The following is a 72,089-nucleotide window of genomic DNA, read 5'->3' as shown; positions in this document are numbered from 1 at the left end:
AGCAAATACTAACATTTATCAGCAAAAAAATCAGCTAAAATCCTAAAATAACTACTCAATCATAAAATTAAAAAAAAACAAAAAAAAACAAAAAAGATACATTTATCAGCAAAAAATCATCTAAAACCCTAAAATAACTAGTCAATCACAAGCTTAAATTAGCAATGTCACCAGCAAATACTAACATTTATCAGCAAAAAAAATCAGCTACAATTCTAAAATAACTACTCAATTAAAGCATTAAAAAAAGATCCATATATCAGCAAAAAAATTATCTAAAAACCTAAAATAACTAGTCAATCACAAGCTTAAATTAGCAATGTCACCAGCAAATACCAACACTTAACAGCAAAAATATCATCTAAAAACCTAAAATAACTAGCAATCACACCTGCAAATGTATATATATGTATTAACAATCATCAGTAAAAATAAATATCATCCAAAACCTAAATTACATAAACAACTACTCAATTAAATCAGATTTCAACAGCTTACGCGAAGGCGGATAGCTTCCAACCGACTCAAACCACATTTCAGCTTGCCGAGCTTCATCGATCGACTCCGTTCTCGTAAAATCGAAAAACCTCGCCGCTTCAAACTCGTAATCGATGTCAATCTCCACCGCCGTGAACGTGAACTCCACCGCCGTATCGCCACCGCTGCTATTATCATCCTCCAGTTCCATCTCCACCTCCATTTCAAATATTTTCAATAGAAAACTTGTGATTTTGCTTCAGGTTTTGTACAGAATGTGAGTGTTTTGGGGACTGTGTTGTTGGTGCAGAGAAGACAGCAATGTACACATAGATTGAGTGTTTGTAGGTGTAGTAGTAGGCCTATACATACATACTTGTGTATCTATAGGTTTAGACTTTTGTTAAGACACTGTAGCAACAGACAAGAGAATGGTATTAAACGAGATTTAGAATTTGAATCAATGGTAAAGTTAGATAACGTTATGTTTTGTAAAGGACGAATATGCCCTTGTTATTATTTTTTTTAAATGAATTATTATTGAGAAGTGTGTCTTTGAGAGATGTGAACAATGAGGTTTTTAAAAATTTGTGAAATAAATAAATGGAACATTGGATCGTTGTTTTATTTTTTTTATATATTTTTAGAAAAATATTTGAGTTTTATATGAAATGTTTTGACTTGGCTTAGTTTTGACCGTGAGAATATTATGATATCGTGGATCTTAGTTTTTGAATTTTGAATACGTAATTGATTGAATATTAATATCTTGTTGATAGCGTATTAATGCATATATTCTATAATTAGAAAAGAATTCAAGTTTCACGTTATCTATTCACATTATTTTTTTCTTCTAACAAGTTTTAAATTAGTTAAACTAGTAAATAATTTATCTTAAAGAGTTTTCATTTGAATAATCACTAGTTTCGTCTAGCGTCAAAGTGATACTTCTTTTAATCAAATAGTTATAAGTTCTGATCTCACTTAAGACATAGAGTAAGAGTAAAATAGGTAGAGAGGAAAAATCATTGGCTATTCGAAAAATAAAAAGGAGCTTTCAAGTTTTTCATATATATAATTCAAACCATTTTTACTTTTTCTTTGTTTTGTTCATCATCTTGTTTTAATTATTATTTTAAAAATTATATTTATTATATATATATAGGGGATGTTTTAAGAAAGAAATAATATTATTGCAAGAAATGTGAGAAATGAATATGAACCACTAGTTTTGTTTTAAGTTTTAAATACTTAAAGCTAAATAAAGAAAATATTAATTATTCTCTTTCTTCAATTAATATAACTAATAAACCATAATATTTATCTATTTAATTAATATAACTAATTAAATTATTATAATTATAAAATTTTAAGAACTCATTTATTTTTATAACTTACTTTTTGTTTCTTAAATTTTTATCCTATACAAGTATAATTTATTCATATATTAAAATTTCTTTATATCCAAAACTAATTTCTTCCAACTCAATATATTAATATCCATCAACACATACTTACATTATGATGAATAATACCAAAAAACTATTTTACATGTATTTGCATTAAATATCAACAAAAAACATACAACCTACACAAAAACGTATAATCTACACTTGTTCTAAGAATAAGACAGCATATAACCTACACACGAAAAATATTTAACCTACACACAAAATTCATCATCAATAAAATATACACGCACACGAAAACATTTAGCCTACACACGAAAAACATATAACCTACACACGAAAATTTTATCTTACACAAATACAATTTATTCATACATTAATTTCTTTTTATTCAAAACCAATTTCTTCAAACTCAACATATCAATATCCATCAACACGTAGTTACATTGTGATGAATAATACAAAAAACTATCTTACACATGTTTGCATTAAATGTCAATGAAAAATATACAACCTACCCAAAAACACATAACTTACACTTGTTATAAGAATAAAAAAACATATAACTTACATACGAAAAACATATAACCTACGCATGTGTAGGATATGTGTATATTTGTATAGTTTATATAATTGTTAATGTCGAATTCCATATATAAGTTGTATGTTTTTTGTATGATGTACGTTTTTATCGCTCAAAACAAGTGTAGGTTATATCTTTGTGTAGGTTGTATATTTATTATTTACATTTAATGGACACATTTGTATGATATTTTTATTATTATGTATGACAATAATTTTTATACCAATTGAAAAAAATATATATATTATGTTTTGATATTTAGTGTTAAAAAACATGCTAATAAATTGAGTGGAAAAAACTTTTTTAATATAAAGAATAGTATTATATGAATAAATTGTATTTATGTTGAATAAAATGAAGAATGTGTAAATAAAAAATAAAACTAAAGTATTATTTTTATCTTTTTAATTATTATAGTTAAATTAGTTAAATATATTAATTAGAGAGAGATTCATTATGATTATATTAGTTGTATTAATTAAAGAGAGTGTGTGCATTTATTGTTGCAATTACATTTTTTTTTATTTTTAAATATTGAAATCTTAAAATAAAACTAGTGGCTCATATTCATTTCTCTCATTTCTTACAATAATTTGATTTCTTTCTTGAACTTAAACCTATATATATATATATATATATGGCAGGGTTAATGTAAAAAACAATATTTTTGTGAGAATAAATAGAATAAATCTAGGCCCTTGGATCTATGATCTAGTGGTTGAGATTGGTAGTTTCTAAATAATTGTATTGTTTCATATTTACATGTATAGTGTCATATTTAGGTGGTTTCTTTTATTTTAAAGTTCTTCTCACACTTCTCACAAAACACTTATTTTTTATTTGAACTCTTTTCTATATATATATATATAATATTTTGAGATAGTTTTTAACATTTCTTTACACACATTTTTTCATAGTTCATGCTTTAAAATGGTTAAAAAATATTTGGTTTGATCAACATGTTTGGTTTTTTCCCTATGTAACATTAATCTCATGTAATTAAACCAAATAAAATGTTTTGGAAACATTTTCTTTTAAATCTTTTTTTTAAATATTTTTATTTATTTAAAACGAATTTTTTAGTTTTAAATAAAGTGTTTTCGGAAACTTTTTTGCCAAAAAGATCCTTTTAAAAAAATATATATTACTTTAAAGAAGAAAACATGACAAGTTTTTATGTGAATATTATAATTATCTTGTTGGTACTTGATAGCATATTAATGCATTCTATAATTAGAAAAAAGAATTCGAATTTCACATTATTTATTTTTATAATAAGTTTATGACTAGTTGAATGCTATAATAATCACCCAGTATGTCTCATCAATAAATAGTTAACAAATAAATAGTTATTGTTAAAGTTTGATGAGAATTAAGATGCAGCCAGACTTTACATCTATCTTTAGGAATAGAAATGCTACATTAAGAGAGACCATCGATTCCAAAACACACAACAGACAAAAACACAAAACCAAAATATTCAAACAAAAGGCTACTGATAAAAGCAATAGGTGATTAAAAAAACTAGATATATATATAACATCATAAAACAATATATAGACATAAATACAAACGCTCAATCACACGTAAGTCCACATAACATTTAGGAAAAAAAACTTAGTCTTTAAGCTATGATTAGTTGAACTAATAAGTAAATTTATCAAATTTAGTTTAATGAGTTTCATTTGATTATTTGAAAATAACATTAACTCTACAGAAATATTAAAAATATAAATATAGATTATGTGACATCACAGGAACATGTACAAAAGTGTTTTTATTTGAAACTGGTATATAAAGTTTCAATTTATGTTTAGTTATATATATGACAAATATAATGATCGGCTATCACACGAACATGTAAAAAAGCTTTATGTGATATCAACTTTCAAAATTTGTTAGTGTTATGATGTTGGATCATTTTCAACAGCAGCATGTGGGAGAGAGAGGTGTGAAATAAATAAAAAAAAGTTATGTTTAACATTACTTTCATTTATACAAGGTTTTATAAAAGCTTTTAATTTGAATATCGTTTGACAATTATGGCAAAATAAATACAATTGGGGGTTTTATAAAAAGCTTTTAATTTGAATATTGTTTTATATAAGCTTTTAATTAATTATGTATCTGAAAATTTGAATTTCAAATACATAATTAATTTTAACACTATTATTACTCATTAAAACTATGTGTAGTCAGGGGCGAATTCAGGGCTTGGATAGGGTGGGCTGATGCCCACCATCCGTATGTCGGAATGCCGTTTCTATAGGTACGAGTTTACATATGCCGAGACAACCATCAGTCGCGCCCACCGTCGATTTCCATCAGTTACGACAAGGCTGAATGCTTAAAGTGAGGAGAAAATGAGTTCAGAAAGTGTTAGTTCATAGTTTTTTCGTTGCCGGGAAGATGCTTGCAGTTTGCTACGTGCATGCGTGTAAAGGTGTCGAAAAGGCATGGGAAAGATGATAGGTTTAATAAAAAGATATATTTTGTTACTGTCACGCGGGTGGAATAGCATGTCACTAAATATAATCAACTTAAACATCAAGTAAAACAAACATATATTTCTCTAACTATTAAAACTTGATAGATTTACATTGTCACTAAACACATCACCATACCAACCAAAAGTTAATAGATTTACATTGTCTAAATATTAAAACTTTCAAATTACAAGAAGTTAATTTGAGCATAACAACCATTACACATCAACAAAATAACTCATAATGTTCTTTGCTATTAAACCATCATCAACATCTTGAAAACTTCAACCAAAAGAAAACCATTTTTCCTAATACACCTGAAAATTGTTACAACACAATAGCATATTATATAAAATATAAACCACAGAAAACAACATGTATAATAATTAGTAACATATAAACATTACTACGGTTGTTATATGGAACCAATAAATCTTAACTTTCAAATTATAGTTATTAGAAAGTGTAAAGAGGTGTTGACCATCTACTACTTGTATTAAATCTAACAACAATATCTAAACAATTTATATTGAAAATGTATATTTAGAATGGTTTACTATATTTAAGGTTAATCAAAATCAGTTAATAAAGACAATAATAAGTTGCTTAATTTAAAAATGAAATAATAATAAGATTAATATATAAACATTAAACTCTCTCCTTAATTATCGTTTTTATAATCAAACATTATAATATATTTGAATTTTAAATTAGTGAAAAATAAAAGATTAGTGTAAAATAAAATATTAACATTTTTAGAAACTTCTATAATATATTATATTTGAACAAATAAAAAATTGATCATAAAACAAAGTATATTTAGAATCTATGATTATATACTATCATATAATTTTATGTAATATTATACAATTTCAGATCGCGAATAAACACCTTAACAATCTTTTTTCATATAACAATATCTAGATAATTAGAGACTGTTAATAATATAATCGTAAGAAATTCATAATTAGTTTAATTGAGATAAATAAGAAATAATAAAATATGTTGATTTTGAAAACGAAAATGTGGCCTGATACGTTTACCAGTTATGGGCAAACCGGTTAGTTTTAAACAATTAGAAATCTAAGGCTAGTTTTCTAGATCTACCAATGTCAGGCTTTAAAAACTTTAAAATCAAAAGGCTTATGCATCATTCCAAGCAGTACCATTTAAGCCACACAAAGTTGCCCATATTTCTAAAATAATAAATATAAGAAAAACATGTAATAAAAAACCATGTGTCTAATTAGTACATGCAGTTGACGTTGAATTGTTACACATATTTTAAGTTTGAAGTTGCCCGTTGCCTAGTAATAGAAAACTGCAAATGAGTTCAACCAAATTCTCAAAATTAATGATATCATTATATAACATATCCAAAGATGTGAGCAAAGATTTTGGTCGATGGGAAAACTTTGCTTTATGAGACTTACTAAACAAATATAAGAATAAACCAAATAAAGTGTAAATAATATAGTACAGATATATATAAACTTATTTGAAGATTATTCATAAAGAATTCAATTGCAGCATTTGTTTCACAAAGTCCATTCTGCACGAAAAAACCAAAAAGAACATAAAGATAATAAAATTTTGAAATGCATTTAAGTTCCAAACAAAAAATATAAATCAAGATGGAACTGTTTTTGTTATTACAATCGAATGATACAACACAACATGACTAATAGATATAGAGAGTTATGCGCACCACAACATTTGCTATGAACTAATGGAGATATTTGTGGCATCCCATCTAAATGGGTCATCTTCACCAACTCCCCGTGCCTACTACGTAACAAAAAAGAAAATGGGTCATTTGGTTATTTACATTACATACATTGTAGAGGGTAGGTTATGAGGTCGATGATGGAAATGGTGTGAAGAATTGCCTACTCATCATGTATGTTATTGATTGGACAATAGTTTATTTTTGTTAAAGTTCGTAACATAGAAATTGTTATAAATGAAATTTAATATTAGACGTAACAACATGCATAACTCAAGGCAATAAATTTATAGATAATAACTGCATATAGATTAGAAATAATTTAGGTATAATTGTAAATTTGAAATGATATCAATTAGCATATAGTAGGTAACTGAATATTTGATTAAACAATAAGTTTGAATATAATTAAAGCGGTTTATTGTAAATCTTTTTTTACTAAAATAAACGATTGATTATATTCAAAATTTATATTTAGAATGTATTATTATATAATAAATTTAATATTTTAATATTTAAGGTTAATCAAAATCGTTTAATATTTAATAATAATACGTTGCTTAATTTAGGAATGAAATAATAATAACAATAACAAAAAAATAATAGTTTCATTAACTATCGATAGTCAAACCTTTAAATATATTTGAATTTCAGATTTTTATAAAAATGTCAATTATTATTATTATTAAATTATAAAATTCTGGAATAATAACGGATTAATTTAATATAGATTAATATTTTTAGAAACTTCTAGAATATATTATATTTGGAAAATCAATATTATACTTTTTTGTTTAATTTTAAAAATCATTATTATGATTTAGTAAATTTACTAAATTTATAATTCAGTAAATATTAATAAAAAATTAGAAACTTTATGATTATATACGGTTATATAATTTTATTTAATATTATATAAAAACATAAATTATTTCCTTAATTATAGTTAATTTAGTCAAACCTTTAAATATAGTAAGTAATAATTTGAATTTAAATTTCAAATTATAGTCAAAAGGTCAAATAATAATGAAATCAGTTATGTACATTAATATTTTTATTAAATTATAGAATAAATTATATGTGGAAGGTGAATACTATATTTTAATATGTCTTTTAATTTTAAAAATCAATATTATATTTAGTTTAGTAAATTTAGTATATTTATAATTAGTTAGTAAATTTAGTATATTTATAATTAGTAAATGTTAATAAAAAATAAGTAATTTTATAACTAAAATTTCAGGAATATTAAATTAAATATTAAAGATCACAACCCAATAAAACATTAAAGAGTACTGAATCAAAATTGATCGGAAAACATAAATTATGTTTCTTAATGTCACACCCTCAAAATCCACTAACGGAGTTTTACCGTCAGAGGGTGTGAACTAACAGAATCGGAATCATTAGTTTTAATCAAACCATAAAACAAAGTTTCAAAACCATGAAAACGTTTACGAGTAATTAAATGCGGAAGCGTAAACCATAGAAAACAATGTTACGTCACGCATGACGACTTAAAACCCAATGATAACAGTTAAAAATAAGTTTGCATAGTTAAAAGTGTTTCAAGCAATGCATGTTCCTAAACCGCGCGCCCGCCTCGGCTACCTGAGAATAACATACTAAAAGTGTCAACACAAGGTTGGTGAGTTCACAAGTTTATATAAAATAAAGCGTTTAGCGTTTGCGTTCAGCGTTTTGCGTTACAGCGTTTTGCGTTACAGCGTTGTGCGTTACAGCGTTTTGCGTTACAGCATTTTGCGTTACCAGATAGTGTTATGTCAATTATATATCTATAGGTAGCTAGCCTATAAAACAAGTATCACTAAGTGTTCGACACCGAAGCTGACTGTTTATCATTTGCCTTGCCACCAGGTCATCCAGACCATGGTATGTGTTTAGCTAAGATTACACCCACTCGACCTCCAGTCGAGTTTAGCGTTGGGCGGGGTTTGTCAAACCCAGTAGTACTACTCAACAATGACTCGCTATTATCCAATATTAAACGGTTCGATGTGAATGAAGGACTTTAGTTATTGCGTTTGCCACTTAGTTTTTACAAGTGATATATAATCTATATTAACAAAATCTTAAATGCGTTTCGGAGTATGTTATCTCCCCCAAGTGAAAGCGTTTAAAAAGTTTAAAAGGGGAAAGTGAAACTCACTGTTTGCGAAGTATTCCCAAAATAATTCACCAAGATGCGCGTCACAGAAAAACTCTCTCTAGCGTTCTAAAACAATAAAGAGATTCTTCTAAGTGTCAGAATATTATCGAGTCTCTAGACCCGGAACATAATACCTATGCACATAATATGTTTCGTGTTTCGTCTGTGAATCGTGTGTGACTCTAACCAATGTATTTGTGATACGTTACATGTGTAAGCAATTATATACATGTCATGTATTCATAAAGTACATCACTAGCAATTACTCCCCGTAAGGGCAATTTGGTCAACACATAACAATTAACTCAATAAGTCAACTTCCAGAAGTGGAACCAACCCAATTGGTCTCGTAGTTCATGAGATATAACATTTACAAAACAACCTAACAGCAGGTCTAACAACTCAGCTTTGCACAACGTTTTTGTAAAATCATAAAAGTTAACCTTTACTTGTCCAAAAATTACAAATTTATATTCTTTAGAAACTAGACTCAACCTAGTTCAATGTAGTATCAATAATCTCAACCAATTCTCACATTTACACTTCGTTACAGTCAATTAAACATCAATAAGACAATCTGTCCAGAAACTGTTTGCATCCAAACTCAACATATTAACTATCTATGGACCATCATGCATTCATATAACACTCTAGACTCCATAATCACTATCCATGCATATCAATTACACATTACATACATGATTAGGGTTTTTGTTTGAACTCAAATCAAAGACACAAGCAATTAACATGTAACAATATCCAATCTAGTTACCAAATCATCATCAAATCAACAACAATCATATTAATTACATACACACATAAAATCGGCTCTTTACGGTTTTCAATTAACCCACTAAACATCAAAATCAAGTATAAAGGATGCATGGGATAGTCGTTTATACCTTCCTAGCACCTTAATCTTCAATCAAAAGCTTGAAATCCTAGTTGTATGTGTGTGTATAGGTGACGGCAGCCAAGGAGCCAAGGGTTTGGGGTTCCGATCGGGATGTGTGGGGAAGAATAATAATAAGTTAGGGTTTATTATTATTATTATTTATAATACTACATGTTACACTTTGGCCCCTCCACTTCTAAGTGTTACTAAACTAGCTTAAACTAACTTGTTTACATCTTGAGTTAACGTTTATAACCATGTTATCACATAACACATAAGTCTAACACATAATTATCACATAATTACTGTTTTGACGTTTTTCGTTTATTCATCAATCGTTTGCGTCAACTCGTTTGCGTTTCGGTGCAATTCCCGAAAGACTACACATGTAGTAAGTGTTAAGCGTCATTTAAACCCTAGTTTAAATGTAATGAGGTGTGCGTTATAGATTCAGTGATCTTAAGTTTGAATTGACGGAGTTGAGTTAACGGAGTTAACCTGAAATTGACGATTGTCACACTTAATATTTAGTAAAAAAAAATAAAGAATTGGACAGAAAAAAAAACATAAAGTAGACAGAATTTTAGAACTGAACAAACAAAACAATAAAAACTGGCCGTAAAATTTTATAATTGGACAAACAAAATAATAAAAAATTGGCTGGAAAACAATTAAGAATTTGGACAGAAATTCAATTCTGAATATTCACCAAACAAAAAAATAACAAATTCACCGAAAAATCTTATTAATCATAAAAATATGCTTATAACAAAGTGGCCGGAATATATTCATCGGATATTATAACAAAATAAAGTGGACGGAATATATTCATCGGATCTTACTATACTATTAAACCAATATGCGCAATAATGGATTGTTAATTACCTTTAATGTATGTATCGGAGAATAGATCTGTTATAAGAATCATCAATTGAGGAAAAAAACCTTATAACATCTCATCTGACAAACGGTGAATTGAACGGAATTCAAACGATTGGAGACCTGTCCACCTATGGAAGTGAAGAATAACATGGTAGATTAAAAAATTGATGGTGAATAATGTAGAAGTCGGAATATGACCGCCGGAATTTGAGTTGAATATGAGCAGCGGAATTAGGGTTAGTATCTTCGTGAAGAGGTTAGAGAGAAAAATGACTGGTTGCATTGGTTGTGGGTTATGAAAATTGGAGCGAGTTATGTATTTTAGGTTTGTGGTTAATATGACACGTGACATCATTAGAGATACTCTTAGAATGGAAATTTGGTGAGTTGGAGGCCTAAGTGGACAAGCTAGTAGAATGTCATGTTGAAGAATGTATTGTTTTAATAGTATTTAAAGATTTTACCATTTTCTCGTTTTTAATTGTTTGCTGCCCTTTGATTGTTTATTGTTTTCAAATTTTAATAATAACTTTTAGTAACATTAGTGTAAATTCTTTTAAAGATGTTTACCTGTTTTCATCATTTTAGGTTTTACTTTTCTTTCTTTCTTTTTTAGTTTTTACTTAAGAACTTATTTGATTTAAAGTATAAATATTTAACATTTTGTTTCTTTTGTTGTTCTTTTTATAACTTATTTACTTTATTTAAGGTTTATCCCGTTCTAGGCCTTCAAAATTGTTGACCGATCATGTTCTCTTTAACCCGACCTATATTTTTACCCGGTCTATTTTGAGTTTATACTTAAATAACTTATTTGATTTAAAGTAAACAATATTTAACATTTTGTTTATTTTATTATTTTATTTATAACGTCCTAAAACTTTACCCGGTCTATTTGTGTCCTCCGTAGTAAAAATTTTTAGAACCGCCTCTGTGTGTAGTGAGAGAGTTGTGGGTGGTGTTTTAGCCCAAAACTCTTCCTTACATAGTCGCCCCTTAATAAGATTTCAAAGTTATGTACGTAAATGTGAAAGAGGTAATAATGATTGCAGGATAGTAACTTTGGAAGAGGTAATAATGATTGCAGGAAAATTGTGGGCTTTACACAACTTTTCATTGAGATACCACATTGCGTAAAACGCTTAAGGGTGAAGAGTATTGAGTACGCACAATCTGAAAGGAGGCCAATACCTCAAATCTTTGTAGTTGTAGAGTATAACATTTTATATAACTCTACACCAAATATTCAACCCCCCCCCCACCCCACACACACACAAAAAATAATACTAATAATCAAATTCCCTTATTGTCCCCTATGTCAAGCCATCGTCGCCACCACATTAGAAGTTCAAGATTATGGCATGTTTTTATACATGTCGTCTCTTCGTCATATTAGCTCAAAACTCGTCGCCTTCCCGTCATGTATTTGACACATATACATACCACTTCAACAATAATACTAAATGAGTTAGAGTCTGGTTAGTAAAAGGTGTTAGAAGAAAATAAGTTAAAAGGTGAATATGATGGTAAATATTATAAGTGGAAGTGTTTCCAGCCAACACGTGAAAATTTAAATTTTTTAAGTCAATAAACTTACAATTTTTTTTGAACGACCAACTAAGTAACGCTGGATATTCCGTACGCGCTCCCCATTGGTTAAAGGTAGCCCGAGCCGGCCACGAGTCCGGACGGACGGAGCCCTTAGCGGTCCACCTATTGAGCGATTACCAATATAAAACCCGACCTCCACGCCCGCTAAACTGCACGACATCGATGAGTTGGTAAAACCGGGTGAGATCATGACTCGAACCCTGACAAGCCATGATCATCCCTCATATCTCCCATATAAATTGGTGATATTGAGGTTTAAACCCCCTAACTCTAATTAGTAAAGTGAGTGTTCTGTCATTGAGTCACATCCGAGTTATAATAACACTACTTTTAACTATTGAAAATACAAAACTATTTTAATGTCAATTTTACATGGGGGTGTTTGTGATTTCTTATTTTCATTAATTTATAACTTATAAACTTTTTGATCAGTTAACAAAGTGTATAAGGTGTTTGGCAAACCATAAGGCCTTATGAATTTTAACTTATGGTGAATGCAAAGTAAAGGTGTTTTGAAAAGTTATGAATATGTAACTTATTAACTTAATGAGTTTGATTTACCTATTACACATTTCTAACTCTCAAAACTCATTACACTCCTTTTGAAAAAGAGTGTCCCTTTTGGTCATTTTAGTTTTTCCCAACACATTAGTTAATCCAAACATTTTTCTTAAAACTACTTTTTAAAAATTCATAAGTTTATAAGTCTTTTTAACGAAAAGTCCTTTTTCACTTAAATAAGAATCTCAAACACACCCTATGTAACTTATGTATGAATCATAAGTTGTATATTGTGCTTTTAAAGTTGTATTTACTTTTTGGATTTGTTTTCCCTTTTTCTTTTCTTTAATATTTTTTACTTTTAACCCAAAATTTTTATACCCTTTACAATCTAGCCTCAACATTTTTTTTACTTTCAACTTTATTTCTCTATATTTTTTATTTTTAACATATATAACCTCAACATTTTTTTTACTTTCAACTTTTTTCTCTATATTTTTTATTTTTTACAATTTTTAATTTTGTGTTTCGTTCTATATTTTGCGAGTTAACACGTTGCAATGTGCGTGTATGGTTCAACATTTCTACGCATATTTTTCCCTGTTTAACGACCCCGTCGCAACTCGTGGATTCTAGATTGATTTAGTTATTGTTTTTTGTCTTTTACATTTAACTTGCATGGTTCAACGCTTTACGTCTACTTTTCATTCGGTTTTATATTTTCATTTTTAATTTTCTTTTTATCGAGTTTTTTTTGTTTTAGTGGTCGCTGGTGGTTGTGTTGCATGGACGCTACGTGGTATGGTTTTATGCCCCCGCAACGGGGGGCTTTATTCTAGTTATATTACATTAATCAAAAAGTTAATTAATACTCATACGCCCTTTGAAAGTAAAGCACTGGGTCGGTGTCAGCTACTGCAACTCTTCATGTATGAGATGGCTGAAATTTCGGCGTATTTTCAGCTTTACCCTTCACTTTTTGTTTATTTACAATGTCACACTCAACTCAAGCGTCTTGTATGTTCCCCCAAGAGGGGAACCAACAGAACATAATCACCCTTCTATTTACTGTTTAATTTTTTTGGAAATAAAGATGCCATGAGTCAGATAAAGAATTCAATTTAAGTCATACTTTGTGTCCTTTAAAATGGAATGTATAAACTATCCACATGGAAGAAACATATATATTTATTTGATTCTTTGTTAAGATTTTTAAAATATTGAAAGTTACAAATGTGTTTGAAAACATACATATAAATTGCAAATGTGTTTGAAAACATACATACAAAACAAGGTTGTTGTGATTTGTGAGCAAATACATCATCAAGAAGTGGATCACTAAATATGTACATTTAGATACTTTAAATAAGGTTACTGATGTTTTACTTAAACTGGTATAGAACGTGATGAGTCTCTGTCTATAAAGATATTGATTGTCAGTCTTATATCATGATTGTAAGGTGTGTCAAATGGATGTCAAAATGAGTTTCTTTAATGGACACTTAAGCAAAGATGTTTGTAAGGTTCAGCATTGACATGAACTATCAATTAAAGTGCTCATGTCAATATATGAAACACCACCGCGGGGGGGGGGGGGGGGTGACTTATATTGTTTACCAAGACAAGCGAAAAGATGTGTTAGCAAAAGCATGTAAGACGTGTTTTCTTAGTAACATAAAATAACTCTTGTTTGTTTCCATTAATTTCCAAAGACTTTAATAGATCCAACTGAACCTTTTTGCAATGATTTGAATTTGAAAATTTTCTTTAGAGAAGATTATTCTAAAAAAGTGAAACCATGATTGCACTTTTATAAACTTCTAAAATCTTTTATAAAAGTTTTGCTAAAGGTGTGTTTTTCTTGAGAAACTCTACTAAGTGTCTTCTTTTAAACGGCAAACGTCATTAAACATTCAAGATATAATACCTATTTCAAAGTGTATGCATGCTTGTTTTTGGAGATGTCTTGAGACATGTCACTTGTTTCATTAGAAAAACTATTGTACATACATATGGCGGTTGATAGTGAACTTCATGTTTACTTTCAAAATATAACTAGACTTGTCGAAATATAACTAGTTTTATCAGTCAATGGTTGTAAACTTGTAATATATAAGATTGATACAATATGCAGCATAAATGATAAAAATGTAGGGGTTTAAAGCAATGCATTAAACAAAAAAAATGGGCGTCTCCCCTCTCTTACTAAGCTAGTAGCTACTACTGGTTAGATTTATTTCCCATTTGTTTAAGGGAAAATTCCCAAAATGATCCAAATGAGGAGAGAGAGAAAAAAATAATCCTAATTATATCAAGATTCCTAAAATAACCCTTAAAATATGTACTGAGAAGACGCATTGGGAAAATAAACGACCATATTTTTTAACCAGTCAAAATGTGACACGTGTAAAGGTACTAACACACCAGACGAGATTTAAAAATCTCGTCTGGTCCGACCATATTTTTAAGTTAATTAACTTTTTAAAAAACCGTCTCTCCAGACGGTTTTTTTATGTTTATCGTCTGGTCCGTTCAAATCATTATTAATCTTAACTTCATCTTCTTATTCTTCTTCATACCTACAAGATCTAATGTCATACAATTTTTTTTTCAACTTCATCTTCATCGTCTAGTGAAGACCGGTTCAGGGGAGTACCCGTGGCGGCGGCGGTGGCAGTGGTGATCGTTATGGTGGCGGAGGCGGTGGTGGTTATAATGGAGATGGACGTGGCGGAGGACGTGGAGGTGGGTATGGTGGTGGTGATCGTTACGGCGGCGGAGGTGGTGGTGGTTACGGTGGTGGTGGTTATGGAGGTGGTGGAGGCGGTGGTGGTTGTTTTAAGTGTGGGGAGGATGGTCACATGCAATGTTTTCAGACCTGGACCAGAAGTCGACCCGGACGCCTTACCGGGTCAAAGGTCGGATCGACCTGGGAGGGCGGACCGGTGTTTGACCCGGATGACGTCATAAATAATTTAAATATATAATTGCATATATATATATAATTTATATACATATAAAAAATAAGGATACAAAATGATAATAATAATAACAAACTTTAGACATTAATGAAGCTTGGTTGGTTGGCTAATGGGTAATTATCAAAGTTTCTATCTCCAAAATGACCCAAGTTCGAATCCCGACATGCACATTTCATTTTGGATTTAATGGAAAAATGGGTTTTGCCGGGTCAACCGGTCCAACCGGTCCGGGCCGACCGGTCACCCACAAAACCGGCCGGGTTTTTCGAAAACGGGTCAAATACGGTGACCCGACCCGGTATAGGGACCGGGTCCCGGTCGGACCGGTCCGACCGGCCGGGCCGGGTTTCACAACACTGGTCACATGGCTAGGGAGTGTCCCAATGGCGGTGGTGGCCGTGGTGGTGGTCGTGGAGGTGGGTATTAGATCTTCTAGGTATGAAGATGAAGATGAAGTTAGGATTAATAATAATTTGAACGTACCAGACGAGAAATATAAAAAAACCGTCTGGAGAAACGGTTTTTTAAAAAGTTAATTAACTTAAAAATATGGTCGGACTAGACGAGATTTTTAAAAATCTCGTCTGGTGTGTCAGTACCTTTACACGTGCCACATTTTGACTGGTTAAAAAATATGATCGTTTATTTTCCTAATGCGTCTTCTCAATACATATTTTAAGGGTTGTTTTGAGAATCTTGATATACTTTGGATTTTTTTTTCTCTCTCCTCATTTGGATCATTTTAAGAATTTTTCCTTTGTTTAATCCTAAAACCCACCTTCTAGTTGTACATGCATGTTTTGTGTTTTATATTTTAGACTTCCAACATGTAAGCCAAAAGGTGAGCATGTTTGTATATTATATTGGTTTTTACCATATATTGTTACTCTTGTTCCTCATTCTTGCTCATGGTCCAACTTGCCTCATAAATGGAGGCGTCATATTACATTGATTTTTTTATAATTCATTTCAACTTTAAATCATCCATCATTCAGAGAATACTTATTAATTTTCATTTCTCACATTCTACTACCCTTTTAAATTAAATTTAAATAATAAATACGATATACAAAACAAGATTTTATTAATAAAAAAAAGTATGACTAAGAGAATTCACATTAAAAGTTTCACGCCCGTCCTCTACTTTTGACCATTTTAACTAATTCAGTAAAAAATAAATCAAAGAGTTCTGTTTTGTTTCATGTGGGAAAGTTAACATACAAACTAAAAAATTATATAAAGTAGTGTTTTGTGTGCAGTGTTTTATATGTATTGTAATTACACTACTTGTATATATATACTAGGTTATTAACCCGTATACGACACGGGTGGAAATATTGAAATTTTCGAACAAACACATATCATTTGAAAAGACAACATAAGTTGTTATATGTTATTCGGGACGACAACATACTTTAAGCTGTAAATAATATTGGTACGAAAACCAATGATTGTGAAATACAAAGATAAACTCAAACAACATTCAAATTACAATATTTGAAAACATAATCAAAAGTTAAAAATATAAAATTCATAAGCTACTAAAAAGACTTTCTTATAAACCAGATTTATTCTTTATTTGTAACTTTGTCTTCCTTGTTTAATATAAGAATTTTAACACCACTCTTCACTTTTGATAAAGCTACATAGAGTTGTCTATGTGTAAACGCCGAGTCTTTGAGATATATGTCAACTATTGCTATAGATTGACCTTGACTTTTGTTAATAGACATTGCAAAACAGACTACAACTGGAAAATTATTTTCAATTTAAACGAAAGTTTCTTATCTGAAAGTGTTAGACCACAACGAATTATATAAGTGCGACAACTAGTATTAGTACCTGAAATAACTTTTACTACAACAAAATGCCTACCCAAATTAATTACTCGCAATCTAGTTTCATCACACAAACCGTTCTTCTAATCCATATTTCTTAGTAACATTACTAGCACATCGACTTTTAAAATCAATCTATGAGTCAAAATAATTTTGGTCTTTTTGATTTTATTTAGCATAATTTGTTTATGAAAATTTTAGTTCAAATTAAAATATAAAAAAATAATTTGTATGATCTTACTTAAAAACCAAAAAACTGATTTTTTATATGGACCACAACTAAATTTGTGAATTTTGTTGCAAAGTATGGAAACAATATAAATTGAGTTAACCAAATATAAGTAAAAAAATAATGGAGAAATATCTATCCGCCTCTAATTAACATAAATTGATGCGTATACACATCTTAATTCAAACATATATTTTAATTGGTTTTAAGAAAATAAAATAGGATTTTATAACTGAAAATTATGTTTCGTGTCGTTTCTAAAAAAGAAAATAGAAAAAAGAAATGTGTGAACATACATTCAATGTTATTAAAAATTTGTTTATCATAAAAATCAATTATAATTTTCTGTTACAAGTACCTAATTTTTAGTTAATAAAATATTAATTTTTATTTACTACATTTTAGTTAATAAAAATTATATTTTAATACAATATATTGTATTAACGCGTTTTGTAACATCCTAAAATTTATAATGTTAAATAAAGAAAGTTACGTTTAGTGATTTCGCGTTATTAATTAATTAATGTCGAGTAAAGAACGGATAATGGACTTAGATTAATTAAGATGGGTTAAATGAGAATGGGCCTTAGGTCCATGGGCTTTAAGGGATATAAATATTCCCTAAACCAACCTAAAACCCTAAACCCTCATTCCATTTCCATCATAATCTCTACACACTCAAAAACACACACATACACTACACCATATTCGGCCGAGAGAGAGAGAGAGAGAGAGACATCTGAGGCCAAGAATCAAGACGACCATTATTAGATCTTCAATATACGAGATAACCAAGCAAACCGCGACCACACCGAACGTATAAAAGGTATGTTCTTGACCTTTAAAGTTTACGTAGTATTGAACGTTTTTACCTTAAAGGTCCAAGCTTTATAGTATATACGGGATATATATATATACAAACGAAAACGGTTAGGGAACGTAGGGGGTGATGTTGAACCATAACAAGGGTATTAAAATCGCCAAAATGCTTGATAAAAACCAAACCCGTAGCTGACCTGAACAACTTCGCCTGCAAAAGCTTAACTTCGCCTACGGCCAAGTTCGCCTAACTGGTAACTTCGCCTAAGGCCAAGTTCGCCTAATTGATAACTTCGCCTACGGCCAAGTTCGCGTAACTGATAACTTCGCCTAAGGCCAAGTTCGCCTAATTGATAACTTCGCCTACGGCCAAGTTCGCGTAACTGATAACTTCGCCTAAGGCCAAGTTCGCCTAACTGATAACTTCGCCTAAAGCTAAGTTCGCTTAAGGTTTAACTTCGCCTAAAGTTAAGTTCGCTTAGAAAATAAATTAAAAACCTAATGGAAAATGTGTTAAGACAGTTAATGTAAATAAAATTTTTCCAAGCTGACCTGGCAGCTCGACCCCAGCCAGGGGCTCTGCCCCTTGGACCCTGCTAGGGGATGCCGCCACTAGACCCCGCTGCCAGGGGCGCTGCCCCCGGACCCCCGTTCGTTGTGGGTAGTAGTTAAGACTAGAAAGATGATATGAGTAGTGATAGTTAATTGATACGTATACTTGTTATACAGTCAGCCGTGCACAACTGAAGAAAGGGATTACGATTAACGGTGAACGTAACCGTGTTCAGGTGAGTTTCTAGCCCCATTTATGTGTTATGTTTTCGGGGCTGTGTGCATACTCAATATGTTTGTTAATACGCTTATCCTAAGAGATAAGTGTATGCCTTATGTGGATAATGTGAAATGTATGAATGATTGCTTGATGGTACGTGAACGATCTTCGGATATTGCACGTACTGTCAGGTTGTAACGCTATGTATAAGGTAAGTATGATATGTATGCTTATGTGTATGAACGTGATAAAGTTAATAAAAGAAGGAAATGATGGTTGTATGGTTACGAAAAGGGTACCGAGCCCTAATAATACTCGAGGTATGATGTATGGTTGTATGGTAACAAAGAGGGAATCGAACCCTACTAATATTCGAGAACTAGGGAACCGAACCCTACTAATATTCGAGGAAAGAGGGTACCGAGCCCTAATAATACTCGAGGAAAGAGGGTACCGAGCCCTAATAATACTCGAGGAAGGAGGGTACCGAGCCCTAATAATACTCGAGGAATGTAGGGCGTAATGCTCTTTATAACGTAAGATATGAAAGCAAGTTAATACAAAAAAAGGAAAGTAAGAAAGTATGAAATTATGAATGAAAGAATATAAGTTTATGTGTATTGTATAATGTATGATTAACTAGAACTCACTCAGCGTAGCTGACTTTTAGTATGCACGCATGTGAGTAGGATGAGGCAGCTCGCTTGAGGAGACACGTGGCACTGAATAAGAGGCTGGCATCCGAAGACTCAAGACGTTTAAGTCTAATGTTTGTTTATTTTGAAAGACAAAATGATGTTTTAAGACAAGATGTGTTTTGTTATGAAATGTTTTATGAAAGCTTTTATATTCCGCGAATGTTTTAATTAACTCTGATATTTAGAACTGCGTTTATGAGTAAATCCAACACGAAAGTAAGGCTACCGGTAACGGGGTCTTACACGTTTAAAATAAAATGTTACTGTTCAAAATGCTATTAAGTATTTCTCTTGGTGTTGAAGCTGCACGTTTACAGAAAAATGAATTCTTAAAAAACATTTAAATGGTAACTAAAAAAATATTAAAACGACTAACCGTTTGAATTACCCCTCTTATTGAAAGACGTTGATTGACAAAAATTACGTTTTCTTTAATTTGAAGACATCTATAATAGAATATAGTATGGTTAGTATATGAAAAAAATGAACAACATAAATATAAAAACAGAATTTTATATAACATGATGTTTCAATTTTGCTGACTTAATGAAGGATTTTAATACACAAAATAGAAAAATTAGAAAAATGGGAAACCAAGTACTATTAACTTTAGTGATAATTGTAGGTTATTTATATTTGGTGTTCATATAGATATTAGAGACATGAAAATTAGAAAGATTACACAGGAAACAATAATAACACAACTTACTCAACTGCATATGAAGACTATCTGCTAACTTGAATCGACATAGATGATCATAACCTCTCCGAGGACATGGTTGAGAATAGAAATCTTTGGAGAAGTAGATTTAAAGTCAATGATTTTTAAGAAGAAATGAATACCTTAGGGCTTATACTTAACTTATTTAGGTCACATACCATAATGGTATTTCCCCTTCATATATTATTATTATTATTATTATTATTATTATTATTACTATTACTATTAGTATTATTAGTTTTGATATAACTGTTGAACTTTGATTCTCTTATTTTGCTTAATACATATTATTATTATTAGTATTATTATTACTATTAGTGTTAGTGCTTTATATAACTGTTGAACTTTGTTTTCCTTTGTTTTGCTCCATACATATATATTTAGAGCCGAGGGTCTCTCTGGAAGCCACCTCTTTATCCATTTGGATTGAGGTACTGTGCGCCTACATCCCACCCTCCCCAGACCCTACTTATAGCTTTGCTGTCGGTGGGACTTCACTAGGTATGATTGATTGATTGATTGATTATCTAACCCGCCAATATATTTCTATAATAGTAGCCCATGTTACACATGGGTAAAAAACATAGAAACAACCATATACATATATATATATATAAAACCATAAAATTTCATAATTAACATATTAAACCAATACAAATATTTTAGCATAACTTTGTAACCAAAATATTAAACATTTAGATTGTATACATAAAAAGCTAATACTTACACAAACTTACTATACACCTAAATTAATAAACCAAACGAAGACATAAACATGTTATCATCCTATTAGCCCACCATCAAATTCTTCGACATTTTATTAAAAAAAATGTCATTTTGCTTCACAATATAAAAAACAAAATAAATCATAGCCACCTGAGTAAATATACAACTAAAGTCTTAAGGTATTATGGGTTTTATTTCAACATTAATAAATAAATAAAGGTATATTTTATTATAAATTATTTTGCAATTAAACTTTTGTTTTATTTCTATTCAAAGACATTTTATTTAAATGTATTAAGTTAAATCGAACCAATAAATTTTTATTCTACTAATTCCACTAATTAAGTATAACTAAAATAATATAGAGATAACTAAAATTAAAACGATTAATTTTAATTTTATTACATAGAAGTCATTCTCAAATTAAAATTTTATTAAAGTGATTGCAATCTGCAGTAAATTATATTTCAAACTATTTAACATCATTACTTTATCTAAAATTAATTTCATTATATAATTCTTTTTTCAATTATATACAATAATCTTGACATTTATGCGTAATTAAAAATTGTTCAAATATAAAAGATGGAAACTTTGTTGATATTGGAGACTATTAAAAACTACAAAAGAGTTGTCAAATTCGATTCTTAAAAACAGAAATAAATAAAAGTATAAATGAATGGAATGTATCATTAAAATTAAAGATGATGATTATTTAGCATAAATAATCAATTATAGTGAATATCTAAGATTATATGTGTGAATATCAAGACGATTACAAGTAAACTAATAACCTACAACATTTGTCTCATTTATCCAAACAGTATAAACTTTGAAATGAATGATAAACTTTGTAATGCGAATCTCTTTGACTTGGTTGCTACAAATTCGAATTATTTCTAACAAATGTCAAACTGAAAAAAAAATATATAGTTAGTAACTTACCATCAAGAAAAAAAATCAGTTTTTTTAATTAAAATGTCTAACTATTAACTTTAAAAGGTCATATTTGTTTCGGTAAATTATATAAATTCCATACACTTTCTTTTGAGTTAGTTTTTTGTTAAATATTGTTCATGACTGGCTCGTATTTGAATTTTGTTAGTTTCAAGAGACAATGAGCTATGATTATAAAATGGTTATCGAAAATAGGTGTGGTTTATTTTAAGCATGTATATTGACATTTAAACATAATTATAAATTGGTCAAATAAAAAAAATGAAACCCTAGCTAACTAAAACATGTAAAATTCATTAATGATTATAAAAAATCTTTAGAATAATAAAATAATTCTAAAATAAATTAAAATAATATACAATCAATTCTATTAAATGATTAATAATTTTTATTAATTAATTTATATTATTCCGCATTTATTATTACGTAAGTATTTTAGTTTAATTGACATTAAACATTATTTTAATATACAGGCTTAATTATTAGAATTGTCTATGAAATCAAATATTCGGATATTCAAAATATGGTACAACATAATAAAATATATTGTATATCTTAAACTAAAAATCTTATATTTCTGTTTGTCTATTATTATCTTATATTATATAGGAATATTATATTATCCCTTCTTTAGTAAACATCATTTTAATAAAGAAATATAGTATATACATAGGCTTAATTAATTGTATCATATTTCGTATAATAAACATCATTTGAAGTTAGTTTATACATTTATTTTTAATTAGTTGACTCAATTAAAATTTTCAATTTCATATCATGTCTAAAAGTTATTTTTAATATATAGACTTAATTAGTATACATTATTTTTTATAAGGCTAAACAAAGTTATATTCTAGGCTTAATTATTTATGTTATTGTTAATTGAGTCTAATTTTAGATGTATGGGAATTGACAATTCATACAAGTTACCAAAATTCATTTAATTGATATGATTAATTATGTTAATGGTAATAAATATCAATTACTAACTTATTCTTGTACATTACTAATTTTATGCTCTGACTTGAAATATGGGGTAGATTTAAACATATCAGTTTTAATTATATTGTAATTAATCGTGTTTAAAACATTATATCACCTAACCTAACTAAAACATGTATTATAAGAATCTTTATAAAAACGTAAATATATTAATTAATTAATTAACAATCATAATTTATTGGTTACCTTAATTAAAACACTGTAATTAAACATTTATAAAAAAGACATATTAAATTGGTCAAATATATTAAAGATTCTATAATGTACGTGAGCACCGGATTATTAACTGTATAACCTATTTTTATAAACTTCATATAAGTGGTCAAGAATTCGAATTTCAAAATGGTTTAAACCTATTCAATATAATCAAATATGTAAATGTTATTTAAACCTATTCAATATAATTGGACTTTGACCAAAAACGATATAAGATTGATTATCTTACTTTAGATAATTTATTGTATTATGAATAATTAACTTAATTTCATTTCGGGATTATATGATAATCAATTGAATTACATAAATTGTGAAAAATAAATAAATACATGAATACTAACATAAATATAAATCAATATTAAACAAAAATAAAAGACATCTTATCAAACAATTCTCAATCCATGAAATTAGCTATACCAAGTTGGGGACAATAACCTGAAATGATAAAATTAAATATTAATATTAATATCACATAATAAATATATTACAAATTATGGAAGATTTGAATCATGTGAAAAAATGTAAAATTGATGTTATAACTTACAACCAGAAAATTTGAATCGCATTACCGGAAAAACGAAATAGTGAAGATCTCTATTGAATCTTCGATTTTGATATATAACCTAAAAAGATTATAAGAAAAAATCATATAATTATTAATATAAATACAAAAAAAAATGGAAAATTATCAGTTTAATCTTGGATTTTGATATAGAATCTAAAGATATTATAACAAAGTAATATAAAAATTAAAACAAATATAAAACCTTACCGGAAAACATTACCGGAAAACCGTAATAACTTCAAAATATCAATTCAATCTTGGATTTTGATTTACAACCTAAAGAGATTATAAAAAATCATATAACAATTAAAATAAATATAAAACATTACCGGAAAACCTTACCGGAAAACATATAACAAAATCGGCAATTACTGGAATATAGTAGACGGTTGAGGAATAAGCCGAGAGAGAGAGAGAGAGATTAAAATGGTTAGTGATTTCAATCTTGAGATTTATATAATGTAAATGAGATGATTTAGTAAGTTTTTGAATTCTTATAATAATTAGAATAATTAAATTAGAATAATTAATATCATAATTACATTAATAGGTTAGTTATGATATTTGACCAAATTTTAAAAATATTCAATAATTATTAATAATCATTGATTGTCTAGTATTGTAATTTATTTTAGAATTTTTTTGTTCATATGACTTATTAATAATCATTGATTGTCTAGTATTTTAATTTATTCACATTAATTATTAATAAAAATACTCAACATAATATAATTAATCAGCATTTAAATAATTAAGTAATTCATATAAGGTATGGAAAAATAAGTTACTAATTTGGTTTTAATATAATTGAACTCTAATTATCAATTACAATATTATCAATTAGACTATTTAAAATGAAAATCAACAGCATATATTTAAATTAATAATTGCTCAATAGAATCATTCAATCGATCAACATCCATATTTATAGTAAACCTTTAGGATGCTTAATCAAATCCTTAATCAAATGATATACGAAAATTAATTAATATATTCAAATTCCGTAATTAAAGAATTCCTTAATCAAAAGGGAGATTCATTCCTGATTTACATAAATTGTTTACAAATAAGAATTTATACTCTAGTGGTTCAAATTTGTATGAGTTAATCGGTCAATCTATATGAAGCTATAATAATTAATTTAGAATGAGTCAATCGGTCAACATCCTTATTTATAGTAAACCTTAAGGATGCATAATCAAATACTTAAGACTTAATCAAATAATATAAAATAATTAATTAAAATATAGAAATTCCGTAATTAAAGAATTCCTTAATCAAATAGGTGATTCATTCCTAAATTTTCATATATGTATGAGTCAATCGGTGAATTTCATAAAGTTTCAGAAATATAATATTAGAACCAATTATACTAAAGTTAAATTTGTAATCTCTGTATATTGAATCCTATTGATGAAATATCAATTGATTATCTAAATTATCTAATATCTAAAATACATTAAACCTGGTGGGAAGCATAAATTTGTGAATGAAATCAATCAAAATTAAAAAAAATAAAATTAGTTTTAAAAGATAATTATAGTTATAGTATAAAGAAATTGTATTATAAAACTAAAAGATTCAAGATTAAAGATTAAGTGAAAGATGAAAGAGAATAATTAAAGATAATTGATTGTATCTTATTTAATTTTATTATTGATATATTTTATTAACATGAAAATTAGACAAGTGATTGATATACATGGAAAGTTTAATGAACTATACTATTAAAGTCTATTGCTTTTAATAGTATAGTTAGATGATTTGATTCACACGTTTAGCACGCTAATTTAATTCGTATTTGATCAGAATCCTTGTTTCATGTTATCGTTGAGAAAAAAAAAGAGAGTAAAACTACATATAAACTTCAACAATACTTTATTAGTAGTATTTATATATTATATATTGATCAATTTGCGACCACCTTGAACCTTTTATCCTCTTTAACTAAAAATTCTGATAATCATCTAGTCACACTCCCATGTATTATCAAATGTTACCCATCTCATGTTTAAGTATGAGTTAAATTTGTTAGTGATTGCAAATGATTTTCTTTCGGCCTAATCAATTTTCATATCAAGGTGGGCATACATTTCTCATTAGTCATTAGTAACTCAAGAGATGTAACTAGGCCCAAATCCATCTGTAGAAGCCCAATTATCTGAACCATTGTGGCCTTGATCATCAAGAAAATATTACATCATCACATTCATCACACTACGGAAAGTAGATTTAGGGATAGCAAACGAATTTAAATCAAGCCTAATTTGAAATCTGAAACATTCAAGACAAGTGTCCGGATGGATACGAACCAGTTATTTAACTAGTTTCAAAAATTTTCGCTAGTATGAGACGAGTATGGTATTTAAGGTGATATACGGCCGACTACCCCGAAATATAGATACCCGTTTACCCGAACAATACACGTAAACATGTTCTTTTTTTTCGTTTATCCTTTGTTTAAAAAGAAATCCATTAATTCACTCTTGTGGTGTTTGTACTTTTAATTTATTAAATAATTTATGTAAAAATTTAAATAGTGGAAATATATGGAAATCTCAACAAGTAATTTTTAACAAACTAAATGTAATATTTGATACCCAACATGTACTAGGTAACCGGGTACTTTACGGATATCAAACATGATGAAACTGAAATTACCGCTTATATATCCTTGTTACCATCCTTGACCTAATATAGCCTAGCTCAGGATCCAGTTTATGAAAACATGCTTGTTCTTATGAGGTTCATACACTACTATATCATTTGAGACGAGTGAACCGAACGGATCATATGTATAGCGGCTAGGTTAGTTTGTCTAATCAAACGTTGAGCTCAGGCCCTATCTATCATATACACCCGTTACATAAGCAATGAGTGGTGTATTATCATGATCACCAAACTAAATGATTTTGTGTTCTTTTTGTTTTTATGCATCAAAATTTGTACCTAGGCCATGACATCGGCAACTTTTTCAAGAAGCACATAGTTGAATGCTAATGAACATGGTAGTGAAAAAGGACCACATTCTTAAATTGACATTTTGGAACAAGGTTTAAGTTGATGTGAACATCTCCATATAGGAGTTTAGATTCAAACATCATATGAATCCTCTTGGAGTCCTTACAAGAACAACCACGAGTGATGAAAACATTCTTGTTTTTAATTGTTAAAAAACACATTTGAACGCTTGCTTATTTTGAAGAGAAAATTACGAATTTATTTACAACACATCAATAATTGTCGTTTTATATTTAAGGTAGATATCTTATGATGAACGACCAAGAGTTTATAACTTTATATTTATGTTCGCGTGCCTCATATTAGCTTGTAGAAGTATACTCCCGAGCATCGATGTTTTTAACAAACACATCCCACAACATTTTTCTTAACTTATGAAACACTTCCATCTCCCAATAATAACACATACATCTTGTTTTGCGTTACAGACGACATATTGTTAAATTTAACATCTATAAATCTATAATATGATAAAAGGTTTTAGACCCAAGAAGAAAGGCAGCAAAAAACCAAGTACGTACAAAAGGTTTCATGACTTTCATCCGCCCTTAAAGGTTGCCACTTGTTTTATTTATATAAAATTTAGACTGTAACCCGAAATCATTGTAACACAAATATAATTAGACAATCACGAATACGGATGAACGAATAAACATACGAACAAAAAACCAAAACCAATTACCCAAGACCACAAATAAAAAGATGTTCATGAACGACATGATCCATTAATAAATAAAATCAACAGCCAGCGCCCAGCATTCCACCGATGAAGTTTTGGGGTGAAGATCGAGCGTGACTAAAAGTTCCATCAAATGGAGAAACATTTACCCACGTTAAGTTTTTCCAAGGACTTCACCGATAGATTGATCTTTAAAGGCAATATTCATGACGGATTTTCTGTCGTAAATCCATTGCTAAAATTGTTGTATAATTCAAAATGAATGTTTTTCTAGTTTTTTTTTAATATTTGCAATTATATTCAAAATCACATTAAAACACCAATACAGGCCACTACAAATTTTAATTGTATCATCTAATATTTTTTTATAATGTTTTGTAATTTTATGGTCTCATTCTTAATCAAGGTGGCTGACGACATAGAGTGTATTCGAGACAAAAGTGTATGAGCATTTTCAATGATGCATAGGAGGGTAGGATTGATTAGATTTATTTTAGTAATTATAACCAGTTTGGAAAATACATTAATTTATATAAAGTTTTGAGATCAGAAAAAATCAACAGTATATTATAAACATTAGAAATATAAAATGAGATTAAGCGGTGTAAGGTTGAGGGGTGTGGGGGCTCTAATGGGGGCGCGAGTGGGGGCTCCAGCCAATAATATTGTGACGTGTGGCAGAGAGAGAAACTGGATAAGAGGGGTGTTGGAGCCCCCGTTGGAGCCCCTGGCCCTGGTGTGGAGGGGCTCCAGCAGGGGCTCTAGCGGATTTTTTTTTTATTTTTTTATAAATATATTCAAAAAACGTATTATTAAAAAAACTCATAAATTATTAAAAAAAACACACATTAAAAAAAAACACATTAATATCTAAAAATAAAATAAAAATTAAAGCACTAAAAAAACATTATTCTTATTCTTCGGCTTGGTCTTCTTCGATCAACCTCTTTCGGATACGTTCCTTTTGCTTTTCCATCAGCATTTGATCGACCGGATTTAGGTTACTGAAGTCTCTTGTAAGGAAGTCCAAATCTCTCATTCGACTTTTTTCCTTTTTGTCATTAGAGACCACCTCCATGGTTTTGTTGAATTTATTGAGGGATTCAACAAGATCGACGATATTTACGGCTCCCCCCTCAGCCGGTTTTTTCCCCTTGGCGTCCCTTCCCAATGGCCGCCTCCTCGGCGGTGAAGACGTTTCCTCCCCCGCAATGTTTAGGTCGAATCCAAAAGCGGCAATCCGACCCGGCGGAAGTGCTATACGCTCCAGACGAACTAGTTTTAGTCCGTTTCGGCCCTACTTCCGCATCAAGGTCCGGCGCCACCAGCTCAACCCACTTGGAACACCTTTTCAACCTCTCCCACAACTTTAAATCGTCCCACGTCTTCACCATCCCATACCTCCGCAAACACTCCTGCCTCCACTTTTCGACAGTGAAATTGTAAACCGCCAAATCATCACTGCCACTTGGTCTCATACGACCGGCGTTCCTGTTGAAAAGATTAGTAAACAAGCCGGCAAATTTTCTGATTTCGGACCACCGACCCGAAATCATATCGGCGTTTCGCTCTGTACTCCCAACGAGCGTATAGAACGTCTCCCTAACCTTTGTCCAAAAAACCTTGCTTTTTTGGTAGTCGGCTGCAAAATGAATAATTAAATTAGATTTCCAGTTAACTTTTTATTTAACTTTTTTATTAAAAATCATTTTTAAAAACGTTAAAACAATTACCGCAACGCCGATCCTCAGAAATGACTATCCAAGCCCGACACAAGGCTTCCTTCTCATCCGATGACCACGGAGTGGTTTTCCGTTTCGTCCTCGGAGTCGAAGCCGGTCCCGGCCCGTCCGTTGCAAGTTGTTTTTTCCGATGGACGCGTCTTCTTGCTCCCGTAGCATCACCGTGTGATTCTTGTGTCTCTGGAACAACAAAGTTAGGAGACGGTTGTATGTTGGATGGTTGAAAGCCGGATGTTTCTTGCGGCCCTGAATAAAACATCGGTTGGTCTGGTGACGACCATAAATCGTCGTCAATATAATCTGAATCTAGGTTTGGGTACCAATTTCCAGACATTTTTGGGTATTATATAGGAATTTGGGATATTATATAAGAGTTTGTAAGGTGAAATTGTGTTTTGATATGGTTGAAATGAGAGTAATTTGGGGTATTATATAGAGGTTTTAAGGTTTTTTTTTTAAAAAAATTCGGAGGTCCAACGGCTCTTTTGGGCGAGCTCAACGGCTCTTTCTCTCTCTTCTCCCGCGACCACACTCACGCCTGCCTGGGGGCTCGCGCTCGCGCCCCGTTCGCGCCCCGGTTCGCTCCCCGGTGGTGTGGGGTTAGCGCCTGGGGGCGCGAGCGGAGGGGCTCTCGCGCCCAGGTTAGCGCCCCACACTCCTCAGCCTAATATATGGTTGTTGATTAAGATAAGATAACAAGTGTGAGTTCCATAAGCTTTAGATGTCGTTGGTGTGGGGATGTCAATTTTGATTGGATGTGGCTGCCATTTGAAGGGACAAAAATCCATCTTATCACTACCATCATACCCCAGAGTCATATATTCGAACAAAAATAGTCAAGAATCTTTACATTTTTTATTATGATATTACTTTAACATACTTTTAAATAATTGGATTTTTTTAGTGATCATATCGGCCTATGCTATCTTATTTAGTTTAAGAGTAAAATACCATTTTGGTCACTTAGCTTGACCCATTTAACCATTTCAGCTCAAAGGTTCTTTTTTGACATTTCAATTCTTGACGTTTGAACATTATAACAATTTCAGTCTCTGTATTAAATTAGTAAAAAAAGTTGGATATTTTAAACCCGGCCGGATTTTAAAATGAATTAGAGGGAGGGAAAACAATTTGACCGGGACTTAAAAATTATTATGAACTCACATCGACCATATGACCGGTCCTATGTTGAATGTCATTTTATACCGAAACCTAAAATAGCGAGCAAATGTAAGTTTTTGATGAATTAAATTGTAAAGGAGTTGAATAAATAGAAGGATATTTTTTTTTCTTTTCACATATAAATACGACTATAATGTTGTTGTTCAACAACTCAATCACTAAAATCAACTTGGCAACAAGTAACCGAGCCACATAGCCGAGCGCTCTACCCGATTTGTTAGCGCCACTGTAGCCAAGTGGAAAAGACTACACGGGTAGGGTTTGCCGCGTGCTCCCCGATCCTCTTAACCACAGTGAATGCCATCATATATTAAAAATGAAGGCATAGAAATTATTGAACAACTTCAGCCTAAAGCAGAAATATCACAAAAAATGAAATAGAAACATCATAACTATCTTTCTCAAACAAGAGTTGAGGTATTATATCAATTCAAGGTCGACACGTATGACCCCTCAAAATCTCAAATTTATTTCTAATTCTTTGCCTGTATGCTTTTTGTACGTAGCAACCCTCAAGTTCTACCATCTACACAATAAGACCTAAATCATAAAACACTTTTTATAAGAAGTCAAAACATATAAACTTGAATTGATATTTTTAACACCAATCAACTAATTAAAACCAGCATAGAGTTTATCAATTTAATTAAAATCTGAACAATTTTGAGCCGTTATTCAATTCATCCGTTTTGTGACATGTAGCTTAAACCAATATAAATAAATCAAGAAAGATTCCAAAAATTGGAGACGACCCATGATAGTTTGGAAGGTTGTATGCCAGTTGCTTGGATTCTATGGTATCTAAAACAATTTGTGGTTGATGGTTATTGGTGAAGATGAGCCAACCTCAAATCCTAACCAATGAATCATTCATTACCAAGTGAATTGAGTTCAAATATATATATTTCAATTAAGTTACATGAATTTACTATATCTTATTTGACATAAGAGCATTTACATTCAATCTATTAAAAAATGTAAGTAAAGTTTAACAATGTAGAGAGTAGTTCAGAGTGTAGTGAGTGGACGGTAGAGAAATGAAGAAAAGAGAACTGATAATGACAAAAGTATAAAAAATATTATTTAATTGAGAAGAAGAGAAAAAAATGTAATAATTTTTAGCGTAATTTTGGATTTAGATATAGGAGATTGGATGTGAATGCTCTAAAACATACGAGGACTCGAGGCGATGTATCATACAAATAGATAACGCTAACAATCGTACAAACAACATGCATCATTTAATATATAACTTGGTAAATCAATCTACCTTCACATTCTACAACCCATACAAAGCTCACATTAAGTACTCTTATGAGGCGGGGCGCTATGGTAATCTTACTCTAGCTAATTTATATGGACGGTAGATTGACCCAATCCGCCCTAATAATTATCATTACACTTTATCTTCTGTGCTTTATCTTGGAACCCCTACCGTTATCTTCCTTTCCTTTCGTTCATTCATCTTCCTTTTATATTTCTTTCATCTAATTCCTTCCAAAATAAAAAGAAAGAATTTGCAATTTAAAAAAAACCTCACTTTAAGTTCCTTTCATTTATTTTCTTTCTTTAAAAAATGAAACTCGGAAACACACTTTTTATCTTTCGTTCACTTTTTTTCTTCAAATGAAACTCGGGAACACAAGTCTCTCTTTCCTCCTATTAAATATTTTAGATGAAACTCGAAAAACAAAACATTTATTTTATTTAATTTGTTCTTACATATGTCTGCCCAAAATTATCTTTTTAATATTAGGTTATAATTTTTAAATAATATCATACATTTCTTAAATAATATTAAAACAAAGAAGCATATGTTTTCCCTCCCTTTGGCGCAAAATTCATCGATATTTAACAAGAAAGAAAGAAATTATAATAAATACACTCGTATATATACTTACACACACACACACTATATATATATATATATATAGAGAGAGAGAGAGAGAGAGAGAGAGAGTCACCCTACTGGGCTTTGTCAGTGACAACCGTCGTACACTCCGTCCACCACCACGATGCTCCAACGATGAAACAAAAACACCAAAACCCCAATACCAATCCAACAACCAGCAGTGGAGTTACAACGGACATGAGGGTGATAGTACCCTTACAAGGCCTGGTTCAAGGCGGCGGTAGCGGCTTAGTTCTCGGCTCAATCATCCCCTGTGCTCTCTTCTACTTCTTCCAACTCTATTTCAAATCCAAAAACCCCACCACCCCACCACCATCACCATCATCACAACAACCGCCGGATATTACTCCTCCTCCTGCTGGTGGGTTGGAAAGGGTTCAATCAATTAGGTCAATTTGGTCGCCACGTGGCACCAACGGTCAAGCTCAGGTTTCTTCCAGGGCTAGTTTGGTAATTAAACAACCGGATTCTCCTTATTACGTTGGCTTAGAGAAGGCGTTGGTGGACCCGTATCATGGGTTACGTAACCCCGATGGGATTATTCAGTTAGGGTTAGATGAAAACAAGGTAGTTTTGAATAATTAAGTAGAATAATTATGTTTAGTTTTATCTGCTTTATGATAATTATGATTGAATTCTTTTTGGGGTTTGTGAATTACAGTTGTCACTGGATTTGGTTGAAGATTGGATAATGACGCACACCAAGTGTTCGACAATATGCCAAGAGCTGCAAGTTAATGGGATCACTAATTATCATCCATATGATGGAATATCAGACCTCAAAATGGTAATTTTCTACTTGCCGAGTACTCGGTAGTCGGTAGGGTTCCTAGGCGATTTTCTTCAACTTGGTCAACATTACCCGAAATCAGCCAAGTCGGATTTCCGCTGTTTTCACCGTTTTTCACATTTTTTTGAAGGAAATACCTTGGAAGACGGGTATATAAAATAAATAATTAATATTAATCTTTGAACATTTATATTTTCGAACATTTATATTTTATATTTTCGATTTATATTGAAATTTACGTATTTTGTTTTAAATATTAGTAACTTATGTATTTGACATGTGTATAATTTCCCAAAAAATAATATTTTTTATATAATTTACAATGTCTGATACTCCCCGAGTAGACCGGGTACTCACAACTCCCGGGCAAAGCCTAGCAACTTCTGCAACATTGATTGTTTGTCCACCTACTATGACTTTTGTGTCTGATTTTGCTTATATGACAGGCAGTTGCTGGATTTATGTCCCAAGTGACTGAAGGGCGCGTGCTGTTTGACCCGTCGAACATCATTTTGACTTCTGGAGTATCACCTGCGATTGAAATGCTTGTTTTTTGCCTTTCGGATATTGGAAATGCATTTCTGGTTCCGTCTCCATATTCACCTGAGTAAGTTACTTTCTAATGCAGCGTGATTCGACTCGAGTGTACTATATTGATACTACTCCAGTACTCCATACAGGTTGACTTTTGAGGTCAAGCATACAACTTTTCAACTTCATGATGACATGGAGTCGTGTAAGTTTCTAGCATTTTCAATCATCCCGTTAAACACCAAAACAAATGCTAGAGATTACAAAAATTCTTTTTAGTTTCATGAGAAAACACTTTTCAATTTTGAATCTTGAAAGTACTGTGTTTGACCTCAAATATGTCTGTTCTATATATTAGGGAAACTTTCACACGTAACCAAGTTTTTAAAATATTCCACTAAAGTCACTCACGGTTTTTTTGATTCTGAATCACTTAACTCCATTAGGTGTTTTAAAATTGAGGCAAATGAAGCATATATGAATCTTGATTACATTTAGAGTTTTAGTGAAGAAAGAAGTTCACTTTGTAATGACCAAATTTCATTATTGTTCTTCTGTAAAACTGGAAAAAATCACTAAACATGAATCATGATTCATCTATGTTAAATCTGCCTCAATTTTTTAAAAGTATAGCATTTATTTAAACAGTTAAACAAGATTAGAACACTTGATTAAAGTTGAGTGACTATAGAGGAACAAAAAAAATGAGTAACTTTAGTTAGACAGTTAAGAAACTTTGTTACTATTCTGTACAATTACCATTTATACTAATACATGATGGTTTTATTGTAATTTGCAGTCTCGATAGAGATATTAAATGGCGAGCCGGAGTGGAAATTATACCCGTCCCATGTCGGAGTTCTGATAATTTCACCTTAAGTACAACTTCACTTAATCGTGCATACAACCAAGCAAAAAAACGCGGTCTCAAAGTACAAGGTGTCATAATATCAAACCCGTCAAATCCAGTTGGAAACTCGCTTACTCGAGAAACCCTTTACGATCTTTTAGACTTTGCAACTGAAAAAAACCTCCACGTCATCGCCAACGAGGCGTTGGCAGGTCCCACCAATGATAAAAATCTAGAATTTGTCAGTTTGGCTGAAATAATCAATTCTCAAGATTCTGAAGAATACGATAGAAAACGAGTTCATATCATTTATGGGTTGTCGAAAGACGTTTCTCTCCCTGGTTTTGAAGTCGGGGCCGTTTATTCGTTCAACCAAACCGTGTTAAACGCGTCCAAGAAACTCTTGAGATTCTCATCGGTATCATCTTTATCTCAAAGGTTACTTGTTTCAATGTTTAATGATTCAAGATTTGTTGGGGATTTTATTAAGATTAATCGAGAACGAGTTGAACGAATGTCAGATCTTTTCGTGGGCGGGTTGAAAAACTTGGGAATCAATTGTATGAAAACTAGTCATGGGACATACTGTTGGGCTGATATGAGCGCGTTTATACGCCCGTATAGTGAAAAGGGTGAGCTTGAGTTGTGGGAAAAGCTGTTAAATGTGGTCAAAGTCAACGCAACTCCCGGATCTTGTTGTCATTGTATCGAACCAGGGTGGTTCAGGTTCTGTTTCACGGGTTTGACCGAAAGCGAGATTCCAGTAGTTCTGGAAAGAATTGGGAAAGTTCTGTGAAGGTGTGTAAAGTACAGGGCTCAAAAGTGTAAAATTGATCACAATGATGGAAGGAAGTAAGAAGTGTGTGAAGGTTCTCCCACCCTTGAATTGTATTATAAATGGTTTTTTCTTTGGGAATTTTGTTATTTTTTTATATATATTGTTTTGTAGGTAGGTAGGTATTCATGGTTTTCAATGTGTATTATGTGATTGATTTATTTAATAAAGGAATGAACGAATCTTATTGAAGATAAAACATGAAGCAGTACAATGAGTTTTCATTAACGGGTTGTCATGGTTAAAGAAAACAACGCATTTTTTGGCTTGTAATTCTCATCCAATAAGCTGTTTTCTTTTTTTATTTTACATTGAGCTGTTGAATGATGCATCAAACCGTCCAAAGATTCAAGCAATTGTATCAAGAAAGATTGTTATGGGACAGTGAAATGAACCCAGTTTTGCCCCAAGAGTTGAATAAAGTGGTGAGTGTTTGAAAATCCGGAGGAATGTTTTTTGGTGAATCTGTTCCCAAACAGGGTGAGAATTAAGATTTCAGTTCTGATAATGCCGGAGAGAATGCGCAAGCTGAGCTAGTATTCCATAGCCCAATCTTAGATACATTCCCAAAACTCCAAAAGAATCACAAAACATACAAATAATTCATTGTGAGTGATCTATGAGCATTTATCATTCAAACAGGAACCATATTTTAATTCAAACTGCTTATCTTTATCTATTACATTTGTTAGTTCTCATCAATGGATACCACATATGATCTTTGTACAAATGGATTAGAGTGATAGTCTATCATTTGATAAAGGAATGAATGCTATTTCAATGAAACAGTTAATTGTAAGGTTAAATTTTGTAGGATATTGTAGCAAAGATACGATCATATGTACAACAAAGACCAAGGGGTTTTGATTCTTTTGTTTTGATTTGATGTCACGTTGCTTGTCATTACACAAATGTTTTACCAAACAATTCTATGAACCAGTCTCTATAAATATCTATAAACAAGCCCGTTAACATCAACATCCAAAATCACTCATTTTCCAGCCCAAAAAAACAAATTGACTACCAAAAAAATATCCTATACGTAACAAGAACCAAAAAAGACAGAAGTCAAAAGAAACGTGTTTGTCGACGCGAATATCCCAAAATCGCTCATAAAATGACTAAAATACCCTCAAAGATCAAGCTAGCAAAACATATAATTACATTGTATGCATCTCGCGGTTATTAGAGATTGCAAAACGACAACAAAAATAAATAATGATTTCAATTATATACAACTTTATAAGGGCATAATAGGAATCAAGACAAACAAAACAACAGTATTGTTCCAACACTTATGTACTAAAAACCAATGTAAAAACACCTTGTTTTGTTAGTTCCTTAATAACCTCCCAACACGTTACTGCAACAATAACTGTTCTTCATCCTTCTGCAAGTCACTCAGCCGTCTTCTAGCATAAACCGTAACCACCACAGTGGTCAAAACAGTCAACAAAAACCCAAAAACCGTACAAACAATCTGCATTGCCGAAAGTGCCTGTTCATCAGCTGAAGCATCCGCCAATGTCCGGATCATTATACCCCTACAATAACCATACCAAAATCAAAACCAAAACTTTTTTAACGTGTCGAATCAATAATTTGTTAAACAAAAAAACCTTACGTGTATATTGCAACGAAAATCTCAGGCACCATTCCCAATAATGTTCCCAACAAATACGGACCGTATTTAACATCGGTTGCGACAGCACAATAATTGTAAACCATGTACGGAAAAGGTGAGATTCTTAATAACGTAACGGCTCTAAACTGGTTAAACCAGTTTCCTTCACCGGCTAATTTCAAGATTGAAGCTTTCTTCGGGTACGTTTCTAACCACCCCTACATAACCACAGTAGTTCAGATAATAACGTATGACAATTCCGCGTTATAAAATACAATTACCCTCACATGAATGACACATAGCGATTAAACACGCAACCGACTAAGTTTGCAATTATTAAAAAACCGTAGACCAAACTTGCAGTATGGTCAAACCACAACGACCATTTGTGCAATTTTCTCGTAACGAACCTAAATGATAATAAAGGGGTTGTTTGGCATTGTGGTTAGCTGAAATGCCAAACTCCCCCTAACTCCCAAATCAAACTAACACTCACCTGAATTTTGTGGTAAAGGAGAGAACCAATGAAATAAGGAATCGACGCGCCGATTGTGACTCCACCGATGATCAAAAGGAACCCGAAACCGTACCCGAAGGTCATTCCAGCCACCCACATTGACGGCGTTGACGGTATAAACACAGTCGGAAATAATGCCACTGAAGCAAATATTATAGCTGCTAACACTGGCTTACTAAAAGTTTCTGTTTCCCAATTCAATATTGGAATAACCTCCTGAAATCAAACAAAATTAGGGCTTTTTTATTAATTAAATCAATTGAGTAAACAAATTATATTAATTGTTAATCAACAATTCAATTAAACATACCTTATTCATCAGAAACGGTCCAACCCATAAAATAAACGAAACACCCAAAAAGATTAAGAATATTAACACAAAAACAAGCTTTAGCCACCACCAAATGCGCCACCAGAAGCTATCACCGGCGGCGGGCGATACCGCCGGTGCGTTTAATGTCACATAATCGTCTCTGGGTTCTTCAATTGAGATCTTCAACAAGGTTACTTTACCATCTTTATACGTCATAATAATATTAATAATAACGTCAATTGAACAGAATGAGATAGTATAGCTGAAAGGTATGAAATTGGGGAAACAGACGTTAGAGAGTAAAGCGGTTGGTGATATAAAAGCTTTAAATTATTAATCAATGCAACGTCTACTTGTGTTGTGTAATATTAATAAATAAAGTAACTCGTCATTAAAATTTAATATTATATAATTTATATTTTTTAATGAATAAAGAGAAGATAAGAATAGAATCTTGATGAATAAAGTCAACAAGTATAGATACATTGTCCCGTAAAGCTAGTATATGTTTCCAAGAGAGGTGATGTTACACACAAAGTCAGACCATATAAGGTTTTGAGAAAGGCCCGTGGTGAATAGTATATTAGATAAAATAATGGAAGATAGATTGAGATGGTTTAAACATGTGAAGAGGAAACCAGAGGTAAAGTTAGTTAGAGCAGCGAATCCTGCATTATGGAGGGGAATAGAAGTATATGTAGAACCAAACTCATGGATGAACGAATTAGCCATGATTGATAGTGTGATCTCTCTGGGAACATGGTTCATGATGGTTTTCGTAAAATTGTATGATTAAGGTTAAAAATCTTTAAATGTAGCAATACTTTGCTTGTAATTGTTTTCTAGTAATAATGTATATTGGTGGTTTTTTTAATGTTCTATCTAGTATTTTTTTTTGTTGTTTCATGACATCCTCTGCCAGTGAATTGTGGTAGCTTTTTAGTTATGTAGTTTTTTTTACTATGATTTTTATGCAGGTATTTACTAGAGTCAAGGGTCTTTGTGAAAACAATTTCTTATTTTCTTTATACTTTGAATAGATGTATTGTTTGCCTACATTCACTCATCACAAACCCAGAACCAATCTCCCAAGAAGCCCATAATTATTATGATAAGTTGTATATAATTTTATATGTAACATTGTTTTAAAACAAGTGCTTACAAACATAACTTTGTGCTGCGATGGAAAGAGTATTAATACATAGGACCAAAGATAATAGTGGTGTTCTTTATTGAAAGAAACTTATTTTATGTTACATATGAATCATCTCAGAGACAACTATAGGAAGCTAGAACACGCTATGCTGGAGCCTAGTCAAGTTGTAGCTTAGCTCAACTTGTGTACATATATCCTATCTGCCAAAAAGAACTCCATGATTGAGTATATATATGATGGATGGTGGTGGTAGTTTATTTACTCTTGTAAAGGTCGATGTTATACGACCATGAAACTCTTCTTTTTTGTTTGTCTTTTTTTTTTAGTTCTTTATATATAGTTAAGTTAAAGCAGGAGTTTGTAGCATGACTGTCTGTGACTCAGCTAGGCCGCCAGCTGTTTGTGATTGGCCTGGCTTCTAGTGATTTACTGAGTTGTGTAAAGTGTGAGTGATTTGACAATCGACACGTATGATTTTGACGGATAGCGTGTTATTCTATTTAATATTTAATATTTGTTTTAAGTATTGTTCTATCGTTTATTAAGTTACATGGATGATACGTTTATTTTACGGCAAATTATGGATTTTGTTCCTAGTTATGATATCACTGTTATTAGTAGTCTTAATACTCTTATGTAATTGTTGATATTTATGTTCAATCATTAGTAGATTTTATTATTAATATTTTTAATGTGTATATATGTTTAGAACATTAGTTGTTAATTCTTTGTTGTTATTTCATTGCAAAGTATTGTTTAAATGTTCAATCATTTATACTTAACTATATTCGTAATTATACAGTTAAGACTATTTATTGAAGTCAACAATTTGAATCCAATTATGCTTGTATTTAACTGTTAGAATAATGCTTAAATTTTGATGCATGGGAGATATTCTGTTCCGTCTTTCATGTTCATAGAGATGTCTACTATAAAAAGATAATTGAGAGGAATAGGAAAAAAGACCATAACCCGTTGGGAATTCCTAAAAATTAAAACATTCAGGACGACTATTTGAGTACATGATAAGTTTTAAAGATTTTTGCGGGCATGAGACAAGTATGGACTTAGGTGATACTTGGTCCTCTTTCCCGAAACCATATATCTGAACCATATACCCCCTTACCATACATCCGAGTTATATATCCAGAAATTTTTAACTTCTAGTTTTAGTTTTGTTTTTCTTGGAACTTTTGAAAAGTAATTAGTGTTTTCATTCTAGATTCTAGAAGATTCCATACGTGAAAATCAACTTTTCTTTTGGATATGTTAGCCCACGGGTATACCTTAACGCCCAAAGGCGTTAAGGCTGAGTTGGTAAGGTTAACGAGTGATATACCACTCTTCATGGATTAAGGGGCGTTAAATGCAAGGTGGGTTAAAACGTTAATGTGCTTTAAAATCCTCTTCACACACAACCACAATAATTTAAGAATCAATTTAACATTAAATAAAAGAAGACAAATAGGGGGTAAACAATTTTCTTAGGGTAAGGTGGATTGAAATGGGGTAAAGTAGGTGATATGACGCATATACAGAATTAAGAAGTTTGAATGTATATACCCATAACCTTATGGACTATAGAGTATTGGTTGGGGAATGCGACAAGATTTTAAAATTGGGATTAAGATGGCCAATGTATATTCCAATGCCGTCCAATTGCCATCCCTAATAACTGAGATTTTTTTACGATATAGTTTACCTTTGATTATATGTTTCTAAACACTTGGTTCTAGTAATTATTTATTTATTTATCTTTTTTTTTTTGCAAAGCAAAGAATAGATAAAAAAAGGGCATGTAACTTCTAGCTAGAAGCTTGGGGACAGCCAAATATACTGTACAACATAGAATGAAAAAAAGTAATCTGAGAATCACCGGCGACGGGAGAAATGGGTGCGACGGGGGTGGGGTTGCGACGAGGTGGATGTGAGACGGGGGTGGTGGCTGCCGTGGCGGTGGCGGTGGCTGCCGTGACTGGAAAAACGAGATGACCGAAAAACGAGATGGCTGGAATTCATGGCACGCGGTGGCTGCCGGGCGGTGGCTTGGTGCCGGAGGTTAGGGGTTTTGATCGGAATGATTTATGGGTGCGGTGGTTGAATTACTGAAGTGAGTGGTGGTGGGATTTGAGAGATTTGAGGGTATGAGTGATGAAATCTAGGGTTTGAGGATTTGAGAGATTCGATTAATTGTTATGAAACTGATGATGAAGATGATGAGATTAAGAGGGATTACTTGGTGTTAGGTTTGAGGATTTGAGGTTGATGATGATGAAGAATATCAAGTATGTTTGAGGTTGATGATGATAAAAATGAACTGCTGAGGTTTGAGGTTGATGATGATAAAGATGAACTGCTGAGGTTTGAGTTTGAGGATATGCTCTGTTGTTGTTATATGATAATAATAACAACACATTCATATGTTGCTGTTGCTGTTCTACGATGATTATTATTATTATTTATTATAATATTACTATTATTATATTTATTATTTATTAGAAGAAAATTACTAAAATACCCTTATATGTTGGTATTATTACTAAAAATACCAACAGTTAACTGACAGTGGGGGTCAGAAGAACCCGCTGGAGAAATACAGGCGCACAACATGCGCAATTTAGTTTTCAGTGGTCAATCCATCTCCCGATGATATATTTCAGGGAGTCAAATTGGAATTTTCTCTTCAAATAATGAGTCTTTATGAAGCGGTTATAGTAGAGTTGGTTAAATATTGGATCAAGACCCGAGTTAACATATTTGAAGAATGTGTTGATAGAAATTTGAAGCTACATGTAATTTGATTTAAATTATTTCAAATAACTATATCGGTATAAATTATTATGTTACTTAGCTGAAGCGATTATTGTGGAGTTTGTCAGTTCTTGGATCAAGACCCACTAGACTTAAAAATGGGTTGATAGAAATTTGTAGGAACATGTATATTTTTTATATAAATAAATTTAAATAACTACATCATTATAATCTATTGCACTACTTATTAAGCTTAAACGGTTATATTAAAGTTGTTTAAATCATTCTCTTGAAAATCTAGTTCAAACTTTTATTTTAAGAAATGATTCAAATTTGTTATCACAATAATGATTTCATGAAACTAAAATAGGTTATGTTATTAAAACCTCATTCAAATTTTAACATTTTTAAAAGCAGTGTTTTCAAACTACATTATACTACAAATTAAAAATAAACTATTACATGTTTAGTAACAAAGATAAAAAGATATTGAGTAACACAGATAAAAAAAATATGAAAGTAATTTTAGAACATTGAAAAATCTTTTGACATGATACATTGAGTTGAGTATGGTAATTTCTCATTTCTTGGTTTTAATAAGAAAAATCACTAACAATACTATTTGTTATTTTTAGGATTAAACACACACACCCGAATTGAACACGACACGAATGCAATAAACGAACACGAGGATTTAACGTGGTTTGACCTACGTCCACGGGTGGCAACTAGGTATTTCTTTTATTGAGTGACTAATTATTACAAGTACATATCGTTGTTTAAATAGAAATTGAACTAGGGTTTGTAAATTGCTTAACAAGAAATCCAAACCGGGTCGGGCTTCGGTCTGGCCACCCTACACTCGTCACCCCTTTAGACTTCAAATAATAAACTGGGCCAACAAGGCCTACGAACCCAACAATCTCCCACTCGGAGGCCTTGAGTACTCTCGTCTGCACTCCTCAACGTACTTATGTAATCTAAACATCTTCTAGTTGCCACCGCCTTCACATCAATTAACCTGAAGGCCCGTTGAAGATCCCTGGAGCTCCAACATTAGTCACGGCTAAAACTGCCCCTGACCCGTTCTCTGTCCCTACCAGCTCCCACTGAAACAAACTACCGTATCCTGAGATACTCTAAGAACAAACACTCTCCATATTCAGCAAGTAATACACTTGAGAGACTTTTACAGCTAGAATACTGGTTTTCTTAATCCATTGTCGACCCGGAACTGTAACTGAAACACGATCTGTGCTCCCACTGTCACAATGTCCTCTGACTGATTTAACCTTCCTAGCTCATTCCTGAATCTTCACTCTGGCTCTGGGTTTGTTACTTGCAAAACGAACCTTCTTCTGCCCACGAGATTCTGTGAACCGAACTTTGTCTTTCACCAAAACTGGATCCACTCCTTTCGGTGACATATCAACCAACCTATGGCGGAAATGCCGGGGCACGAACTGATTGCCCACACCTCTCAAGGTTACTATCATGCAACATTATAAGTTTCAATATCTATTTAATAATTTCAAATAAACCAATTACAGTTAAGTACATCAAGTGTAACGAAATTACAACAATGATTAATTAAGTTTTTATCCTAAAAAGCATCTCTACGTGATCTTCATCTTGCTAAATAACCAAGCTGATAACCTGCAAATGCGTATAAAATATATTCTTGTCAACAACACATGTTGAGAGAGTAAAACACCAGTTTAAGACATAATAGTAATAGTATATATAATATATAAAGAAAGATGCAAACTGTTCCTGTGAGATAAACAGTTAAATCATAACACATACACAAACAATCAAACATAAAGAAAGGGCTAAACCGTTGCCATGCGAATGGGCATTAGTTACCAAAAATGAGGTGTCGGTGAAACCATTGTCAATGCGTCGGACGCCGGCCACTACGACGGTCGTATGATCATACTAGACTGAGAATATGTTGGACATCTTCGAATGCGGTTCAAATAAAGCAAGTAAGCAAATAGCAAGTTAGGCATAAACTGATATACACACAAGGATTAAACAGTTGTGGTTTTGAATACTAGATAATACGTAAATATGATACTATACGCATATGTCCCCAAAAGATTTAAAATAAGTAAAAGGGGAGTGATTACTCACCTTAACGGATGAACGAAAGACCAATGAATAATATGAGACCGCAAACTTGTTGAACCCTTCGGGATTCACCGACAAGGATTCCTAGATAAATAATATAATATTAATATAATTTAATTTATAAGGAGACATCATATATAATGAGTTAAAGTTTCGATGTGATTCGAATTATGTTTTGGATTAGGATGTTTATTGATTAATCTCTACGGTCATTATTATTGTAAAACCGATATTATTATTCACCATTTAACTTATAAGAATAATTAGTTATACTTAATAGAATAAGTAGAATTAAATTTATTAATAATTAATTTAAATAAATAAGTAGTTATATTATGTAATAATAATGTTTAAATAGATACAATACCAATAAATATATATATTTAAATAGATAAATATAATGTGTAATATATATATATATATATATATATATATATATATATATATATATATAAATAATATTTAAGTAAATATCAAATAAAATATTTTGATAAATACTTATAATATGATACAATGATTCTTAAACAAATAGGTATTTTGAATATTTAACGAAAATCTGATGGTCGGTTAATTTGTATATGTTTTAGTTCGTTTATTATTTAGTTTTAATAGTTTATTCTAGAACTTTCGATACTTCATACGTATATTATTGGATTTCATGTCACAGATGTTAAAGTGCATAATTTGGACCTGTTGTGACATGGTATGAAGACCCGGGATGTCCTGCACGCGAAACGAGGAAGTTCTATGAAGTTTGCTGGTGACCAGGCCCATCGCTATACGCGATGGGCTTGCTTGAGGACCCATCCCATATCGCGATGGGGGTTTTAAAATGAGTTGACTTTCTGGTCCATCGCGTATGAAGACCCCATCGCATATCACGATGGGTTGTGTAGACGGGAAAATTAGGTTATAATCTCATTCTTCATCATAAACAAACCTAACTCCGTTTTGACGAAGCAAAGGCGATTCCAGCAGTCTAGAGAGGCGATTTTGAGCATCAAAGCTTGTGCCAAGACCTTCCGCATGATCCATATCCTCCGTATCGAAGATTTGATGATGTCAAGGCTCGGCTAATCTCCTAGAATTGCACCCGGGATGTATAGTTTGTAATCTTTACAGTTTTTCTCATGTGATTAAGAACACCTGTGTATAATTATTGATGATTGATATATAATTATTGATGTTTAGTATTTCTGTGTGTTTGGTAGGTTTAGGTTTACGTTGGTTTGAACGATCTGTTACCAGTTGCTAGATAATTAATCATATAACTATTTGGTTAGATTGAATATGATAAAGCATACAATTGCCCTTAACTGAGTCACACTGGCAAGGACTGTTTGATAACCAGTGCCGTGTGTAAAGTGATTGTTGATGTCTAAGGTTTTGTCTGATTGATCAGTTTTCAGTTAATCATTAATAATTAATCTGTTAGGTTGCATGAGATAACTGTTGGTTGCTTACTTGAATTCCAGGGTGTGATTTGCTTTGTTAACTGCTTAATACTCGTTTACTTGTTCGTTGCTTAGTTCTCTAAATTCAATTTAAATTGCTTGTGTGATCAGCACTAAACACTAGTTACTTGATAATATTAAATCTGTACACGAATGGCATTGACCACATACTCCTTGTGATACGATACCCTACTTGCTCTAACTATTTAGTTTAATTAGGTTTTTGATTGACTCAAATGACGGTGATCAAAATGGCGCCGTTGCTGGGGAGTTAGTGCGCTTAGTGTTTTTCGAGATATTTGATTTTTGTGTTTAATTTTAATTTTAGTCTTAATTTTGTTTTCAATTTTTAGTTTAAATTTTATTTTTCTGTATTTTATGCGGGTTGTGTTAGTTGTGCAGATTACAGGTTTATGCGCATCCGCCATTTGGGTTGACAGTCTCCGTTAATTTATGAGCCCGAAATCGAGAGGTTAGCTCGGCAGAACCGAGTACAAAACAGAAATCCAGAAATGGAAGACCAGAACCAGAACCAAGACCAGAACCAGAACCAGAACCAACACGAAAACCAGAACCAGAACAATAACCAAAACCGAGACCCACTCCCTCAAAATAACGCGTTTCACCCAGACAACATACCTGACCCACTAAACTTCAATAACTTAAATGACCAAAATCACTCAGCTCGTGCTTCCAGAACCCGACATCGAAACCGCAACCTAAACCGAAACCTAAACTTAAACTTTGACCAAACCGGACCATCAGCTCCAAATAATAACCCCAATCGCAGAGTTCGGATAAATATTGATAATGTTCAACTGAGTATTCCGACAGAAGATGAAGAAGAGGGGGGAAATAATAATGATGGGAACGAAGGTTTTGAAGTTGAGGATGAGGTAGATCGGTGGGTTAGAGGTAATCAGGCATTTGAGCCCGAGAATAATGATGTTGATCCGTAAGACGTGGGTGATGATAATGGGGACGAAGAGGTAGAAGAGCCAGTTAATCAAAGACGGGCTGAAGCAGTTAACAGAAATGGAAGGGGTCGAGATAAGGTGAATCGGGCGGAACGACCCGAAAGAGTTCGAGATATTCAGGTTAACCGGGGCAGTTTCAGAAACCCCCCGGGGGGGGGGGGGGGGGGGTCTTAGGAGGAATTATATGGCCCCGGTTCAGGGTGTTAACAGTCGGTTCAGACCGGCTATTTCGGATGGAGCATCCCCGTTGGTCCCACAGGAACGAGTGCCGGGACAATCGACTTTTAAGTCCCGACCGTCATACATTAACTTCGCACCTCATTTTCATGGGATGGTTTCTGAAGACCCGTATTCTCATTTGACTGACTTTTCAGCTATGTGCGGGTCGATTGGGGATGGTACTTATGATCAAGATGAGGTTCGGTTGCGATTGTTCCAGTTTTCATTAAAAGACAAGGCAAAGAATTGGTTTAATTCGCTATCGATGCACAGTGTCTGGAACTGGGCCGAGATGCAGCAGTTGTTTTTAAACGAGTATTATTCGCAGTCAAAGACAAGTGCGGCCCGAATGGAGATCCGAAACTTTTCACAGTTATCGGGTGAATTATTTTACGAAGCCTTTACCAGATATAAAGATATGATCAGAAAATGCCCACATCACTAAATCGATCTGTGGGAACTGGTAAAGTGTTTTTTTGATGGTTTGACATACGAGGACCGAAAGCGTCTTAAGGCCTCGTGTAACGGTCAGTTGTTGAATCAGCCTGAGGAGGATGATTGGGATTTTTTGGAGTTTATGTGTGAAGATTCTAAGGCAGAAGCAGCAGCTAAAAGATGAAGACGTGGTAATTCTTCCAGGTCAGTTAAGTCAATCTGAAAGAATTGCTGAGTTAGAGCGTGAACTGGCTGGGTAGAAAGGGTAAGAAGAAAGAAGTCGGGAAAGTTGGTGTTAAATTCCCGGTTTGTGATGACTGTGGTGAGCTCGGGCATAAAGCAGAAAATTGTCCCGAGTTTTATGATGATGAGGAGGATGATACTGAGGAGGTTAACTACGCCTACGGGGATTCCAAAGGCCAAGGGTTCAATTCAAACACATATCACCCGGGCCTGAGGAATCACCCGAACTTTCACTACGGGAACGCGTCTTCTCAGTTGAACCCAAATTTTCAGGGAACGAGCCAGAACATGTCCCGAGGTAATTACCGCCAGGGCGGTTATCAGCAGCAGGGGTCGTATAACCAGAATCGGGGATATAACAGAGACTGTAACCGGGGTGGTAATTCTTCAGGTAATCAGGATCAGCAGAAAGGGTCTTCGGGGAATTCGGCTGAGTCGGTGAACTCAAAGTTGAATGTCATGACTGATCATAAAACCGAGACGAAGCAACAGTTCGAGTTACGGGATAAGTCGTCAGAGGCAATGATGAAGCAAATCGGTCAGCTCGCTTCAGATGTGGCAAAGTTACAGAAGAACACGAGCTAACTCCCAAGTGACACCACAGTAAACCCGAACCACTACAGTTCCAGTTCGAAAAAGCACGTCAATCAGGTAAGTATTTTACGTAATTGTAAAAAGTATGATAATAAAGTTGGGGTTCGACCACCACTGGTTGAGGGAGTGGTGGAAGAGATTGATGAAAATCTCGTCAGTTATGACGAGCCGGAACCGATAAAATGAGTTGACTTTCTGGTTCATCGCGCATTGAAGACCCCATCGCGTATCGCGATGGGGTGTGCAGACGGGAAAATTAGGTTATAATCTCATTCTTCATGATAAACAAACCTAACTCCGTTTTGACGAAGCAAAGGCGATTCCAGCAGTCCAGAGAGGCGATTTTGAGCATCATAGCTTGTGCCAAGACCTTCCGCGATCTATATCCTCAGTATCGAAGATTTGATGATGTCAAGGCTTGGCTAATCTCCTAGAATCGCACCCGGGATGTATAGTTTGAAATCTTTACAGTTTTTCTCATGTGATTAAGAACACTTGTGTATAATTATTGATGATTGATATATGATTATTGATGTTTAGTATTTCTGTGTGTTCGGTCGGTTTAGGTTTATGTTGGTCTGAACGATCTGTTACCAGTTGTTAGATAATTAATCATATAACTGTTTGGTTAGATTGAATACGATAAAACATACAATTGCCCTTAACTGAGTCACACTGGCAAGGACTGTTTGATAACCAGTTCCGTGTGTAAAGTGATTGTTGATGTCAAAGGTTTTGTCTGATTGATCAGTTTTCAGTTAATCGTTAATAATTAATCTGTTAGGTTGCATGAGATAACTGTTGGTTGCTTACTTGAATTCCCGGGTGTGTTTTTGATGAAGTCCCAAGTATTGACGAACATGCCATGTTATATTTCGAGGCCCATGATCGTGTCTCCAAAGGTGGCCCACGAAAACAGGCATAACTTGACCCACGAAGCTCCGTTTCAGGCCTATTACCAGTCAAATCGAAGCTTGAGACGAGGAGCCCATTGTGGGCATAACTTGGCCCACGAAAACGTGCATAAATTGGCCCATGAAAATCTCGTCAGTGATGACGAGCCGGAACCGATAAAATTAACCGAATCTAATAAAAATGAAACTAAAAGTAATAAATCGCTTCCGAAAGATGACACCAACAAATTTAAGGACAAGGAGAAGGTGAAAACCGTTCTCTATCCCGCTGCTTTGTTGGCGCCATTGAAGGCGAAGATGGCATCAAAACGAGGCATGCGACAAGAAGAAATGTGGGAAACATTTAAACAAGTTAAAATTAACATTCCTCTTTTAGATGCCATAAAACAAATTCCCGCCTATGATAAGTATCTGAAGGAGTTGTGCACACAGAAAAGGAGTCATAAGATTCCTAAACATATTGATGTTACCCATAATGTGAGTGCAATTCTTTCTGGTGCCCTTCCACCCAAGCTACAGCATCCGAGAACTCCCATTATACCCATTCAAGTGGGTGATTTTAAAATGACTCGGGCGCTTCTAGATCTTGGAGCTAGCATCAGTATTCTCCCGGGTAATTTATACGACCAGTACGATTTTGGCCCGCTTCGTGCGGCTGCCACCACGGTTGTCTTGGCTAACCAGACACCGAAACTTCCCCGAGGAATATTGACTGACATTATCGTCAAGGTGGAAGATTTCTACTTTCCAGTTGACTTTTTGGTCCTCGATTATGTTTCGGGTGAAAGGACCAAACAGCCTACAATTATCCTCGGTAGACCATTTTTGGCTACCGCAAATGCCAACATTAATTGCAGAAATAGTACTGTTGATATGGAATTCGGTAACCGTAAGCTGAGAATTAATGTTTTCACACGAGGAGATAATTCTCCGGTCGGTGACGAGTGCTTCATGGCCGATGTCATTGACGAGTGCATCCCGCTATACGAATCTGTCGTCAACTCGGATGGCACATCAGAGACGTGTTTTTTGTTTGACAGGTTACAGGTGGAGACAGGAAAGTTGCTGGAAGAGGAGGAAAAACAGAGGGAGATCGCAGCTATGCGAGGAGACCGTCCACCATGGTCAGTTCAGGTGGAATCGCTTCCCGAGAAGATTGATACTGGGTTGAAACCGTCAATGCTGGAAGCACCGAAAGTCGAGCTGAAAGAGCTTCCAAAACATTTAAAATATGCTTTTCTTGGTAAGAATAATACATTGCCTGTTATTATAGCTTCTAACTTATCTTTTGAACTTGAAAAATGCTTTGATGGCGGTGCTGGTTGCGAATAAAGAAGCAATCGGGTGGACGATAGGGGATCTGAAGGGAATCAGTCCCTCAATTGTGATACACAAAATTTTAACAGATCCGGCTGTCAAACCCGCGCACGATGCACAACGGAGGTTGAACCCGAACATGAGGGAAGTGGTGAAGAAGGAAGTGCTGAAGTGGTTGGATGTTGGCACTATCTTTGCCATATCAGACAGCACGTGGGTGAGCCCGACTCAGATACTGCCAAAAAAGGCGGGCATCCAAGTCGTCAAGGACGACTCAGGTAACGAGGTCGCCACCCGGCCGGTAACTGGGTGGCGCATTTGTATTGATTATCGTAAACCGAACGCGACAACATCGAAATATCACTTTCTGCTTCCGTTTATTGATCAAATTGTTGAAAAGCTATCTGGTTAGAAATTTTATTGCTTTTTAGATAGGTATTCCGGGTATAATCAGATAGCTATTCATCCTGAAGATCAGAAAAAGACTATATTTACATGCCCGTATGGCACATTCGTGTTTAGGCGAATGCTATTCGGATTATGTAACGCGCCCGCCACCTTTCAAAGGTGCATGATGAGTATCTTTTCCGATATGGTGGGGGAGTCTTTAGAAATCTTTATGGATGATTTTTCGATTTTTGGCACATCTTTTGAGTCATGTTTAAATCAACTCGAAAGATTTTTGAAAAGATGTGTCGAAACGAACTTGGTTCTTAGTTGGGAGAAGAGCCATTTTATGGTCCAAGAGGGAATTGTATCGGGCCATGTTGTATCGAGTCATGGGATCGAGGTGGACCGGGCTATGGTCTAAGTCATGTCTACTCTACCTCATCCCACCAATGTCAAAGGCATTAGATCGTTCCTGGGGCATGCCGGTTTTTATAGACGGTTTATTAAGGGTTTTAGTGACATTACCAAAACCTTATGTAATTTATTACTTAAGGATGCCCGTTTGATTATAACGATAAATATGCTAAGGCCTTTGATATTCTGAAATTGAAATTAGTTGAAGCCACAATTTAGCAATCACCCGATTGGAGTTTACCTTTTGAAATAATGTGTGACGCAAACGATTATGTGGTCGGGGCTGTTTTGGGTCAACGGGTTGACAAGAAACCCGTTTCTATATACTATGCAAGTAAAACCCTCTCGGATGCTAAATTGAATTATACCACTACCGAGAAGGAGTTACTACCAGTAGTATATGCTCTAGATACATCCGGTCTTATATTTTGGGTAGTAAAGTCATTATATATTTTGACCATTCTGCTGTCAGGTACCTCATGGACAAAAAGGATGCAAAACCGAGGCTTATCAGATGGGTTTTGTTGTTACATGAATTTGATTTAGAGATTCGGGACAAGAAAGGGAGTGAAAATGTTGTTGCAGATCATTTGTCCCGGATTATTGTGGAAGATGGAAACTTGGACGGGCCCATTAATGAGTTTTTCCCGGATGAGCATATTTTGTCCATTTCTCAAAATCCTTGGTTTGCTCATATTGATAATTTTAAAGTTTCAGGTGACTTACCAGAGCATTGGCCAAGCAGAAAGATGAAAGATGAAAGAAGAAACAGTTGATTTCACATGCCAAACAGTATATTTGGGATTACCGGACCTGTTCAAGATTAGTGCCGATCAGATGATCAGACGATACATACCCGATGAGGATGTCAGATCGGTGTTGGAACACGCACATTTGTCTGCGTGTGGTGGTCACTTCAGTAGCCAGAAAACCGCTCGAAAAGTTTTAACGAGTGGTTTCTTTTGGCTATCCTTGTTTAAGGATCCTCACGAGTTTGCGACACATTGTTTAAAGTGTCAACAACTCGGGAGCATTTCTAAGAGGGACGAGATGCCCTTGAACCTGATCCTTATTGTTGATATCTTTTATGTTTGGGGGATCGATTTCATGGTCCTGTTTCCTAATTCGCACGGTAATTTGTATATCCAAGTGGCTGTTGACTATGTGTCTAAATGGGTCGAGGCAATAGCCACTATGACAAATGATCATACAATCTTTTGCAATTTCGTTCAAAGTAATATTTTTTCGAGATTTGGAGCCCCCCGAACTATTAAAAGTGATGGGGGATCTCACTTTAAGAATTTTAAATTCGGGAAATTGCTTAAACGATATGGTGTTGATCATAGAATAGCAACTCCTTACCATCCTCAAATGAGTGGACAAGTGGAGGTTTCTAATAGGCAAATTAAACAAATTTTGCAGAAAACCGTTCGGGCGGACCGAAAAGATTGGTCAACTAAGTTGACCGATGCTCTATGGGCCTACCGAACGGCATATAAAACACCAATTGGAACCACTCCCTATAGACTTGTGTATGTAAATGATTTTCATTTACCAGTTGAAATTGCACAAAGAGCGTTTTGGGCCACTAAATAGGTTAATATGGATTATGATGATGCAGGTAAGGCGAGGAAATTGGCTTTTTGCGGAGGAGTTGAGAGACGAGGCATATGATTGCGCATATCCGGTTGAAGAATTTTGAAGTTGGTCAACGAGTATGGTTGTACAATACAAGGATGAAGCTCTTCCCAGGTAAGTTAAGAAGTAAGTGGACGGGCCCATATTCGATGGTAAGAGTCGGGAATCATGGTCAGTACGAGATTGAAGATTTTGATGATCATTTAAGACAAGTGGTAAATGGCTATAGACTGAAGCCATATTTGGAGATGAAGGACATACACGATCTGGATGAGGAGTCGGTGAATTTCGTTGTGACTTCACCGGTTTATGAAGATAACTGAGTTCGAAGCATTGTCGAGCTGTAGACTTTAAATTCAGCGCTTTCGGGAGGCAACCCGGGGTTTGTAAGTGTCTGTCAAGTTTGTTTTTATTTTATTGAGTCTTGTACTAATTTTCATCTCGAATTTTGTGTAGTAAATGCAAAGTGTGGGGAAGTTCGTTGAAGAATGGGAAATTAGAGAAGTTCGGTAAGCATAGGTTTGAGTACACGTCTTTCCAGGTATGTAAAGGTGTTTTAAATAGTAGAACGTGTTTAGGGGTGATGTCAAGATGCCGAAAGCCGCGTTTTAAAAATATAAAAAATTTTGATTCTGTAACAGAGCCCCTCGCGATACGCGACGGGCTAGTTATTACCTCCATCGCGTATCGTGATGGAGAAACGGCATACGTCATCAGTGACGTTAACGCGATACGAGATGACGTCACTAACTAACCCTATCGCGTATCGTGATGGGGTCAAAACCCTAATTGTAAATCAATTGGGCGGCGATACGCGATCGCCACCCTTTTGATCCATCGCGTATCGCTATGGGTCACGGGTTGACCCGAATTCTTTTTAATGTAACGTCCGTTCTTCTTCTCTTTTTCTTCTTCCTCCCGTCTTCCTCTCTCTCCCTTCCTTCTCCGGCGACCACCGTCCCTACCACTATCAACCACCACTTACACACCGTCCGCCCCCATCATCCCCGTCTCCCTCCTTCACAATCACCACCGTCACCCTCATCCTCACCATTCACCACCGCCGTCTCCACCACTTTCACAGTCACAACCACCACCATCACCACAATCACTCACCACCGACACCTATCACCACCGTCGTCTGTCCTACCACCACCACAGACCCCTGTCACGCCACCACCAGCCACTGACCGTCCTCAACATCACCGTCATCACCGTACGCTGCCGCTATTACTATCATTATTTCCATTAATCCCGACTACGAGGTAATTTTTTTTTTAAAGTTATTTTGTTTAATTTTGTTCGGGAGTCTTATCGGGTTGCGGGTACGGGTACGGGAACAATTAGTCACTATTGGGAATCAAACAGTCGAGTGTCTTCCGGGCGCTAGGCAGTGTGTTTGGAACTTTGTTGGTTCGGTTGGTTTGCTTTAGTTAACTATGTCGGGTTTTATCAATTTAGTCAGGTTCCGAGTTTAGTATTATGGGTGCCGGGTTATTGGTGGGGTACTTATGTCGGTGTTAGTTAAACGTGAACGTGTGGCCAAACGGGTTTTCAAAAGTTCAAAAGTTTCAAATCATTATTTTATTATTAAATAAATGATAGTGACGGATCGATATAAAACGTTTTCTTTTTGAACTTAATTTATTAATATGTTATTAATATCTTATTAACACAACCCGATTTGCCACATATTTCGCTGTTACTGACAGTTTTGGCGTGTTGCACGTTTTTCGAGACAGTTGTCAGTTTGTGTGTTAGCTAGTTCGGGTCAATTGGTTTGTTTTGTTTTGTTTGGTTGTGTGTTTAAGCGAGTCGTGTCGAGTCTCGGGAACACGTTGCTAGTGAATTTAACGTGGTTTGAATTGAAAATTGGTTATCCGACCGTACTCAATCTTCATTCGGGCGGGTTAATCTGGTTTCCAGAAATACGCGCAAGGTGTCCCCGAATTTTTCCTCTTTATTTTATTTTATTTTTTATATATTATTTTAATATTATTTTGTTAAGTGGGAAAACCACGACCGATATGCTATACGGTTGTCGTCATATTGACCGTTGACATACCTAATTTGCATGTTTGATTTTGCAGACATGTCTGATGCACCAGAGTCCTCTCGCACCCGGCGCAAGAGACAGAGGACTGGGCCCGTACCATACGGTATGTTGGTGACGAGGTGCCGATTATTGAGGGCGTTAAGCGAGCGGATATCATGGGTGATGGACGCCGCATGCCGCATCAGGTCCTTCGATTTGGGATTACGTCCGAGGAGTACGTCAGGTACACGCGGATTAGAGGTATGCAGCTCTTGCGTTTGCGGACGTTTAATGGGGATTTATTAGGTACTCTGGAGGCGATACCACACTCCAGGGATTGATGTCGGATCAGTGGTAGAGAGTACTCGAGTGTGACGCGATTTCATATGTCGAGCTCACATGCGAGTTTTACTCGACATTCTCATACACCGCCCCCGATTTCGACGAGCCACATGCCGTGTCGTTATCGCTTGGACGACACGTGTTTGAGATGTCGGTCCTTGATTTTGCTGTGGCAACGAGCTTCTACACGCGGGAGTATGTTCAGACTCCCGCGTTCTTACAGAGCTTTCGCGGTTATACGACGCATCAGCAGTAGTGTCGACAGTTTTGGCTCACTGAGCATGATCTGGATCAGTATCGGGGGCAGATCACGGACGGGACCCATTCGAGTTTTGTGGTGGCATCTGCTATCAGGGACCCCGTCCACCGATACTTACACCGCATCGTTGCTTACACTATCGTTGGCCGTCATTCGGGCCTTGATAAGTGTAGCAACCTAGATTTATTGTGCCTCCTATCCATGATCACTAGCAGGGAGGCCAACATCGCGATGCTGCTCCTTACATCTTTTGTAAGGCCCCGCGCCCGGTAGCACTACTTTAACGTCGGATTTACTCATAAACACAGTTCTTACAATCAAAGTTAATTAAAATTTTCACGGAAACATTAACTTTAATCATTTGTTACAAAACATTAAATCTTTTCCTTAAAACCAACTTAAAACATCATATTTTAAACACCATTTCTTCCGTCTTCAGATGCCAGCCGTTCAATCCATGCCATGTGCCATCCTCGTGCTAGTTCTTTAATCTGCTCACCTGCGTGCATACTAAAAGTCAGCTATGCTGAGTGAGTTATAGTTAATCAAGCAACTTACCATACAGCCACTTTATGCATTATATATATATCCGAAGATATATAGTCCACTGTCTAACCTTGTTACTGCTTAACCACTTAATTACCCCTACAGCTTAGCCACTTAATAACGAATGACGTGCCACTTTGCCACTTTAATAACGATTAACATATAAACCTTTAACATGATGCCATCCTACCCCTTAAACGTTCTCGTGACCATTTCCGGGTAAGACTTGACTCGGGAAATCATAAAGTTTGGATCTTTAATCTTAAAACATCCAAACTAGATCTAGGGTTCCTTTTAACGAGCCGTTCATGCGTATGAGTTTGTTAAGTTCCATTTCAACATCAAGTTCGTTACTTTCCGTTTCGTTTAGACCCGATCTACTTTATGTTTAAGTTTCAAGGCCAAACGTTAATGAAAACGTAATATTTAAGGATCAAGAACATACCTTTTCGTGTTTGTTAGTTGTCGTTTGGCTTGGTTATGAACTTAAATCCTTGGATCTATCTTATATATAGAAGATCTAATAGTAGTTAGCTTGATTTGGTCTCGGATCTCTTTCTTTCTCTCTTGGCCGTTTATAGTAATATGTGTGTGGGTTTGGAGTGTTTGTAGTGATTAAGATGGAAAGGATGGAATGAGAGTTAGGGTTTTAGAGTGGTTTAAGAGGGTATTTATACCTCTTAAGCCCATGGATCTAAAGCCCATTACCCTTTAACCCACTTAATTACCCAAGTCCATAATTCTTTCTATATTTAATACTAATTAAATATTAACACTAGTTTTTATATTTATAAAATTCGGGATGTTACAAGTCTTCCCTCCTTAAAAAGGCTTCGTCCCCGAAACCTAGCTCATCCTTGGCAAAAGGAACACTTCCCGTATTTACGTACTCTCTTGAATCGTCTTTGCATTCTCGGTTATCCTTCTTACTCCTGACTTGTAGTCACCGAGTGGTGTTCACGGGTTTTAGCTATTCGCGGTAGCTTGTCCATGAGGCCCTCGATGTACCAAGTCTCGTTCTTTCAAGGGCTTCCTCTGATGCTTTGGTGACAATTTGGCAATTATCTTAGCGTATCTGACTACAAGCTCCAAGCGTGATCCTTCTTCATTACTTTCTGCAGTTGGAATCATGCTGTTTTCGTATATCGCTCTGCCACAGATTCTTCTCGTTCCCGCCTCTTTTGTAACAGTCATCTATCTTATCTCTAAGGAAACACAAACGTTATCACTCTAGGAATTATTTAGCACATGATTCGTAAAGTAAGTAGTTAATGACGTTGATAAAATGTAATTAACTATTTGCATTACTCCTCAGGTTCTACATACTTCCCTTTATGATTTCACATGTGCTAGTTTCTACTTTTAAACAGTTAATCAATCAGAATCAATTAATCATATCCCTAACGTACACATATCCTCCTTTTAGCAATTAAGCTAACCTTATCATTTATTAACTACACACTTTACCGTTACTGAGCTTGCTTGAGTGACACATGACTATCTTGAACTGGCATCTTCTTTCTTTTCTCACTTAAATTCCATTCTCTGTTCGAGTCAAAGCATGTAGGATGCTTAAATCTCTCGAACTTTGCTCTGATACCAACTTGTAAGGCCCCGCACCCGGTAGCCCTACTTTAACGTTGGATTTACTTATAAACACAGTTCTTACAATCAGAGTTAATTAAAACTTTCACGAAAACATTAACTTTAATCATTTGTTACAAAACATTAAATCTTTTCCTTAAAACCAACTTAAAACATCATATTTTAAACACCATTTCTTCCGTATTCAGATGCCAGCCGTTCAATCCATGCCATGTGCCATCCTCGTGCTAGTTATTTAATCTGCTCACCTACGTGCATACTAAAAGTCAGCTACGCTGAGTGTGTTTTAGTTAATCAAGCAACTTACCATACAACCACTTTATGCATTATATATATATATATCCGAAGATATACAGTCCACTGTCTAACCTGTTACTGCTTAGCCACTTAATTACCCCTACAGCTTAGCCACTTAATAACGAATGACTTTGCCACTTTAATAACGATTAACGTTATGCCACTTTGTCACTTTAATAATGATTAACGTTATGTCACTTTGCCACTTTAATAACGATTAACGTTATGCCACCTTGCCACTTTAACACTCTTACTAGACCCCTATCCACTTCTATCACACTCTACTTCTACTTGTCTAATGCACGCTTCCTATCAGTTCATTATTTACATAATAAACAAATCACATCATAGCATTCATACACACTAACAACCACTTGGCAATCACTATCCTTAGCGATACGTGCAATATCCGAAGATCGTTCACGCACCGACAAATATTATATAATAACTACCTCGTATAACATATATAACATACACTTACCACTTAAGGTAAGTGTATTCACACTTCACATCGAGTATGCACACAACCCCGAAAACATAACAAGGAAATGGGGCTAGAAACTCACCTGGATCCTTTTTGCGTTCTGTATTAACTGTATTCCCCTTCTTTACTGGAGCCCGGCTAACTGTTAACATATATATGTGTTAATTTATCATATCACTGATTAACATAGTTAACCAAGTTATTGAATTAAGTTAAATAAGTTACAAGGTTAACTATGCTTGCTTGATAAGCTAGCTCATTACTTAAGTCTTAATGATCTAGTGGGGTCTCCTTATTTAATGAAGATTGTTAAATTAACTTAACCGAGATAACGGGGTTAACTACGTTAAGTAGATAATGAATCATGTTAATCATATCCATCCGACTTTCTATTCAAGTTAATCGTAGTTAACTAGATTTAACGAGATGATTTATTAAACCTTTATTATTTATTTATAATTTTTTTATATATTTTAACGGGTTTAACTATGTCTTTTTAATTTACAAAACTATAGCGGGTTTAGGGTATTCGGTGTTCGGGTCTTGGGTTCTGATCCAACTGTTCGCCAATGGGCTGCTCCTGATCGTTTTATTTGGGCTCATTTGGGTTTATGGGTTTGTAATCAGGCTTGGGCTAGATCTTGGGCCTGTGTTGAATAACAACACCAAGCCCAACCCTTCCTTATCTTCACAATCTGATAGTCCTTATTCCTTCTTCATTCTTTAATTTTTCTTTTTTTCCTCACAGCAGATCCAAGTAAACGAGTCCCCCCAACATCGATTACAATGTAATTGATGATGATGAATTTGACTGATGATGAAGACGGCTCCATGGTTCCCCTGTATGCGGCATGCCCTATTGTAGTCGGATCCTACCGTAATCGCTCACGCCCGTAAACGAGCCTATGTAATCGATCTTGGAGAGTAAGGGAACACGCAATGTAATCGGGTTTCATTTTGTAAGCGATTATTATTGTGTTCGAGTCCTGTGTAAGCGATTCATTGTAATCGGGTTGTATGCGATTATTATTGTAATCGAATTGGTATTGTAATCGAATCTTCCTTGTATACGAGTTTCATCATTATATATATTGTGATCGAATTTGAGTGTAATCGAGTTTATTGTGATCGAATTTCAAGGTAATCAGGTTTTGGGATTGTATGCGAGTATATGTACAGATGGGTTTTGGACAATATGTGGTTCAAGGGTCGGGTCTAATTGTAATCGACCTCCAATTGTAATCGTCCTCCGAGTGTAATTGACCCCCAATTGTAATCGACCTCTGATTGTAATCGACCCCCAATTGTAATTGTGACATCTGCCCCGATCCGACCCGACCCAGGTACCCGTTTTCCTTATCCGATCTCTTTCTTTTATGATTTAATATTTATACTTATATTTTACTTTTAATAATAATATATAATTTCCTTCCCGCCTCTTTCTCTCTCTTTCTTTCCGCCGTCCCGTCCCTCTCCTTCTCTCTTTCCGCCTTCTTTTCCCTCTTGTCGCCGTCCCGCCCTTACGCCTTGTTTCCCTCTTTTTCTTCTAACTCTTTGCTTGTCCTTTGTTCCTTCCCGCCTAAGGTTGTCTGCGCAGCTCCACGCGCCAGACCCCTTACAAGGAATCCTGCGTGAAGACCACCTGTTTCAGCGATACGCGAGACGAACTCTTCTCGCAGCGCGCTAAGAACGGTAGTTCTTCCCGCGACGCGCTAAGGATTTGTAGTTCTTCTCGCAGCGCGCTAAGAATCGTAGTTCATCCCTCGACGCGCGAAGAATTATAGTTCTTCCCGCGGCGCGCTAGGAATTTTAGTTCCTCCCGCGGCGCGCTAAGAAATGTGATTCTTCCCGCGGCGCGCTTAGAAATGTAGTTCTTTCCGCGACGCGTTAAGGTTAGTTCTGTCTGCCTTCGCGCTCGCGCTCTCTTGACCTTTTGTGTCAGCCTTCTCGCGCTAAACCCTTTGAGTTTTCTTCTGTGTAATCTAGCCGTTTGCTTTTGTGTTGTCTTATCTTTTGAGCTGTTGACCTAATCTGCTTTATGTCTGAAAAGCCACTTTTGGCGCAGCATGCGCACCAACCCCATTGGTTGGCAGAAAAAGTGACTGACATTATCTTTGGAGATCTGCTTTTTCCATGCCTGACCTGTACCTTTATCTGAACCGCCCATGCCTTTTTTTACTGTTCCCTGTCAGCTTTATCTTGCCTCTGCAGCTGCCATATCTTTCCATATCTTTTGCTTTTGGATTCTTATGCTTTTTGATATCTTTTGCTTGATCCTGTTAAAGATCTTTTCCCCTTTTCTAGGGATTATGTCTCCTAGGGTTTTCCTATAAATAATAATGTTATTTTCTTAACACTACACACACAAACACTTAATCTCTCCTGTTCTCTTGCTCCTTGCTCTCTCTGCCGTCTTCCTCTCTGCCTCCGTCTTCCTCCCTGTTCTGCCCTGCTTTTCCGGTAATATATATATATATTATATATAATAATTTACTTATTAATTATGCTAACTTATAATCAAGACTTAAAACAAATCATTAAAACAATAATCTTATTTATAGGTTAACTTGTGCTTGTTTAAAGTTGGTTCTTGCTTTATCTTACACCGCATCGTTTATCAAGTGAGTAATCTCGTACCTAATCCCTTTTTGCTTTTAATGTTTTGGGATGTTCATGTGTTCATACAAACTTAGAGTCTTAAACTTGTTTATGAACTTTAGTCGCGCAGTATACCATGTGTTGAGGACGTAGACTTGGCTGTTTATTTGTATGTGTGGATCATTAACCGTCTTGTCGGTCTATTCCGCAGTTCTCATGGTACCATTAGATGAACACGGGAGAACTATCGTTTATGATTTTCTCTTTTGTTTGCACATGCACAGTTTGTCTTGTTTGTGAGCTCAATTGTGAGCACTGGCAGTCTTATGAATCTTAGAGTTGGTCCCGATCAGATTACACCCTTGTTGAAAACCAGACATACACATGTTGCGCGCAGATTTATTGTTATCTATGTATTGTATTAAACTTGATTTCTCACCAACACGCAAGTGTTTGACGTTTATTTTAACACATGTTCAGGGTTGCAGTAGCTGTTTTGGAGCTTGTGGACACATAGGAAGTTTTCTTTATTTTGGACCTAGATTAAAATGTATCAAGACAAGCTATTGCTGTTCGAATATTTTGATTTATAATATATTGATTTATGATGATTTATGTTATCTTACTTTTACTTTGCGCGTGCGCGAATGAATGTATTTATTAAATATTGACACCCAATAGTGTCACGAGTAATGAAACAATATGTGGCGTGAAACAATATGTGGCGCCCCGATGTATAATCCGCCTTTGGTCGGGGTGTTACAGATTGGTATCAGAGCTCGTTGACTTTAGGATAGGTGGTTAGACGTAACGGCCTAGAATACCTAAGAGTCCCTTCTCGCGCATGAGAGAAATCTCATGTTTGCGCGCTTATTATTAATTACTCGTTATTTATGAATATGCTCGCGCTTGCGCAGTATATGATTTTATGTTTTATTCCGCGATATTTCGATTTTTATTGATTTTACTTACATATTCGTTTGTTGGGATTGAAAATCCGAAAAGTCATGGTGATACATGAATAGTTGATTTTCAATTTCCATTTACGATTATGTTCTGAGGTTGGAGACTTGAAAAGTCATGGTGATACATGAATTGTCAACCTCCAATACTCATTTTCTTGTATATTTTATATTGAAGATTGAAAAGTCATGGTGATACATGAATCGTCAATCTCCAATACTCGTTTGCTCGTATATTTTAAATTGGGAATTCGGAAAGTCATGGTGATACATGAATTGTCGATTCTTGATTCGAATTTGTTACTTTTATTAAGTCTGCATTAGGGTCATTTAATCTACTTTAACTTTTGATAGTATCTAACTCTGCGAAACCAAGCTTTATAAAGTTATACTTTGCGCTAAAACCAAGATATTAACTAAAAATTAAAATTTTTATAGAATGCCTCCGCTATCTCGCCGATTTCAGAGAAGAGAAGCCTCGCGCATGCGTAGGCAGCAACGTTCCCAGGAAATGGCCGCCGCAATAGCCCAAGCTTTGAGCCAAAACAATACCAATACCTCCAGTTATAACATTAAGTCCTTTAACGCGGGTAACCCTCCAAAGTTCACAGGTCTTGAAGGAGCCACCGTGATGCTCCAGTGGCTTGAGAAAATAGAAAACACTTTCCTCCACACCCAATGCCCCTCAGACAGATGAACCCTGTATGCTTCCAGTGTCCTGGAATCTAGAGCGCTTACATGGTGGAATGGAGTAGCTCATGCGCGTGGCGCAGAAGCTGCTTCCAGCATGCTCTGGGAGGAATTCAAGGAAATTCTTACGCGAGAATTCTGCCCTCCCAACGAAGTTAAGCGTCTGGAGGAGGAATTTTGGAATCTTAAGCAGTACAGTGGTGAAGCGCGCGAGTACGCGACGCGCTTCCACGAGCTAAGCTTACTGGTCCCTCACCTTGTTACCCCTTCACGCCGAGCAATCGAGAAATTCCTTGGGGGTCTTCCCATGGAAATTCAAGATTCTGTATGGGCCAGAAACCCAGTTACCCTCTCTGACGCCATCGAGTTGGCCGCTGTGCTCAGCGACAACCATGTCAGAGCAGGAACCCTGTTCCTGCGGGGAACTGAGAAGACCAAACCCACCAAAACTGTCCATGAACCCGCAGAAACCAAACCTGAACCCTCAAACCATAACCAGAAACGTAGGCGCAGACAAGCTTACGCGCTTACCAACCCGCCCATTGTCCAGCAACCCATTTATCAACCTCCAGTTTACGCGCCTAACCCTCTGTCAGCTTACCCAACACCTCCTGTAGCCCACAACTATGCCTTAACCAGTCCAGCACTCCCTGCCCCGCCAACTAAGAAACCTTACACAGGAAACCATCCCTTTTGCCCAACCTGTAGATTTCACCACCCAACCCAAACCCCGTGTCGACTTTGTAACCGATGTGGCCGTACTGGTCACACTGCTGAAAACTGTAGAGTCCTTCTCGCCAATCCAATTGCGCCAACACCACCAGTCTACCCACAGAACCCACAACCAACCTACCAAAACCCACGAGCCAGATCGTGCTTTAACTGCGGTGATCCCAGTCATTTCCGGAACGCGTGCCCAAGGCTACAAGTGCAAATCACACAAGCGAATCCGGTGAACCAGATTTCGAACCAAGTGACACGCGGGCGAGCTTTTAACATAACCGCACCAAGCGCAAGCGAATAATAACGTAGTTAATGGTACATTTTTGCTTAACGGATTTTATGCTTCTGTACTTTTTGATACTGGCGCCGATCGAAGTTTTATCTCTCGCGCCTTCGAGCAGAAGCTTGCGCGACCGCGCAACGATTTAAAAGAAGATTTTTCAGTTGAATTGGCTAATGGCGAAACTGTTTTAATTAACTCTGTGATCAAGGATTGTACACTTAACCTTAACGAAAACGATTTTCTGATTGACCTCATCCCTATGCCTCTTGGAAGCTTTGATGTTATCATTGGTATGGACTGGCTTACGCATAATCGCGCCGAAGTTATTTGCGCCAAGAAGATGATTCGCATACCTCGAGAAACTGGTGATCTTCATATCTACGGCGAGAAACCCTCCCGCGGTCTTAAGCTTTTGTCTTGCGCCGAAGCCCAAAGGCTTATGCGGAAGAAGTGTGTTGCATTCTTAGCCCATGTGGTCAAACCTGCTGAAGAGAAGAAGCTTCGCGATATCCCTGTTGTGCGTGATTTTCCTGAAGTTTTTCCTGATGATCTTCCTGGTATCCCTCCCGCTCGTGAAGTCGAGTTTCGTATTGATCTTGTCCCTGGTGCTTCCCCCGTAGCTAAATCTCCTTACCGTCTTGCACCCGCTGAGATGCAAGAATTGGCCAGCCAACTTCAAGAGTTGACTGCTAAAGGATTCATTCGCCCTAGCTCTTCGCCCTGGGGTGCTCCGGTGTTGTTCGTTAAAAAGAAAGATGGATCGTTCCGCATGTGTATTGATTACCGCGAGTTGAACAAACTCACCATTAAAAACCGGTATCCTTTACCGCGTATTGACGACCTCTTTGATCAACTCCAAGGTGCCTCTTGTTTCTCGAAGATCGATCTCCGCTCTGGCTATCACCAGTTGCGCATCCGCGATGAAGATGTTCCGAAGACTGCTTTTCGAACTCGTTATGGCCATTTTGAATTCTTGGTCATGTCCTTCGGTTTAACCAACGCACCCGCCGTTTTCATGGATCTAATGAATCGGGTGTGTAGGCCTTTCTTGGACCATTTTGTGATCGTGTTTATCGATGATGTTCTGGTGTATTCTAAGACCAAGGCCGAGCATGAGCAACATCTCCGATTGGTATTGCAAAAGCTTCGAACCGAGCAACTCTATGCTAAGCTTTCCAAGTGTGAATTTTGGTCGGATGAAGTACAGTTTCTTGGTCATGTTGTAAACAAGATGGGTATTCATGTCGACCCATCCAAGATTGAAGCAATCAAGAACTGGATCACGCCATCCTCTCCTACCGAGATCCGTTCCTTTCTGGGCTTAGCTGGTTACTACCGGCGATTTATTTCGAACTTCTCAAAGATCGCTTTGCCTTTAACAGCTCTAACGCACAAAGGTAAACCGTATATTTGGGGCTCGAAGCAAGAAGAAGCCTTTCTAACGCTCAAGCGTCTGTTGTGTGAAGCTCCTGTTCTTGCGTTACCTGAGGGTAATGATGATTTTGTCGTGTATTGCGATGCATCCAACCAAGGTCTCGGTTGTGTTCTTATGCAACGAGGCAAGGTTATCGCTTACGCATCAAGGCAACTTAAGGTTCACGAAAAGAATTATACAACTCACGACCTCGAACTTGGTGCAGTTGTTTTTGCCTTGAAGATCTGGAGACACTACCTTTATGGTACTAAGTGTATCCTTTACACTGACCATAAAAGCCTTCAGCATATCTTTGATCAAAAGGAACTCAACATGAGGCAACGCCGATGGAACGAACTCATCAGCGATTACGATTGTGAGATCCGGTATCATCCTGGTAAGGCTAATGTGGTAGCCGATGCGCTCAGCCGAAAACCCTGCCAGCTTAACTGTATCTTGCCGCGCACCCAGCTTCACTTCGCGCCGATTCAAAGCAACCTTGAATCGCGTATTCGTGACGCGCAGCGCGCATCCATCAGTAATGGTAACCTTCGCGCCGAGTTAGCGTGTGGCGCGGAAGCGCATTTTGTCCCTAATCTGAGTGGAATTCTCTGTTATCTTAATCGCATCTGGATTCCCTTTGATGAGAATCTTCGCGCTGATATCTTGAGTGAAGCACACAAATCTCGATATTCTATTCATCCTGGCGCTGATAAGATGTACAAGGATTTGCGCATTACTTATTGGTGGCCCGGTATGAAAAAGGATATTGCTGTGTTCGTAGCTAAATGTCTGACTTGTTCTAAAGTGAAAGCTGAACACCAACGCCCATCTGGTTTGCTCGAACAACCAGAAATTCCTACGTGGAAATGGGAAAGTATAGCGATGGACTTTATTACCAAGTTACCTTTGACAGCAAGCAAACATGATAGCATTTGGGTAATAGTGGATCGTTTGACTAAGTCTGCTCACTTTCTGCCCATTCGTGAAAACTACCGTGTTGAGCAACTCGCGCAGCTTTATGTCAAGGAAATTGTCTGCCGCCATGGCACTCCTTTGAGCATCATATCCGATCGCGATGGCCGTTTTATATCTCGCTTTTGGAAATCTCTCCAATCTGCGCTAGGAACTCGCTTGGACATGAGTACGGCATATCATCCTCAGACTGACGGACAGTCTGAGCGAACTATTCAAACTCTTGAGGATATGCTCCGATCTTGTGTTCTTGATTTTGGAGGTAATTGGGATTCACACCTGCCTTTGATCGAGTTCTCTTATAATAACAGCTATCATTCCAGTATTGGTATGGCCCCATTTGAAGCACTTTACGGTCGTAAGTGCCGCTCCCCGATTTGTTGGAACGAAGTGGGTGAAACTCAAATCACAGGACCCGAACTTGTTCAAGAGACAACCGATAAAATCGCCAAGATCCGTGATCATCTGCTGACTGCTAGAAGCCGACAGAAGAGTTACGCAGATCGCAGACGAAAGCCTCTCGAATTTCAAGTTGGGGATCTTGTTCTCCTCAAAGTGTCGCCTTGGAAGGGTGTTGTCCGCTTTGGGAAGAAAGGTAAGCTTGCTCCTCGTTATGTTGGACCATTTAAGATTCTCGCGCGTGTGGGAAAAGTTGCCTACAGACTTGACCTGCCGCCCGCGCTCAGTAATGTGCATCCAACGTTCCATGTATCCAATCTCAAGAAGTGTTTAGCTGACGAGAACCTTCACATTCCACTTGATGAAGTTCAAGTTGATGAAACTATGCATTTCGTTGAGAAGCCCGTTGAGATTATGGATCGCGAGGTAAAGCAAACCAAGCGCAGTCGTATCCCTATTGTTAAAGTTCGCTGGGAGTCCAAGCGCGGAGCCGAGTTTACATGGGAAAGGGAAGATCAAATGAAGATCAAGTACCCGCACCTGTTCTCTGCGCAACCTACTTTGAGATAAATTTCGGGACGAAATTTCTTAAAGTAGGGGAGACTGTGACATCTGCCCCGATCCGACCCGACCCAGGTACCCGTTTCCCTTATCCGATCTCTTTCTTTTATGATTTAATATTTATACTTATATTTTACTTTTAATAATAATATATAATTTCCTTCCCGCCTCTTTCTCTCTCTTTCTTTCCGCCGTCCCGTCCCTCTCCTTCTCTCTTTCCGCCTTCTTTTCCCTCTTGTCGCCGTCCCGCCCTTACGCCTTGTTTCCCTCTTTTTCTTCTAACTCTTTGCTTGTCCTTTGTTCCTTCCCGCCTAAGGTTGTCTGCGCAGCTCCACGCGCCAGACCCCTTACAAGGAATCCTGCGTGAAGACCACCTGTTTCAGCGATACGCGAGACGAACTCTTCTCGCAGCGCGCTAAGAACGGTAGTTCTTCCCGCGACGCGCTAAGGATTTGTAGTTCTTCTCGCAGCGCGCTAAGAATCGTAGTTCATCCCTCGACGCGCGAAGAATTATAGTTCTTCCCGCGGCGCGCTAGGAATTTTAGTTCCTCCCGCGGCGCGCTAAGAAATGTGATTCTTCCCGCGGCGCGCTTAGAAATGTAGTTCTTTCCGCGACGCGTTAAGGTTAGTTCTGTCTGCCTTCGCGCTCGCGCTCTCTTGACCTTTTGTGTCAGCCTTCTCGCGCTAAACCCTTTGAGATTTCTTCTGTGTAATCTAGCCGTTTGCTTTTGTGTTGTCTTATCTTTTGAGCTGTTGACCTAATCTGCTTTATGTCTGAAAAGCCACTTTTGGCGCAGCATGCGCACCAACCCCATTGGTTGGCAGAAAAAGTGACTGACATTATCTTTGGAGATCTGCTTTTTCCATGCCTGACCTGTACCTTTATCTGAACCGCCCATGCCTTTTTTTACTGTTCCCTGTCAGCTTTATCTTGCCTCTGCAGCTGCCATATCTTTCCATATCTTTTGCTTTTGGATTCTTATGCTTTTTGATATCTTTTGCTTGATCCTGTTAAAGATCTTTTCCCCTTTTCTAGGGATTATGTCTCCTAGGGTTTTCCTATAAATAATAATGTTATTTTCTTAACACTACACACACAAACACTTAATCTCTCCTGTTCTCTTGCTCCTTGCTCTCTCTGCCGTCTTCCTCTCTGCCTCCGTCTTCCTCCCTGTTCTGCCCTGCTTTTCCGGTAATATATATATATATTATATATAATAATTTACTTATTAATTATGCTAACTTATAATCAAGACTTAAAACAAATCATTAAAACAATAATCTTATTTATAGGTTAACTTGTGCTTGTTTAAAGTTGGTTCTTGCTTTATCTTACACCGCATCGTTTATCAAGTGAGTAATCTCGTACCTAATCCCTTTTTGCTTTTAATGTTTTGGGATGTTCATGTGTTCATACAAACTTAGAGTCTTAAACTTGTTTATGAACTTTAGTCGCGCAGTATCCCATGTGTTGAGGACGTAGACTTGGCTGTTTATTTGTATGTGTGGATCATTAACCGTCTTGTCGGTCTATTCCGCAGTTCTCATGGTACCATTAGATGAACACGGGAGACCTATCGTTTATGATTTTCTCTTTTGTTTGCACATGCACAGTTTGTCTTGTTTGTGAGCTCAATTGTGAGCACTGGCAGTCTTATGAATCTTAGAGTTGGTCCCGATCAGATTACACCCTTGTTGAAAACCAGACATACACATGTTGCGCGCAGATTTATTGTTATCTATGTATTGTATTAAACTTGATTTCTCACCAACACGCAAGTGTTTGACGTTTATTTTAACACATGTTCAGGGTTGCAGTAGCTGTTTTGGAGCTTGTGGACACATAGGAAGTTTTCTTTATTTTGGACCTAGATTAAAATGTATCAAGACAAGCTATTGCTGTTCGAATATTTTGATTTATAATATATTGATTTATGATGATTTATGTTATCTTACTTTTACTTTGCGCGTGCGCGAATGAATGTATTTATTAAATATTGACACCCAATAGTGTCACGAGTAATGAAACAATATGTGGCGCCCCGATATATAATCCGCCTTTGGTCGGGGTGTTACAGTAATCGAATTCGATTGTAATCGACTGGCCGTGTGTGCGAGTCAGTTTGTGTTCGATTTTAAGGTTGTAAGCGAGGTTCCAAACACAGTAAATGAATTCAATTTGTAAGCTACTTTCAGACCAATGTAATCGGTCATTGCAATTGAACCCACTGATGTAATTCAGCTTAACATTGTGATCGACTTTAAGCTCGTAATCGATTTATATGTATGCGACCAGGAGTAACGAAATCGATAGCCTGGTGGTTCTTGTTCTTACCTTCGCAGGTACCGCTCCCGCAGTAATTGATTATCACAGTGGAGCAACCTATGGATCTGCCAGAGGACATTGCTGACGATCAGCCACAGCAGCAGATTTTTGGGTTACTTTTTTACTTTATTTTGTTTTTATTATTCTCATGGTTTGTATTATATTAATATTATATTTGTGGGAATAATGTATGGGTAATAGGTTGGGTTATATGTTTATATATCTTTTGATTGCTGCTGTGTTTGATTAATTTGTATAGTTTGTTGTAATCGAACTTTGTGGGTGATGTTCGCTAAAAACCCTCACGAGACCCCACTCGTCCTCCCGGGTTGCCGAGAGGTTTACAGGGCTTGTTTCATACGCTAAATGCAATCTTGATTCTTACGAAAGTGAGTTAGGTCTTTTATTGTTTTTACTTAATTTAACAGAATTTATTATGAAACGACTTAATTTGGCACGGTAATTGTTTTAATAAAATTAAAAAATATTCATTTTCATAACTCTTAAAAGACCTATGTTTTACACTTGTGAGAAGCTTGCTTCTACACGCCTCGAGATTTGCAGGTCCGATTGTCAGTTTGGTAATTGGATGAGACAAGAGTACACGAGTGTTTTTGAGAGTTCACGAGCCGACTGGTCCTTCTCAAGTCCCGTTGATATCAGGTGATTTCAGTTTCATGATTTATTTTGTTTTTATTACTTTAAACGTTAAAAGTGTAATTGTATAATTGTTAGTTGAAACGCCACATTTGAGCACCGAATTTTAAAATTGCTTATTAGTCAAAAAAGTCAATTTCAACCCCGTCCCTCAAATGTTAATTAATCGTTTTGTCTATTTTAACATTGAGGACAATGTAAACCTCAAGTGTGGGGATGGGGGAAATTTGAAAATTTTTAGCCCGATAGTACCTCGAAGATTGTTCAGAAACAAAAGTTTTTAACTGTTAATTATTGCCATTAATGCCAAGTCATAGGTTTTTGGTCATGGTTGGTTTGTCAGCTTCTCATTAGTCTTACTCACAAAAGTGTTTTTATAATGAGAAGTTGAAAATGGGGTTATTTAGGCGGGGATAACGAGTCATGGGGACATGTACACATGTTTATATCGTCAACCATAGTCCTCCGGTACGTGTGTGAGTTGACCCAAATATATATAATACACATATAATATATAGTACACACATGTCATTTTAGTGCTTTCATTGATGTTATGGATTACGGGATCATAGTTGGCAAAATGCAAAAGTGATAGAGGCAATTAGGTTAAGCCTCGTCTGGATGAGCGAGAATGTGAGTACTGGGGGGTTGGGGCTCATACATTATACATATGAGGATGGTTAATGTGAGGGGCGTGGGGTTGGGTCCCTTAGAAAACCTTTCTTGGACTTATTTTTCATTTGTTTAACCACGACATTATGTTACGAGACTATCCGGCTTACTAGGTTTATTTGTAATTGTATTTGTATTTGTTTTTGTTTTCGTATTTGTTCCATTATTAAGCATCACGTTATTATGCTTAAGAAAATTTGAAATCAGTATGTATGTTAGTTTTCTTAATTAGAGGTTTGATGATAAGTCAGTCAGTTTGTATAGCAGTTTCGTTTATGTAGATGTTTTGTAATAGCCGGGTCGGATCGTTTGAGCTACTTAAATATTTTACTTCCATACCCTTACACATGGACCCGTTACAACACTTTTAAGACCTCTTGATTTGCATTTGTGTCAAAGCAACTTTATGGATAAATACTTGCTTATGAGTGATACTGAGAACAGAGTGATACCAACACATCTTTTGCTAGTCAAGATATTAAACCGAGAGGAGAGATGTTATATTATTAGGGGTATGAGCATGTGTGCCTTAACCGGAAACAAAGTACACTTGTCTGGGCGACTATATTGTTTTTATTATGGCACTTAACCTTATTTGTGGGATGTCAATCTATAAAAAGTGTCAGTCTGGGAAACTAGGTATGACCTTAAACCTTACTAGTATTAATGGCGATAATCTACATACCTATGATGGAGGTTGATGTTTGCTTTAGAGTTTGCTTGAGGGCAAGCAAAAGATAAGTGTGGGGATGTGATGGTCGGTTAATTTGTATATGTTTTAGTTCGTGTATTATTTAGTTTTAACAGTTTATTCTAGAATTTTCGATACTTCATACGTGTATTATTGGATTTCAGGTCACAGATGTTAAAGTGCATAATTTGGACCTGTTGTGACATGGTATGAAGACCTGCGATGTCCTGCACGCGAAACGAGGAAGTTCTATGAAGTTTGCTGGTGACCAGGCCCATCGCGATACGCGACGGGCTTGCTTGAGGACCCATCGCGCATCGCGATGAGGTTTTAAAATGAGTTGACTTTCTGGTCCATCGCGTATCGCGATGGACCATTGAAGACCCCATCGCGTATCGCGATGGGGTGTGCAGACGGGAAAATTAGGTTATAATCTCATTCTTCATCATAAACAAACCTAACTCCGTTTTGACGAAGCTAAGGCGATTCCAGCAATCCAGAGAGGCGATTTTGAGCATCATAGCTTGTGCCAAGACCTTCCGCATGATCCATATCCTCCGTATCGAAGATTTGATGATGTCAAGGCTTGGCTAACCTCCTAGAATAACACCCGGGATGTATAGTTTGTAATCTTTACAGTTTTTCTCCTGTGATTAAGAACACTTGTGTATAATT

At 35.2% G+C, this 72,089-nt stretch overlaps 3 protein-coding genes across 3 annotated transcripts in view; 1 reads left to right on the top strand and 2 right to left on the bottom strand.

The window, feature by feature from the left end:
- Nucleotides 1–964, bottom strand: part of LOC143619296 (protein TPX2-like) — a 6,002-nt gene extending 5,038 nt beyond the window's left edge. The window contains exon 1 of the mRNA XM_077091257.1: nt 499–964. Within this exon, the coding sequence (XP_076947372.1) occupies nt 499–700 (202 nt within the window). The 5' untranslated portion in view covers nt 701–964. The remainder of the gene's footprint in view (nt 1–498) is intronic.
- A 31,851-nt stretch (nt 965–32,815) lies between these two features.
- Nucleotides 32,816–35,997, top strand: LOC143619356 (putative aminotransferase ACS12). The gene is made up of 4 exons (XM_077091305.1): nt 32,816–33,367; nt 33,462–33,587; nt 34,037–34,197; nt 34,921–35,997. The coding sequence occupies exons 1-4, from the start codon at nt 32,915–32,917 to the stop codon at nt 35,765–35,767; spliced, it is 1,587 nt and encodes a 528-aa protein (XP_076947420.1). The 5' UTR covers nt 32,816–32,914; the 3' UTR covers nt 35,768–35,997.
- Nucleotides 35,998–36,883: 886 nt separating this feature from the next.
- LOC143619295 (uncharacterized) lies at nt 36,884–38,612 on the bottom strand. The gene is made up of 4 exons (XM_077091256.1): nt 38,258–38,612; nt 37,927–38,163; nt 37,431–37,648; nt 36,884–37,350 (listed from the first exon to the last, which is right to left on the bottom strand). The coding sequence occupies exons 1-4, from the start codon at nt 38,474–38,476 to the stop codon at nt 37,167–37,169; spliced, it is 858 nt and encodes a 285-aa protein (XP_076947371.1). The 5' UTR covers nt 38,477–38,612; the 3' UTR covers nt 36,884–37,166.
- Nucleotides 38,613–72,089: the final 33,477 nt, after the last annotated feature.

This window comes from Bidens hawaiensis, unplaced genomic scaffold (assembly GCF_021521415.1).
Source record: "Bidens hawaiensis isolate Kalapana, Puna unplaced genomic scaffold, B.hawaiensis_p1.1 tig00002423_1, whole genome shotgun sequence".
NCBI lineage: Eukaryota > Viridiplantae > Streptophyta > Magnoliopsida > Asterales > Asteraceae > Bidens > Bidens hawaiensis.
The sequence above is the reverse complement of the archived record's forward strand: the minus strand, read 5'-3'. Positions and strand labels throughout refer to the sequence as shown.

Coding starts and splice junctions, on each gene's coding strand:
- LOC143619356 (XM_077091305.1), top strand. CDS start 32,915: ATGAAACAAAAACACCAAAACCCCAATACCAATCCAACAACCAGCAGT. Junction 33,368..33,461: donor TAGGGTTAGATGAAAACAAG/GTAGTTTTGAAT, acceptor TGTGAATTACAG/TTGTCACTGGATTTGGTTGA. Junction 34,198..34,920: donor CCGTCTCCATATTCACCTGA/GTAAGTTACTTT, acceptor TGTAATTTGCAG/TCTCGATAGAGATATTAAAT.
- LOC143619295 (XM_077091256.1), bottom strand. CDS start 38,476: ATGACGTATAAAGATGGTAAAGTAACCTTGTTGAAGATCTCAATTGAA. Junction 37,649..37,926: donor TCCTTTACCACAAAATTCAG/GTGAGTGTTAGT, acceptor GTGGTTATGTAG/GGGTGGTTAGAAACGTACCC. Junction 37,351..37,430: donor ATTTTCGTTGCAATATACAC/GTAAGGTTTTTT, acceptor TGGTTATTGTAG/GGGTATAATGATCCGGACAT.